Consider the following 72089-nt stretch of genomic DNA (forward strand, 5'->3'; position numbering starts at 1 on the left):
GTCACGCATTGATCTGATATTGCTGTCTCGAACCCTGCTCCCCAGGTTACTGACGGCAGGCTTCGCCCCACGGACTCTGTCTGATCACTGCCCTTATTGGATACTGTTGTCCTTGCCCTGCAATAGACCTCCCCCGGCCTGGCGCCTGAATCCTGCCTGGCTCCCCTTGGTGTCGGATGGGAACGACATTGAGGGGACCTGGACACAATTCTTCTCTGACAATGAGGGCACTGCCTCCCCGGCTGCGGTGTGGGAGGCGTTTAAACTGTTCGCCAGATCCACTATGATTTCCAAAATCAAGGCTGTTAGAGCGCGGGCTGCTGAGGAGATCTCCAGGGCAACGACAAATCTAATTGAAGCTGAACAGGCCTTTCTGGGGGACCCGACTCCGGCACATGAATCTCAGTATAAATTGACCTCTAAAGTCCTTTCCCAACTTGACTACGAGAGGGCGAAATCTAAGATGTTTTTTCAGAAGCAGAATCTGTTTGCACATGGTGAGCGGGCGGGGAAACTTCTCGCATATTTAGTCCATTGTGAGGATAGGCCCCCGGTAGTTATTACTTTGAAGGATGACCTGGGTAATGAGATCGCTGATCCTGCTGCGGTGACACAGTGTTTCCGCTCATTTTTTAGTACTCTTTACACCTCTAGGGCTCCCGCTGACTGCACTGACATGCATGACTTTTTGGACTCTATTGACTTTCCCACTTTGACACCCGACCAGTTGGCGACCCTCGAGGCACCCATCTCTGTGGAAGAGATTGCAGCAGCCGTGTCCAAGTTCCCTAGGTCTAAGGCCCCCGGCCTGGACGGCCTCCCGATTGAATTTTTCTCCCAATATTCGGAACTCCTCTCTCCTAAATTATTGGCTTTGTTTCAATCTCTATTCAAAGATGCAACCCTACCCCCTTCTATGCGGGAGGCGCTAATTGTGCTCATTCCCAAGCCGGGCAAGGATGTACACGCCCCAGAGTCTTACCGTCCCATCTCTTTGCTCCCAGTAGACACTAAAATCCTTGCGAAAATTTTATCCCTTCGCCTTAACAAGGTGATCCTTTCACTCATACACTCGGACCAGGCCGGGTTCATGCCTGGGAGGAACACCTCATTTAATCTTCGCCGGTTATTTATGAATCTCCAGGCACGGCACGACGGAATGGGTGGCAGGGTGGTGGTCTCATTGGACACGGCTAAAGCATTTGACTCGGTAGAGTGGCCGTTTCTGTGGACCTGTCTGGACCGGTACGGCTTTGGACCTAATTTTATTAAGTGGGTCAAACTTTTATATAGCGCCCCGGTAGCTAGGGTCCTGGCAAATGGCTGGCAGTCGACCGCCTTCCCTTTATCCCGTGGCACTCGACAGGGGTGCCCCCTCTCCCCCCTGCTGTATGCCCTGGCCGCGGAACCTCTGGCGATGGCCATTAGAGCACATCCCGGGATTCGAGGCCTACGTAAGGGACCGTTGGAGGAGAAGATCAGCATGTATGCAGATGACACTTTGTTATATTTGGAGGACTCTCGGGAATCCCTACTCACGGCCCTTTCTTTAATTGAACGGTATGGACGATTCTCCGGTTTTCAGATAAACTGGGATAAGTCACAAATTCTCCCGCTTGACGAGAGCCCACAGGCAATCACCCCCGCAAGCCCAGCCCTACAATGTGTATCCCGTATTAAATACTTAGGGATTCAAGTGACAGCTAACTCAGCAGATTATGTCCCGGATAACGTTCAACCCCTGTTCCCTCTGCTTAAGGCTAAAATTCAAGTATGGTCCAAATTACCTCTGGGAGTGATGGGTAGAGTCAATTTAATTAAAATGATTCTCCTTCCCAAAATACTTTATGTTGTATGGCACTCTCCTATTTACCTGCCACTCAAGCTGTTTAAGCAGATGGAATCACTCCTCAAGACCTTTGTTTGGGGTGCTGACCGGCACAAGATCTCCTGGCGCAAACTCAAGAATCCTACAAACCTAGGGGGATTGGCCCTGCCGGATTTTAATCTGTACTATCTGGCAGCTCAGTTGTCCCAGTTCTTTCATATAGATAAAACGGATAGAGAACGTTTTTTGACCCTGCTCTGCCCTGGGTGGGCTCATCCCCTCGGGGACCCCCTCCTAGTTATCCTTAGGGGTGTCAGGGGCTCACCGGAGCCCTTGTGCCCCAGATCTCTTCTATACCACTATTGTCGGATCTGGGAGGTGGTAGCGTCCAGGCTTCGGTGCCCTCCATTTCACACATTCACCCCTCTGTGGCATAACAGCGCACTACACGAGTTCCTTTCCATCCCTGACCTGTCGATATGGAGCGGGAGGGGCATCCTTCTCCTTAGCCATATCTCCACGACCACTGGTCTGCGGTCTTACGAGGCCTTGCAGGATCAGTTTGCGATCCAGGGCCCCATGCACTACAGATACTTACAGCTCTCCCATGCCTATAGATCTCAATTCCCTGATGGCCCTCCTGAGCTAGAATCGGTTACCACCCTTGAGATTGTTAAAAGTACAGCACCCAGTCACCTTATTTCCATGTTCTACTCTGAACTTCACACACCTTCCTCGACCACCTTGGCTTTTGCACTTAAGACCCGCTGGGAGCGCAGTGTGGGGGCCATGGAGGATGAGGAATGGGAGGATGCCCTGGAGACGTGCCGCAGAGTGTCGCCAAAACTGTCGGATCGCCTAACTCAGACCTTCATAATACACCAGGCTTATCTCACCCCACTTAGACTGTCCAAATATCACCCTGACTTGGTCCCTTCTTGTCCTATGTGTGGAGACCCTGACGCCTCCTTCTTTCATCTCTTGTGGAGCTGTCCCCAATTGCAGACTCTATGGCAACAAGTAGTCACATTCCTCCATGACAAGATGGGGTCTCCTCTGCAACTCTCCCCTAAGGAGTGTCTCCTGGGGGTTTACCCAGATGGAGAGATGCCCAAATCCACTGTCATATTTCTTCAGGAAACTTTGTTTATAGTACGTAAACTGATAGCCAGGAGGTGGATGAGACCTACTCCTCCTACTCTAGGTTTGTGGATTAAGGAGGTTAATGGTGTCATCCCATTTCATAAACTTTTGTATAAACATAGGGGGTGCCCTCAGAAGTTCAACAAGATTTGGGACAAATGGGTGCAGTGCCCTGATACGGCTCGGTAATGCAGTGGGTAACTATTCTATGTTGGCCGCCCCTGGTAATTCAATATTTTCTGTTCGAGGGTTGGATCGACGGAGAGCCACTGACTACTGTTTTGTTTTTTTACTATGCCTGTTCTGTCTCTCGGTGCTGATTATTTTGTATATTTGTATTTTTTGTACCCCAATGTGTTATGAACCTGATTGCAGTTTCAATGCACGGTTTATTTTTGTATTGTACCAAAAATTTCAATAAACCTCACTGTTTTGAAAAAAAAAAACAAGGAAGTGAGTCAGCGCTTCACTGACATGCAAATTAATTTGATAATAAATAAGTCCATAAAGTCCAAACTGGGCTGGAAAGGTAATGGAGGAGAGATGGCAGGACAGCTGGGTGGAGAAGACACATACTGTCACTAGCAGCTCCTCAACAGGGTCTGGGAATCCCTCAAGAGCAAACAAAACAGCAGAAAGGGCACCAGGTAAGTATGGTTTAAAAGCAACAACAGTTTATTCCAAAAACGCTTACATTAAAAACACCTGTGTGCTGAATACCGGGCTGGTGTGGTATGCAGGAAACAAGCAGAGATCTCAGTGGAATTGATGACAGCTGCAAGGCACAAGCACGGACCCGCTGCATGGAAGGCTTTCACAGGCATCACAGGCTCTCACACGTGCCGCCCAGACATACTCCTGCCGGATTTGGAAGAAATTGTTGTTTCTTTTAACCCATACTTACCTGGCGCCCTTTCTACTGTTTTGTATTAATAAGTAGAATCCCTAGCTGGGATTGAGCGATAGGCAAACCGCAAGTGTCGCCGGAGGACGAGTTCGCTGCTCGTGGATGATCTATCTCATTTACTGTTTAAAAAGTGAGTGTTTTTAGCCATTTTTTAAGAAAACTTGGGAAGCGTTTTTACACTATGTGGAGCTTATTTCCCTTTACACGTCATTCACATTGAAGAGATATCTGGACCATCCACCGGACCATTACAGATAGAATATTACCCATTTCAGAGGGTCACCAGTTGAGGCCGTTTAGGAGGCCCACCGGAGGCATCTGGAAACATAACATCATTCAACCTAAAGACATATATCCATGATGTAACCTTACAGCTGTAAGGTGAGAGACCAGCACACACAGAGTCACTGCACTGGATAACCGAGACACCAGTAACAATTTTCATCTCTTTGCATTATGTTGGGATATCACACACATTTGAATTTTTTTGCAATCAGATTTTACAGTTCTTTTTCACCTTTTGAACATTGTTTGATGTATTCTGCTATGGACATATATTGATCAATATACCAATATAATATGTTTTTTTATTGGTGACTGCAAATCTAGTTCATGGTTTATCATCTCCACGGCTACTTATCACTACATTATTGCTTTGATTACTTGCATTCACTTAGCGTGATACTTTTGTTTTTATGTATGTTATTTGCATCCCTTCACTCATATTTAGCACTGCATACACTATTATCGTTCTATGCACATTTGTCACTTACAATACTTTTCCCCTGATCACCCATTTACTATGTAGTTGTCATTCGACAGCACAGCAGCACCAACTTTGTCTATTTGTGTTTCAGAAACACCACATGCAATAAATGTTGAAATTTGCAGTCAATTTTGTTTTGCTAATCTTGTTTCCCTCCTCTGGCTATTTGAGTTTAAACTGAACATATGAGCTATAGGAGAAAGGCTCTTTAATTGAAGTTGATAAGATTTAGATAATTCATTATAGTCCAAGAAACATTAAAACATTTCTCCTTTTTCTTGTTTGCTGGTCTGTATATTGAAAATGCAGCTGCAAATATAAACAGGACAGCATGCTTTTACAAAAGCTCATTCTACCTGTTTTTACTAAACAAATTGCACAGTACAATTGACTGAACCTATGTAAAAGGGTACCCTCATTTTGGCATGCCTAAGTTAGCATGATGTCAAAATACAGCTATGGGCTTGTGCATAATTTTACTGGAAGCTGGGGTGGACCAAAATATAGTCACCTCCATTTGTCTGCCCATCAGCTCAGAGTGCCTGGGCATCTTCAGGGCATCTTCAAAACCCCAACTTCCTTTTAGACAATTATCAAACCCATTTTCTGGTCGCTATCTGTCTCACCTCCTCTCATTTCCTGTGTTTTTTTTTTAATGAAGTGAGGTCTCCCAATGAATTTGGTAGCCAAAAATAGGCTGCGGAAGTAGAAAGAGACTGGCCAATTATCAATTGAAAAACTCTATTAGATAGTTGCTGTTGTAGCCAGGTGCTGGTTAACTTTGCCTGTGTCATTGTGGGACATTCTGTAACACCAGCTGCAGTGAGCCTGTTTCTCTCTAATGTTCAGCCTGGACACTGTCATCACCTTCTGAATGCAGAGAAGGCAGAGACCATAGCTGAGAGCAGAGGATCATGGGATATGTGATTCAAGGAGCCAGGATTTGCATTGGAGCCAGACTTCTGCAGACTACAAGTTACAGCCAGCTGGGCGAAAGAGAAGAATTCTGGGTGAGGACATAGGAAATAGCCTGGTCATGGGAAGAGTCTTTCTCTTGGGACCACAATCTTCAGCTGAGAACAGGGACCCGGCTGGGGGATGCAAGCAGACACCATGGCCTAGATGGCATAGGGAATCCCCAGTGAGTGAGCTAGCAGATCCACCATTGCCAGCTTCCTGTCGGCCGAGTGACTGAAGGGGGTCGCTCCATTCATCACCATTACAGTTACAGCAGAATCCCAGCCTCCCTAGATGCACGGCCAGGCCCCCTTCACTGGTTGCACATTCTTCAAGAGCCTGTTCAGGGACACCTTATTCCCATGAGCCTTGTTATTATCGGTGAGTGGGCAGAAGACATCCTGTGTACACCCCACAAAGACCCTGCATTCCGACACCTTTATCCCATCTCTTTACAATAAATCCTCAAAAGGTAAACACTTTGCACAAGCTATTTCCTGTTGCTCGTTGCCATTGCACAGCAATCCTTGTGGGTCCTTGTTGAGCTAGCTGAAGACACTGAACATCTGTATCACAAGGACTCCTCCACTCTTCTCTTCTTCCCCCACCTAAAGAACTCTGTGCACAATATCTGCACACTTCAAGGAGAACTCTACTTAGAGAATAAGTTTTGCATTTCTTGTAACTTGTTGTTTTATAATTGTTCCACAAAGTTTGTTGGGCCGGTGGCATCAGGATTTGAAAGCAGCAGTCTGACATAAAAGGTCATTCTCTTCCCTTTTATTCCTGGGGTCATAGGTTTTTTTCAGGACCTACTAGTTACTATTTTTCGACCTTTTGTGATTTCCTTTGCATTGAATACTCTTTGCATATTTACCAAGACTAAGAGTTTAACACTGAAAGATACCTGCCTAATTCATTCTTGTTATGATCTGCTTCAAGAAACTCAAGTAAAATACTTCTTTACCTTGCTACAGTCTGGTCTCTGTGTAATTGCATTATCACTTTAAAATATGTCTGAACCCAGGGTGTCAGAGATGTCGGGAGGTTTGCAAGGTCAGAGCAACCTTTGGGGTCAGTCATCTTCAAACGGCCCCTTACGGGGGTGGTGCTACACTTAAATGAGTGCCTGGGTCTTTAAGCTCCACAGGCACTCTGAAAGTAAATTGAACTGGCAAGCATGCATCTGGGTGTACTTTCTTTATGATTCTTGGGTCATCAAGGTAAGGTGAGTTGACAATGGCAAGTAAATCTTTGTTTATAATAAAGTAATACATTGCTTGTAGAGATGAAAACACAGCTTCTACATTTTCCTACACAAAACATCAATTATCTGCCTTTGAAACTACAAAAACTATGAAGTTCTGGTGCACATCAAAAACTATGAAGTTCTGGTGCACATATAGTAATTTCAGCTCCAATGTCTGAAATCAGGCCTACCCTACCTGCCTTCCTACATTGCTAATGGTCCATGAGGCTGTACATCACATTCAGGTACCAACAGTAAAGTGGCAATTGCAAAACTCAGCAGACCAGAGCTCCCCTGTATTCTGGGGTCCTGGACCATTCTTTTCAGCATTTAATACAGATAGAAAGTTACTACTCTAACTTTATGTTTTATATATGTAGCACCCTACAGGTAGGTGCTAGGTAAATGTATAGTGGGTCTTGTCTGCTTAACAGCTTCCAGATGTGCCTTCTGAGTGGAGACGTATCCCCACTGGCTCCTGTGAGAGGATTCTCATAGGGCAGTGTGGGAATGCCAATAAGGGGACACGTCCCAGCTTGTAATTACCCCAGAAGGCAGATTATGCTGCAAGGGATTCTGGGAGTGGGTATAAGTTTGGGGGGAAGTGCAAGACGCGGTGTCTATGGCGGGTGAAGAGTCCAAGGAAGGAGAGTGCGGCTGAGGAAGGTGGATGTCTCAGGGAGTCGCCTGAGTGTCCAGAGAGTGCTGAGTTGAGCTGAGGGGATCCGGTGTGCCGAGAGCCTGCTGATAGAGAGGGGTCCAGTCCCAGGAAAGCCTACACAGGTCATGAGTACTGAGGATTGCCCCTAGGGGTCTGCCTGAAGTTAGAGGGGACCACTCCAGAAGAGGTTCTGGGATCCAGTGTCAGCTAGCTGTAAAGGGGGTATCTGGGTTGGGGACCCTGAAGCTACAGAGGGGGGTACCTAGTCAATGGACCCTGAAGAGTTTGAGGTCAAAGGGGGTACCTGCAGTTTGGGCCCTGAATTGTACAGAGCATGCCAGTTACAGAGACAGCTATACAGAGTTCTACTACATACTACCTCAAGCTGTGCCAGGTGGGGGGAAAGTATTCAGTGACTTTTACAGTACAACAGTGTCAGGAGTTCTACAGTTCTCAGTTTTGGATCTTCTGGACTATAAGTTGAGGGTTCAGCACTTCTTCTTTTCTACAGAGTGTTCTCAGTGTCAGTGAGCGTTGGCTGGCGCTGGCTGGCGCTGGCTGGCATCAAGGAAGCGCCAACAGGCATTTCAGAAGTAAAGTCCCAATTGTAATTCGTTCAAGCCTCAAGGAGTATCCCACCTATTCCCTTCTCCCATCCCCTTTATTCCAATAAAAACCACAAACAAAGATGCCGGAGTTGTCGTTGCTTCAGTTGTCACACCCAGGGTCACAGCTCACATGGGCTGGAGAGATTACCAGTACTAATGGCAGACCCACATCAGGCCATAGACCTGGAAATCTTGCTACATATACATGCAGGTTTATAACATGCAGCTGCATTAGAATTAGTCCAACACACTGTTGGAGATACAGTGTTTAAGAGAGTACTCTATTTCATATATTTTAGAAGTGAAGCAAAATGTAATAAACCAGATAAGAGATCTTACAACAGATCTCAAATTTCCCCATATCAGATGAACTCATGTACACATTAAAGATATGATTCTCCAGGATAAATCACATTAAACAATGAAAGACTTAACTTGAGCAGGGCATGTTTGAGGTGTTTAAGAAAACATGGCATTACTGAAGCCAGATTTTATTGGTTCTTCAGAATGCAAGGCTTTGCAAGTCAAGAGTTTCCCATCTTCCTTTTTTTAAGCCTGAGTCGGCTTTTCTAATGTCCAACTGAATTAGTTTGGTTGTCACTATTCTCCACTCCTTTACAGCACTTCCTTACCTTCCCCTCAAACCACATTTTTTTCATTTAATACACAATTTCCCCTTTCACTTATACCCTTTAGTTTGCACAACCTCCAAGATGCTACCCTTTTCTTTGCTTTATTCTATATTTGTTACTGAAAATATCAGGGACGGAGTGATGTCCCAAGAAAACTCATGCTTCAATACCCATTTCAAAGGGACTTGTCTCCCCTCTCAATTACAGACACAGCGTTTTGGGTACTGTTTCTGTGTATTTCCATGGAGAACATGCTATATTTAAGTTTGCATCTCTGCTGACAGGGGCTTGAAGGGGAGCAAAGTCATGTACTGCAATCTTCTGTACACATGAGCTTTTGCTTTTATTGCATTGCACTATGATAGAATATCCTCACTCCATTTACAGTGAAGTTATGGCTGTGTCATTATCCTTGCAACTAAATAAATAAAGAAAAAAAATATTTATAAAAAGCAACTTTAAAAAAAAAAATGATTTCATTATGGCACCATTCACTCCTCAACTACCAATGCCCTCCCTATGTAAAGAAGATAGATTTAGCATGAGTTTACTTTAACTGCTACAAAACTTTTATTTTCTAAGATTTCTCTAATGATGTTTGCAAAAGTACAGGGCTGTAAACTTACAAGAGTAAACCACTTTTTCAATATTTCAATATAAAATGTCATATCATGCTTTTTATGCCAAATGCTTTTGATAGTATGAACGCATTGGCCACCATGGGAATATGACCACATGACATGAATATCATTTAGTGAATGCAATTTTTATCAGTGGGCTGCAAATTAACTTTTGTAGATGCAATGATTTAAGCTTACCTAACAAATAGTTTAATCTGAATACGAGGATTTATGTAATTGCGGGTTCATAAGCCATTTAGGGCAGTTTACAAAGGAACACTGGATTTATTCCGTCTGATATTGTCAGTTTTTAACACCATAGTACTCCTGGTCCTGTAACGCCTAAAAACTTGGTTCTTTTCTCCATACTTCTAAATTCATTACCTCATTAGGTTTTTACTATTTTAATCTGTACATTCGGTCCATGTTGTTTGCAGTTTTACATGTAATTTATTTTGACATTTGTAGATTCTGTCTTCCTTTACATAACCTGCGCTACCTTCTAAGATGCACTATCAACAAAGCTTCAACTTGTATTATAGTCTCTTTGTTTATGCAGACACAGTTTTTCTAATAATAGACCAAAATCAGTTAGCAGATTTACTTTCAAAGCATGGTTGTGGATACTGAACAAAAATTGATCTATAAGCATGCATTCTTCAATGTGTTTAATCTCACAGTATTTAGCTTTCAGCTTTACCACATTTAGAAATGTTTCTGTACTTCAAGGGACTGACATTCGGTATGCCCAGACACACTATTTGAACACATTGTTTTATCTGGGTTTGCAAACATTTATAAATTCTGTTAAGACATTTTATTCTCTTAGCTATATTTAAACTATATTCAACTCCTGGTCTTCATAAACTATGATGTGAAACAAGGTGGTTATTTTTTGATCATCTAGATCAGTGTTTCTCAACCTTTTTTCAGTCAAGGCACCCTTTAAAAACTTTTGGCAATCTTGAGGCACCCTTTAAAAACTTTGGACAATGTAGAGGCACCCTTTAAAAATTATGGACAGTCTAGAGGCGCCCCATTCTAAAATGTAAAAGATTTTCTAATAGTTTTACATAATGCAGCAACATCCACAAGTCCAAGTAGGACACCCAACATTAGAGGTGATTATTTCTTCCAAAGCAAATATACTTTTGCAAACTGGTACTGACTATTATTCCATTGTTAATCTTCTCCCTCAGTTTTTCTTCATCGCTCAGCTTTTGTGATGCCATTGCTGATCGAGAGGGGCAGGGGAAGGTCAAACAAGGATGCTATGCAGGCGACTAACATCCTCATTATCAACTGATGATGCAAACCTGTGACTTAGTGTAATTAAACGGGTAGACTTCATCCACACGCTGGCTCATATAAAATTTTGGGGCAATTTTTAGGCATTTTGCCAAGGCACCCCTAAAGGAACCTCAAAAAGACTGATCTAAATAGCAGTTGTTCAAAGATACAGCTCGATCTGTGTTTCCAGAAAATAATAACGAATATGTATTAGACTGCTCCAAGTCTATACAGTATGTACGCTATCCTTTCTATTAAAAGGAATAGTGTTCTTGGGTTTCTTGTCTCCTCCTCCCATGCTCATATTTAAGACTTGCATAGAAAAGAAAAAAGGAGGCGCAAACACCTAATGCATTACCCTTGGGCACCTTTAAAACTTTTATTAACAGCCAAAAACATACTCACAGACATGAAGAGCATAAATCGCATTGAATGAGTCCACCACATGTGGAGATATTCATCCCTGTAATTGGACAGCTGACGCGTTTCGGGAGACACAATCCCTTCCTCAGAGCTGTCTCCTGAAATGCAGGGATGAATACCTCCACATGTGGTGGACTCATTCAATGCGATTTATGCTCTTCCAAAGGATGAGAGAGCCTCTGAAGAAGTCTTGCATATGAAGATAACTTTAAAACCCAAGCACTCACTCCAATGGGAATATTAGGCGTGCTGCTCTCCTCAGGCGGGGAACTCCAATCAGAAGTGCATAGAAAAGAAAAAAGGAGGCGCAAACACCTAGTGCATTACCCTTGGGCACCTTTAAAACTTTTATTAAAAGCCAAAAACATACTCACAGACAGGAAGAGCATAAATCACATTGAATGAGTCCACAACATGTGGAGGTATTTTAATAAAAGTTTTAAAGGTGCCCAAGGGTAATAAACCACGTGTTTGCGCCTCCTTTTTTCTTTTCTATGCACTTCTGATTGGAGTTCCCTGCCTGAGGAGAGCAGCACGCCTAATATTCCCATTGGAGTGCTTGGGTTTTAAAGTTATCTTCATATGCAAGACTTCTTCAGAGGCTCTCCCATCCTTTGGAAAGCTCTGAGTTAATCCGTCCAGTTTTCTCCTAATATGTTCACCTTTAGGCAATCCCTGAATACTCATTGCACCTCCGACTTCTCTTTCTTCATTCACTCATCCCCTCACGGTTATGACCTTGCCCTTCCCTAATAGAGTTTAAGCTTTCATGGGCAGGGCCATCCTAACCCTCTTGTCTTGAATTGTGTTAAACTGTTCTGTCTTTATAGTAAAGTGTTGCACAAATTGTTGGCGCTATATAAATCCTGAAAATGAATAGCTAATAGTTTGTTGTCATGTGCTTGCAGATTTTTGGTTATACATTTTTTTTCTTTTTTTTTCAAACTTATTTTTATTGAATTTTTCAAAACAATATAAAACAAAACAAGTAGCGTACAAGCTACCACCGTCGTACTCATAACAGGGGCACATACATCAATGTAAATAAAGTAAGAGATGGTACAGAGATTTCAACGGTCATAACAATGGTAACAGTAATTGAGCTTTGTGTGAGTCAGTGGCAGTGAATGGGTATACTCTTAATTTGAGCAAAAGGAGCTAGGTAGAGACAGCAAAAAAATAGCAACCACATTCTGGATCAACTAGACAATGCATACATAGTGTACAGGGTCCCTCGCCTTTCTGCACACCGTAAAAATGTTACACCCTTGTCATACACGTTGTATTAGAGCCTATGGGGACGTACCTCTAGAACATTCACAGGGATCACCATCATACTAGACAGAGCTTAGCTTAGCACCTCGCCCCTGGGCACCCCTAACGGGAACTAAACTGTGCCCAGGCGCGAGGAGCGTGGTTGGGTGGTCGCTCCTATCCTCTCATAGTACTGTAGGAAACATGTCAAGGTAGGCAATTACAATAAACCAGAATTTGGTGTCAAATGCTCCATCCAGTCACACCACGGTTTCCAACGGGCTACAACAGCGGCCTTAGCATGGTTCTTGAGGGAAATTGAGCTTTCAAATGTGTGATGAGTATTGACAAGGTCAATGACTCCCCTAAAATTTGGCGGTTCAGGTTGTTTCCAAGCACGTGTTACAGTAAGTCTGGCTGCCAGAAGAATGTGAGTCGTAACGTTTCTGTAGGGGGTAGGAATCTGCTCAATCTCCAGATTCAGCAGTGCTAGACCAGGTTTGATCGTGAGTGGACAGTGTAAGATTTCTTCCAGTAAATCAAAGACCTGGGCCCAGTAACGGGCAAGTTTTGGACAGCTCCATAGGACATGAAAAAGTGTACCGTCGTGTCCACACATGCGCCAACATTTACCGTCGTTTTGGGGGTCGAATTTGCATATCCTGGAAGGCGTGAGATACCACCTGAGGGAAAACTTTATGTGTAACTCCCACAGTTTGACACAACTAGTAGCCAAATAGATGGAACGGATAGCCCTGCTCCATTGCCTGTCAGTAAATTCTTGACCAATATCCCTTTCCCATTGAACGTGGGGAACGGACTTGGAGAAGAAAATCTTACCCTGGAGAAGATTGTAAAAGACCGTTATTCCTTTCTGGTTAGAGTGTCCTGAATCTGACAGGAACTGCCAAGCCTGGGAAGGAACAGTCACGGGCCCTGAGTGCACGGAATCAAGGAAGTGTGACACCCGAAGATGCGTGAATACAGCGGATCTGGGAAGGTCGAATTTCGCTTGTAGTGTGCTAAACGGAATCAGTTTGGTGCCTTCATATAAGTCCCCAAGATGGGTAACGCCTTTAATTAGCCAGACAGAAACGTCAATGTGGGGTATAAGCGAGTGTAATGTCGACAATGGAATATTGAGTGGGGTACCTTTAGAGTTCGAATTATCTTGTGATACAAGGGTTCTCCACGCCCTAGCTGCAGCAGTCATGAACGGAGGGAGAAAGGAGGGCAATTTGGTGCCTAGGGTAGTCGCCAGCAACCAATCAGATAATTTCTGTCTGGTGCAATATGTGGCCTCCATCGCACTCCACAATGTATTAGGGGTTTCCCTGAACCAGTCTTGCAGTGGAGCCAATACTGATGCCAAGTAATAGTCAGAGATGTCCACATATCCCGCCCCACCCGCCAAACGATGTTTGATCAGTTTAGCATGAGCACATCTAGGTTTTTTGTTTTGCCATATGTATTTGGAGAGTAGGGACTGAAGGGAGCTAAGATAAGACTTTGGGAGGGGGATCGGAAGGGCACGAAAAAGGTACAGTAGTTGGGGAAAATACATCATTTTAAACGCGGCTAACCGACCCAGCCAAGAGAATTCAAAGGAAGCCACATGTTTGAGATTTTCCTGCAATTTAGTGCGAGCCAAGAGGAAATTGTGGTGGAACAACTTTTTCGTGGATGCAGTCAGTTGCACGCCAAGATAAGAGATGCTTTGATCTGTCCACGCATACGGGAATTGGTATTGTAATAAGTTACGCATTGTGGCATTGATGCCAATACCCAGTATGTTGGACTTGGACTCATTGACTTTGTAAAAGGAGACTTTACCAAACCACTGAAGAATCCTTTGAATTTCCGGGAGGGACGTAGCTGGTTCTGATACCATAAGTATCACATCATCCGCGAAAAGACTAATTTTATGATGTTGATCTCCCATATGTATACCAGATATTTTGGGATTAGAGCGGATGTGTGTGGCTAAGGTTTCCATAATCATGTTAAATATCAGGGGGGAGAGTGGACATCCCTGACGAGTGCCATTAGTGATATTAAACGAAGTAGAAATAGCTTCCGTTGTACGGACTACAGCAGAGGGCGTGGAGTATAATGCCATAATGGCATCGTGAATAAATCCGCGAAAACCGAATTTTTGAAGGACGGCCGATAGGAACCCCCAGTAGACCCTATCGAACGCCTTCTCTGCATCCAAAGAAAGGAGCAGAGAAGGCGTCCCACTGAGGCCCACATGGTGAATAGCGTTAATCACACGTCTTGTCGCATCCGACGTTTGTCGTCCTTTAGTGAAACCAGATTGATCTTTATGTATAATTTGGGGAAGAAGGTCCACTAGTCTGGCGGCTATAACTTTGGCATAAATCTTTACATCTATGTTTAATAGGGAAATGGGCCTAAAATTTTGAGGTTGATCAGGTTCCTTCCCAGGCTTAGGTAGGGTTACAATCAATGCACTCAACATTTCCTTCGGGAAGGATGAGGAGGAGGCAGCTGAATTAAATACAGTTCGTAATAGGGGGGTCAAGGTGTCACTGAATTTCTTATAATAATCCGCAGAATATCCGTCCGGTCCAGGTGATTTCATGTTGGGAAGTGAAGCTATAGCAGTCTTGATTTCCAAGTCGGAAAAGGGTCTGTTTAAAGAGTCTATATCTTGGGGTACCAGGGAAGGGAGTTCAATTTGTGCGAGAAAGCCGTCAATATCCGCAGGGGTCGGTTGAAAAGTCAAGGGGTCTATCTTAAGGTTATAAAGGGATTCGTAGTAAGAACTGAAAGCATTGGCTATAAGTGTAGGTTTAAGCAATTTCTCTTTTGTCGTGGGATGAGTCATGCAAGGGATTTTGGATTTGATCCGCTGACCTTTAATTCGAAGGGCCATAGCCTTGGTGGCTTTATCGCTAGTGGCGTAAGTGTTGGCTTTCCATTTCTTGAGGGAGAAACTATATTTCTCCAGCAAGAAAGTCCGAAGTTCCTGTCTAGTCGCAAAAATATGAGCTTGGAGGACTGGGGAAGGGTCTGTCTTATTTTGTGCCTCCAGGGACGCTAGTTTGTTGGTAAGATTATCCATATGCTGCGTTCTCCTTTTCCGTTCCCTAGCGCCCAACTGTAAGAACAAACCACGTAGTACAGCCTTGTGAGCGTTCCACACTGTCACCGGGTCAATATCTGGTAAAGCGTTTTCAGCAATAAAGCATTCTAGGTGTTTCTGGATCTCCGCCACGTAGCCCGGGTTGTTTAAAAGGTAGCTAGGTAGCCTCCACACGAATGTGGGCATCTTAGGAGCACCTAAGGCAATCGAGATGCGTAAGGGGGAGTGATCTGACCAGGTGGCAGTGTGTAGCTCGATAGACGATATATGATCCAAAAGATGTTTGTCAGTAATACACAGGTCAATACGCGAGTAGGTGCCGTGACGAGGGGAAAGGTAAGAGTAATCCCTCTCCCCTGCATGACAACACCTCCACGCGTCGTACAAGTCAGATTCCCACAAAAACTTAGACAGGGAAGAATTGTGCTTCTTAGGGGAAGCAGATGAATCCATAGCACTGTCAGGAGCCAAATTAAAGTCACCGCACATAAGTAAAAATCCCCATTGGAGGGATTTAGCTTTGTCCACAATCGATCGGATAAAGGCCATCTGGTGAGTATTAGGCGCATAGATATTAACCAGTGTGAAGTTGCGATTGTCGATAATGCACCGGAGGATGATATAACGACCTTTCGGGTCAGAAATAGAGTCATGCAATTGGTATGACAAGGACTGGTTGATGGCTATCATAACCCCTTTACGCTTTTTCTTGCCTGACGCCAGATAAATGTGGGGAAATTGGGTGTGAGAGCATTTGGGGGTTGCGGATTGGGAAAAATGCGTTTCCTGTACACATACTATGTCACTCTGAAAGGAGAGAGCCGATTTCCATAACGAGGACCTTTTTGCTGGGTGATTGAGGCCTCTGGCGTTCAGAGAAAGCACATTGAGAGACATGCCTGGAAGAAGAGAGTGGATGAAGGAAGGGATATGACAAAGGAGAGGAAGACAGTACCTGAAATCCTGATGACAGGTGGCTTATAGCTGAACTTGCTCTACTAGCGAAGATTCCAGGTGTAGAAGGGTGTCCAGAAAGGCAGGAGAGTCCAGTTGCTGTCGCTAGTTCCGAGAGTCACTGCCGATGACGTGTGAAGGCACTAAATGTAAAGTACTGCAAGAATAAAAGTAAACAATAGAAAGAACAAAAATTATGAAATATTTCTCTTGGCGGGCAACCAACTGAGGTTGCTCAAACTAGGCTAGGTGGATGGTTGAATCACCAATGTGCTCCGGGAGGCAGTAGGAGTATCCTGTGAAAAGGCCTACTGACCAAGAGATAGGGGACTTCCACCAAGGTGGAGAAACCAGATACTGGTACACAATAAAGAAAGAACTGTAGCCCGGCCGGGCTAGTGGACGAGGAGGTAAGGAAGCACAGCATGTCATGGACGGTGATTTTGGCGTCCTTGTCCCTGATGAGCTCTGGAGCGAGCTGAGGAAGAATGTTGAGAGCCATCATGAAAGTTCCTCGGGGGATCCGGGATGATACCCCAGGAGTGAAGGAGGCGCATCCCTCCCTCTATGGTGGATATGGTGTGTGGGATCCCATTGTGAGTGACAAGCAAAGTCGCCGGATGGCGCCACTTATACATAATTTTATGATTGAAGAGAGCCTTTGTGAGGGTTTTCAGTTGCCTCCGTTGTTGCAGTGTATGCTGAGACAGGTCAGCGTAGAGCTGCACTTCTGCATACGGATCAGGTAGCGTTCCCAGCTGTCTGGAGACTTTAAGGATTTTTTCCTTGGCAGGATAGAAGTGCATGCGCAAAAGCACATCTCTGGGCACAGAATCTTCCAGGTGGCGTGGTTTAGGGATTCTGTGTATCCTGTCAATAGTCAATTCGATGGGAGCCAGCTCTGGGACCAGGGTGGTGAAAAGGGTGGATGCATGTTGGAGAAGATCATTCGGCTGAACTGATTCAGGGATGCCGCGCAACTTGATATTGTTGCGGCGCGAACGATCTTCTAAGTCCGCTATCTTGGATTTAATCCAATCTGTGTCCTCCCTCTGCTCCTGATAAGCATCAACAAGGTCATTCACAGTTTCAGCACACTCCTGCATACCATGCTCAATATGTGACACCCTGCTGCTCATGTGCCTCATTTCACCTGCAAATCTGTCCATTATGCTGGTAAGATTAGCCATAAGAGAAGATTGGAAAGTAATTAGCATATTCTTCATTGTAGTGTCCAGTACAGGCTGGCCAGTAGTGGGGAACGCAGCAATAGAAGATTGAAGTGCAGACATAGTATGCATAGAGGCAAAGGAGGTACTCACAGCGATCCCGGAAGGGTTAATAGGGTCCATGCGCATTCTTGACTTCGCTGGACTACCTGTCACCGGCGTAGCAGGAGACGAATCCGGCATGGGGGGTATGCTATGTGGAGTCCTCAGGCGATGTCGCTGGTACCGCATCAGGGAGATCCGTGTAGGCCGCAGGGCTCCCGCCGTCATGGCACGCCGCGGCGCCATCTTGGATCCTCTCAGGGAGAAGCGGCTGGGGAAAGAAGAAGGCCGTGAGCTTTTTCGGGCCCCGCTCATTCTTCCTCTTGCGGTTATTCATCACCCTGATGTGTTCGGCCAGATAGTCCGGTATGTGTCGAGTAGCAGGAGCCGCTGTGCTTCGGTAATGCTGGGGAAAGAGTCGGCCGGGTACAGAGAGCTCTCAGCTCAAGCGTCCATTCAGCACGCGCGCAAGCCACGCCCCTCTTTGGTTATAAATTTAACATAATTATTTTTTCTTCAATAATTTTGTATTAAAGTTTTCATCAAAGAAATACCATATAACAAAGAAAAAAATAAAAATAAGCTTCCATTTTCATTACACCAAGGGATATGCTAAATCCACAGCATAACTATGTTACATGCAAATCTTAGTATGGAAATCATGCTAATGTCAATAAAGTAACAGCAAAATAACAGTAAAAAACAACAAAATAACAGTTTAAAGCAGGGACTTAACTGTGTGAAAGCAACACAGTAAAAGCAAATGTAACAAAATAAGTAAATGGCACCCTAAATGTGACATTGAAAGGTGAATAGCTGCCCATTTTTAAATAAACTATAAAAACCACTTCATAAAATGAAGAAAATTATGTAAAGATAATGGCCCTTCACCGTGTGTACTCATAAGAAAACATACAGTATCTAACAAAAGTGAATACACTCTTCACATTTTTGTAAAATATTTTATTATATCTTTTCATGTGACAACACCGAAGAAATGACACTTTGCTACAATGTAATGTAGTGAGTGTACAGCTTGTATAACAGTGTAAATTTGCTGTCCCATCAGAATAACTCAACACATAGCCAATAATGTCACCAGAGCTTCACAGGTTGCCACTGGAGTCCTCTTCTACTCATCCATGATGACATCACGGAGCTGGTGGTTGTTAGAGACCTTGCGCTCTTCCACCTTCCGATTGAGGATGCCCCACGGATACTCAATAGGGTTTAGGGCCGGAAACATGCTTGGCCAGTTCATCAACTTTACCCTCAGCTTCTTCAGCAAGTCAGTGGTCGTCTTGGAGGTGTGTTTGGGGTCGTTATCATGTTGGAATACTGCCCTGTGACCCAGAGGGGATCATGCTCTGCTTCAGTATGTCACAGTACACGTTGGCATTAATGGTTCCCTCAATGAACTGTAGCTCCGCCGTGCCGGCAGCACTCATGCAGCCCCAGATCATGACACTCCCACCACCATGCTTGACTGTAGAAAGAACACTCCTCGCTTGGTTGCCGCCACACGTGTTTGACACCATCTGAACCAAATAAGTTTATCTTGGTCTCATCAGACCACAAGACATAGTTCCAGTAATCCATGTCCTTAGTCTGCTTGTCTTCAGCAAACTGTTTGCAGGCTTTCTTGTGCATCATCTTTAGAAGAGGCTTCCTTCTGGGACAACAGCCATGCAGACCAATTTGATGCAGTGTGCGGTGTATGGTCTGAGCTAAGACAGGCTGACCTCCCACCCCTTCAACCTCTGCAGTAATGCTGGCAGCACTCATACGTCTATTTTCCAAATACATCCTCTTGATAGGACACTGAGCACGTGCACTCAACTTCTTTGGTCGACCATGGCAAGGCCTGTTCTGAGTGGAACTGTCCTCTTAAACCACTGTATGGTCATGCCCACCATGCTGCAGCTCAGTTTCAGGGTCTTGGCAATCTTCTTATAGCCTAGGTCATCTCTATGTAGAGCAACAATTCTTTTTTTCAGATCCTCAGTGAGTTTTTTGCCATGAGGTGCCATGTTGAACATCCAATGACCAGTATTCAAGAGTGAGAGCGATAACACCAAATTTAACACACCTACTCCCTATTCACACTCGAAACCGTGTAACACTAATAAGTCACATGATACCAGGGAGGGAAAATGGCTAATTGGGCCCAATTTGGACATTGTCACTTAGGGGTGTACTCACTTTTGTTGCCAGCAGTTTAGACATTATTGGCTGTGTGTTGAGTTATTTTGAGAGAACAGCAAATGTGCACTGTTATACAAGCTGTACACTCACTACTTTACATTGTAGCAAAGTGTCATTTGTGCTGCCACATGAAAAGATATAATAAAATATTTGCAAAAATGTGAGATGTGAGGGGTGTACTCACTTTTGTGAAATAATGTGTGTGTGTGTATATATATATATATATTTTTTTTTTTTTTTGTTAACTTTATTTTTATTGTTTTTCAAAATTAAGCAGGAAAAACTATATTTACATAGTAGTAGTAAGAATACAAAGGAAACCAAAAGCAAAGAAAAAATACATAAAAGTATCAAATAGCAAAGCCAATTGTCATGAAAAAAACAAAGCATTGACCATGTGGTTCGGACATTGCAGGCAAAGCCAAACACATTATTGTAGAGCAAATATAACAGAAGACTTATTACCAAAATGAACAGTCGGGTTCATTGAGTCAGAGACTCAATCATTGAGTCAGAGACTGAAGAAAGTCAGATTTTTGCAAAGAGATCCAAGGACCCCATGCTTTAAGGAATTGGTGAGAGCTGCCAAACTTAAGTTCTAGATACCATTCATAGTGAATTGTAAAGTTTAATTGTAGCTGCACATATGATAAGTTGGGGATCAAGGATCCTCTCCATTTCCTGAAGATCATTAATCTTGCAGCGAATAACATGTGCATTATAAGAGATCGAAGAGCAAACGGCAATTTATCTATGCCTATACTGAGGAGGGCCAAAGCAGCATTAGGCTTTGTTAAGCAACCCATGATATCAGAAAGTGTGGACAACCTCCCCCAATAGCTTTTTTTATGTGGGGCACTCCCAAAGAGTGTGGAAAAAAGTTCCCACTTGTAGACAGTTACGCCAACATAAGTTATTGTTAAGGTTGAAATATTTAGCCAGTCAAACAGGTGTTAAATGCCAACAATGGTGAATATTTTGGGCTATTTTCCAGTAATTAATCATTTGGCTGTTTTAATTTTGTAGTGGATTGCTTTTAACCATTGTGAATCTGAAAATGTGACCCACAGATCCCTCTCCCAGTGCACTAGAGCGGGAGCTTTAATAAATGCGGATTTGATTTGCTGAAGCTAGTAGAAGGTGAAAATACCTTTCTTTCTGGGTAGGGTAGAGGACCGGAGGGACCAGGCCACACTAGGTGTAGTAATGCAAGGAATGGGGTTTTTCTGTAGATAGGATGCAATTTGCACGTGTAGATAGGTGCCGAGGGGGAGAAGATGGTATTTGCTTTGAAGTACATTAACAGGAGTGATTCTATTGTCTGTTATAAAGTCTTGTATATGTATCATACCCAAAGATTACCAATTCTCAAGGAAGATATTGGGAATCAAACATTGAAAGAGGTCCAGTCATACCCAAAGATTACCAATTCTCAAGGAAGATATTGGGAATCAAAAATTGAAAGAGATCCAGTTGGATGTGGAGCCAAGAATATATCTCCAGGCTTATGTGGATGCCGAAGTTATGGGATGGATAATTGTTTTCCTGTGTTTAAGAAATGTTTGGGTGTGAAGGAATGAGTTTAGTTGACCCTTGGGCATAAAATGTTGTTCTATAGCCCTCCAATGCTTATCCGGAGAGGGGGTGAATCAATATTGAAGTTGGTCCAGCAATACATAGTAGTTGTGTAAATTTGGGAGACCCATTGCTCTGACTGTTTTGAGTTTAGTAAATGTGACCAAGGGGCACCTTGTTTTTTTTCCCTTGTCATAAGAAATTGTTTAGAATGAGCTTCAGTTCAGCAAAGAATGAAGAGGGGATTGTGAAGGGTAGTGCTCGGTATATATTTAAGATTTTGGAAAGTAGCAACATTTTAAATGTCGCCAATCTTCCAGACTACGTTAAGTAGAATTTGCTAATTCTATCTAATTCGGTTTTGCAAAAGGAGAGTAGGGGAGTGTAATTGGCAGTAAAATGGTTAGTTTTAGGAGATGTTAAGGATATATCTAAGTAGGGCATAGAAGATTCTGTCCTTTGGAAGGAGAAGGAAACTTGCAATCGGGATTTATAAATCTTATTGATGTTTACACTAAGCGCTTTTCATTTGGGTTAGTTGATTTTATAGTAAGAAATTCAGTTAAAGACCTTCAATATATTATACACTTCAGGCAGGAAATAGGCTAGGTACTTTAGTGTAGGTATAATGTCATTAGCAAAGAGCATAATTTTATATTCTTTGCCCTCTATGGATATACCCGAAATGGAGGTGTGATTTGTTACTTTGTGAGCCAAGGGCTCCTTTAGGAGCATATAGATTATGGGAGAAAAATGGGCCACCCTGGTGTGTGCCATTTGTAATAATACATTTTTGAGATAAGAAACCATCTGAAAGCACATGCGCCAATGGGGTAGGGTTTATGGCCATGATGGTTGCCAGGATATTGTGGTTAAAACCAAATTTGGATAGGGTATGGCGTAAAAAAAACCCAAAGAATCCTATCAAACGCTTTTTCAGCATTACAGAACAGACCCACAGTGCCTAGGTACCATTGAACAGATACACTTGCCCAATGATCAGCAGATTCGGGAACCCAACATGTCCAAAACATAAGAGCACAACTAGTTTTTAGGCTTTTAAAGATAGTGTAATGCACCTCTCTAGCATGGTCCAAGCAAGAGGATTTGTGTCATCTCTGTGTGCATATGTAAAGGTTTACAACCACTTTAAACCTCAGACATCAAGGTCTGGTTTTCTCTTTGCTATTTGAATGTGTGCTTATGACAAGTTTAAAAGAGTTTCCAAAGGCCCTCTTTTTGTAGATGCCTAGAAGTTTGGCAAGTGATTTAATAGGGTTGCCTAAATACTTCATTTCAATCATTCTACTGTAGGGAATAAAATATACAAGTGGATTAGGTTTAGAACGACTAACAATTTTTCAAGACTGACTAATCCAGCAAATCCAGCCCCTGAGTTGATGGAAAAATAAGTCTTCAAGAATCTCATTTCATTGTGGGATCTACAGGTAACTTTTGCAATAGTTAGGACTTGACACCTGCTGTCAGAGGGCAGTAAAAACAGATGGAAAAGCTGCATTTTTACCACCCCTTTAAGCTGCAAACGCAGCCGGATGGGAGTTGTACATATGGCACGGATGGAGCAAAAGTTTTTCCTCCGTTACATTCTTTTTTTTTTTTTGCCCCATAAAAGCCAGTTTATTGAAGAAAAATATAAAGTACAACATCATAAGGATGTACAATTCATCGAACTTGGAAAGAGCATATTTTGAAAAATAGGGTAGAAATTGAACAGTATAACACTTTTTACTATAGCATTCTTTCTCTAGGTTAACAAAATATACATTTTTTCCAAAAGCTATGTTGGTAGTCAGGTAGATGGTTGCTTATGAATAGTTTTCTGAGTGATCTCAGGTAGTTATAATGGTGGAGGGATGTAGATCGTTGGGGTCGAGTCCATCTTGGATCTATCTATGAAATATGTCTGTAGGTGAAAATTGGATTGTTTTAACATGGTGTGGAATAAATCATGGATTACGTATAATAGCATAGACATTTTTGTTGATTAGAGACAGTATCTTGAATTGCAAAGAAAAGTGTACGTAGGTGGAAGGAATAAAGAGGGAGGGGGAAACATTGGTAGATGATTCATTTTAGCAGAGGGACAAAAAAGAGGGTCAAATTAAAGTCTAGAGGAATAAAATCTGCATGAGAGGACTCATTCTGTTAAAAGCCTATAGGCTATGTAGAAAATGTATATTTACAGTGATCTGATCGGTAAAGAGTTATGGGGGATTTTGTCACATTCAAATGAAAGGGACTGTACTTCAACTTCCCAGCAACCTGGTGTAATGCCCATGGTTGCAGCATGGTGGTGCGGCATTTACAGGGTTAAAACATGCAATAATGAAGCTATCGCAACCTATCAAACTCTCTAAAAAGTGATCCACCCCAGATCATTTTTTTTTTTGTTAGCTTTTTTTATTGAGTTCATAAAGTATTAGGTAGAAAACAATGAAAGTAATAACATATTTCCAAAGAAGGGATTAGTACACAGGGGTGCACAATCACAATAAAAATATTGATCATGTGACAAAGAGCATACAAACAATATGATATATCGTATCAATCAAGAAAATGTAATACTATACTAAATCAACGTAATATCAAAATACATCAGTATAGTATTTGACCTTCAGTTTGTGGTAAATTAGCGCAAGTGGAAGTCTCAGTGTGGGCTGGTCCTGGGGACCATGAGGGGGGAGGCAGGGGAGGGGAAAAAAGCCATGGGGGTCAGGGATAGCTGCCCACTGTAGCGGCTGCCGGCATAAGAGACAGAAGTGATCTCTGGGGGGAGACAAGAGGGAAATAACGCAGCGCCTTCTAAGTGCAGCAACACATTTTAATATGGTGTGAAGAAGTAATACACTCACATAGACAGGTGGGTTAAAGGCACATCATGAAGAAATTGAGATTTCTCATCTGGGGCATCACTGGAGCAGAGGGTCCTGGTAGTGGAGGCAGGGGGTCCCGGTAATAGAGGCAGGGGTGTTCCTCTGTGTGTGATGGGGCGGCCTCGTGGAGCCCGTGGGCTCCCCATTGGCTGGTGGAACGCAGAGCCTCGTGTGTCCTGGGATACTGATGTCACTTCCTGGCGGCGATGTGGGGCACTTACGGTGACCCGATTGCGGAGCATGCGCTCCTTCTTCAGGCGGCCTGCTTTTTTCAAAAAGAGCATTGAAATGGGATTACAGTTTGCCATTAAAAATACAGTCAAAACCTAGGCCTTCTGGAACAATGTGCTATGGGATGATGAGCTTATGAATTAAAGATAGAGTTGTTTGGCTATAGTAACAGCAGATAGGTTTGCTGCAAACCAAAGAAAACATTTAAAGAGAAGAAACCTAAACCAAACTTGAAGCATGGTATTGAATATGTTATCATTTGGAGTTGCATTGCTGCTTCAGGGTATGGGCAGCTTGTAGTCATTTAGTCAACTGGGAATTCTGCATTATATCAAAGTGTGTCTGAATGTGAGGTCATCTGCCAAAATGTAAAATTAAACCAGAAAGGTATCTTTCAAAATGATAATGATGAGGAAATGGAGGGTTATGGAATGGCCTAGTCAAAGCCCTGACCTAAATGCCATTGAAATGTTATGGAGGAATTTGAAATGGGGAGATCCCAAAAAGCATATTTTAATTGGTTTGTGCAAAAGTTATAGCGTTTACAAACTACGGAATAGATTTTTGGAATTTATTTATTTATTTTTTTTGTTTTTATTAGTAATGGCGGTGATCAGCATTTTTTAGTACATGCGACATTGCGGCGGACAGATCGGGCCCCTAACTGACATTTTTGACACTTTTTGGGGACCAGTTACATTAATACAGTAACAATGTAGAAAGAGGGTAATAACCGCGCTAAAGGTGAAAAAATAAAATAAATATAAAGCAGCGACTTCAAGTGTGACCACACCCTTAAACAATAATAATACAATAAGTCGCGCTGAGTGATAAGGAACAAATAAATGTCCAACAAACGTAAATGTCCCAATAGTGAACGTGAATAAATGAATATGTAGAAAAAAAACGTTGAAAATCTTGAACAGTCTCCAAGGTCCCTTAGGAAATGTGCTTACCAGAAAGACAATTTAAATCTGCGAGATTCATATGCTGAGGTAGGATTCACAAGCCAAGGAGATTGCGTGAAGTTCATGCGTTGGATACTCGATGTATAGTGTAATAAACCATATAAAAAAGAAAACATTCCATAGCGTGATACCGTACAGGAAAATAAATTATTCAAATCTTATTCCACCACATAGTGTGTGAGTATCCTTCACCGATTGTGAGGCAGCTTAACAAAAATTTAAACACAACGTGAATAACTGTCCCAGTGATAGAAAAGAAAGGGAAACCACCACCAACGTACAGCCTCTTACCAGATTGAGATAGAAATCAGCAGAGTTCAGGTATTCAAACCACCTATTGCCAGCGAGACACCCAAAGACACTTAAGCCTCTTAACAGACCACAGATGATTTATACAGTGTAGTCACTTGATGCACTCCCCCAGCATGTAGGCAGGTAGCCTCAGGGAACCGATGACACCAATAGATAAGCCACAATGGGTACTCAGTGACCAGGATGTACCAGCAGACCTTGTTAGTGCATTTAGCAACCTAAGATGTGGGACTGCGCCTGGAATAGGCTGAACCCAGACGGATACCAACACAGTCAGCAGGGACTTCACCGCAGTCTTGCGGGTGTATATCTTCAGGACAATAAGGAGAATTGGGAATTGGGAGGTGTATTGGGAACTTTAATGGCATCCAAGTTTTAGTCTGTAGGGTTCAATATTGAGTTGGCCCACCCTTTGCAGCTGTAACAGCTTCAACTCTTCTGGGAAGGCTGTCCACAAGGTTTAGGAGTGTGTCTATGAGAATGTTTGATCATTCTTCTTGTGCGTCTTTTAATGCGATCGCATGTAATGAAGGAGCAGTGCGCTCCGATATTACATGCGATCGCCGCACTCGCAAGAGTGTGAACCGGCCCTCTAATGTTCACCTTTTATCATTACTATAAATTGAGTGCAATTTAAACAGACAGGGCTATGAGCTCAACTGTTTTTGACCCAGGAAGGTATACACAGATGGTGGTTCCAGAGAGTTCAACTCTGATAACATCAACTGATTAGCCAGTGTACAATTTTTCAGTCCTAATGTTTAAATTATCAGATGATTTTTTTCCTTGTATAAACTCATTTTTACTGATTCTGTTATATTTGTACTTCACTGTAAACCTGATGAAGTTCAGGGATGCTAGGAATGGTCTTTAGTTGTACTCTCAGATGTAGTTTTTGCATTTGAGAGGAGCACAGTCATATTTTTGTGTTTTAAAAACATACACACAAACACAGTGTATTGCATATGTACGGACCGCAGTCAACTAGGAAAGTAGCTATGGACACTATTGATTATACTGTGACAATTGCACTTTAACACAATTCCTCACACATTCTTTAACTAGTATTCATACTTTAAAATAATTGTCCAATTCAACTCTTTCAGTTCACACTGCTTAATATCAGGTATTTTTTTATGTCCAGTAGAGGGCAACAACTTATAAGTTATACAACTTCAAATATGGAAGCTCACATGCCCCAATATATAAACTGTATATATACAGTGCCTTGCGAAAGTATTCGGCCCCCTTGAACTTTTCGACCTTTTGCCACATTTCAGGCTTCAAACATAAAGATATAAAACTAATTTTTTGTGAAGAATCAACAACAAGTGGGACACAATCATGATTTATTGGATATTTCAAACTTTGTTAACCAATAAAAAACTGAAAAATTAGGCGTGCAAAATTATTCAGCCCTTTTACTTTCAGTGCAGCAAACTCTCTCCAGAAGTTCAGTGAGGATCTCTGAATGATCCAATGTTGACCTAAATGACTAATGATGATAAATAGAATCCACCTGTGTGTAATCAAGTCTCCGTATAAATGCACCTGCACTGTGATAGTCTCAGAGGTCCGTTTAAAGCGCAGAGAGCATCATGAAGAACAAGGAACACACCAGGCAGGTCCGAGATACTGTTGTGGAGAAGTTTAAAGCCGGATTTGGATACAAAAATATTTCCCAAGCTTTAAACATCCCAAGGAGCACTGTGCAAGCGATAATATTGAAATGGAAAGAGTATCAGACCACTGCAAATATACGAAGACCTGGCCATCCCTCTAAACTTTCAGCTCATACAAGGAGAAGACTGATCAGAGATGCAGCCAAGACGCCCATGATCACTCTGGATAAACTGCAGAGATCTACAGCTGAGGTGGGAGACTCTGTCCATAGGACAACAATCAGTCGTATACTGCACAAATCTGGCCTTTATGGAAGAGTGGCAAGAAGAAAGCCATTTCTTAAAGATAGCCATAAAAAATGTAGTTTAAAGTTTGCCACAAGCTCTGGTCAGATGAAACCAAAATCTAACGTTTTGGCAACAATGCAAAACGTTATGTTTGGCGTAAAAGCAACACAGCTCATCACCCTGAACACACCATCCCCACTGTCAAACATGGTGGTGGCAGCATCATGGTTTGGGCCTGCTTTTCTTCAGCAGGGACAGGGAAGATGGTTAAAATTGATGGGAAGATGGATGGAGCCAAATACAGGATCATTCTGGAAGAAAACCTGATGGAGTCTGCAAAAGACCCGAGACTGGGACTGAGATTTGTCTTCCAACAAGACAATGATCCAAAACATAAAGCAAAATCTACAATGGAATGGTTCACAAATAAACATATCCAGTTGTTAGAATGGCCAAGTCAAAGTCCAACCCTGAATCCAATCGAGAATCTGTGGAAAGAACTGAAAACTGCTGTTCACAAACGCTCTCTATCCAAACTCATTGAGCTCGAGCTGTTTTGCAAGGAGGAATGGGCAAAAATATCAGTCTCTCGATGTGCAAAACTGATAGAGACATACCCCAAGCGACTTACAGCTGCAATCGCAGCAAAAGCTGGCGCTACAAAGTATTAAGGGGGCTGAATAATTTTGCACGCCCATTTTTTAAGTTTTTTATTTGTTAAAAAAGTTTGAAATATCCAATAAATTTAGTTCCACTTCATGATTGTGTCCCATTTGTTGTTGATTCTTCACAAAAATCACAGTTTTATATCTTTATGTTTGAAGCCTGAAATGTGGCAAAAGGCCGAAAAGTTCAAGGGGGCCGAATACTTTCGCAAGGTACTGTATATATATATATATATATATATATATATATATACTGTATATATATCACAGGTTTGAATTAGTATGTTTGAGTAAATTTAGCTGGCCAAAACATTTGACTAATAATGTTAAACTCATTATGATAATACCACAAAATACAGAATACTAAATATGACAGTTGTATGGGATCTAACAAAACAACGTATAATTTATTAGATTTCTAACGGTAAATACAGTAAGCCATAAAGCACTAAATTTTGTTTTTTATTTCTGTTCGGGGATGTGTTAGCTAATTCTACATGGCAATCCAGGCATATTAGAACATTGTAATTTCAATTGCAATCTTCAAAGACACACTGACACACTGACACAATGACACAATGAAAATACGGATCTTATGGTTTTACTGGAAGAAGGTAAAACAATATAACTTATTGATAACAAATTGGATTCAGTAATAACAAAGTGTAGCAGTATCAATCAATTAAACCCCACCAAACACAATGGGGCTCAAGGAACCGACACTGTAAATGTAAATACTCAGCAAACAGGGTGTTTTATCAATGAATAGTGTAAACTGACTATATTATCAGCTCTAACTGTCAAAGGTATTGCAGCATGTATTAACTCGTGACTCTGGCTTACTCCCTCTAGAATCAGGGCTAGCAACATCTAATTTCCACTTAATAATGATTCAACAGTATTCTAACATGTCCCCTTTAAATCAGCATATGCTGAAGTTCCTGTCCTAGCAAGGTCTTGCTAAATCTTTGCCGGCAGTTGGAGCTCTTATCACTCTTCAGCGTGATATTTGGAATCCCAGAGTAATAGTGTATGTGTGATCCTATCTGCAGTCAGTGGATCATGGATGTAGATTTATACTTGCGATATAGGATTTCACCAGGCACTCTCCCACACATCCACGTGTAATTATCCTGCCACCCAGGCGATGTGTTTCCCCATGCTCCTGCGTAACTGGGGATGTTCAGGATTTGGCTATCCCGGTCAGTCGGTTCAGCCACACCTGTTTTCTACTCAGCTCCATTGGATCTATCACCGCCGTGTGATTGCCACTCTCCTTAGGCCGCACTCTCTGGCCTCCGTCACTAACAGTGTCCTCTCACACCTCTCCAACTGATCTGTCCTCCCTGAGTCCTAGAAGCAAGAGAGCGCGCGCTTGGCAAAGCAGAGAGGTATATCAGCTCTCCTATGATCCTTCACCCTCCCGTGTCCCTCCTGCAATCCACACAACAGTCTGCCTTCAGATCTAGACTACATCTCCCACAATCCAGTTCATCCATTTCCGGAGAAAGCCGACCATCACTTGTAAAAGCCTGAAAGGGGCACTCTGGCTGCGTTATTAAATAACGGTAGCCTGAATGCATATATTTGTGACATATTTATGTATATAGGAGTCCTGGCTTGGCTACTACAGTATAAACAATATATGAATGTTAACAATGACCACAAGGATAATCTGACTAGCTTTACTGTTAAAAGTCAAAACAGTTCCAGGAGTGGCCAGCACACAGCATGGACGCTTCCTTCTGAGCTCAGTGAAATGCTCGCTGGGACCCTGTTTTTGGTCGCAATCACAGCCAGCATCTCCCCTTACCCTGCAGGTTGCTGGCGACATGTCTGCTAAACAAAAGGGAGAGAGACATCCTAAAAAGATCACCACCTTCCTTCTCCAGCCAGCCGTGGGAGGCAGCCAAGATGGCCATGCGGCAGCAGAGTCTGTCTCTCTTCCTACACATCTCCCAGCCTCCCTTATTGGAGTGGGCACTGATCCTGGGGAAATAGAGCACTCCGGTGACCTCCAGCACCTACTATCATCTCCCCCGTGCACACCACAGGCCAGAAGCCTGGCCAAAGCTAGAATACGACTGGACACAGCCTCGGCAGTCACTCCTGAGGTAAGCCAGCAAAGTATTACCTGTGTCTGCATTAGCAATACACCTAATCCCTTTGCCATATTTCCTACCAGTGGCCAACCAGTCTTGGACACTACTCTTAAAGAGATGCACCCAAGAAATTCCATGCAGCGATTTAATTCCGACATGTCCTCAGTCTCCAACAGAGTGTCACATTTTAAAAAAAAACAGAAGGGGGACTTTGCTGCAACAGTAAATTACCTGGTTGATGCTTATGAGGATAATCTAGAGTAGAGGAACAAGCATGGAAGGGAAACTGGTGGACCTAGAAGACAGGTCATGCTGTAATAACATCAAAGTCAGGTGTATTGCAGAAACAGTGCAAAACCATGAACTAGCTGGCTATGCTAAGGGCCTACTCAAATCACTGCTACCTGATCTCAAAAGTGTGGAACTTGATCGCATACATTGCCTGCTGAAGCCACCATTTCTACCCGATACTGTTCTACAAGACGTAATATTGTGCATAACACTTCTATCACTTCAAAGGACAGCTGATGCAGAATTCCAGGCACTTGCAATCCCTGCCAGATCCATATGCGCATCTCCAAATATTTGCTGATCTATCACAATACACTCTCCATCAACGCAGGGAGCTCAACACAACCACTAAAGTCTTAAGAAACCATAACATTGTTTACCAATGGATCCATTCTTCACAGCTGCTGGTCACCTAAAACCAAGTGAAATATGCTACAGCCACACTAGATGAGGGGCTGCAACGTCTGCAGTCTTGGGGCATAATCCCAGAAGCTCCAGATCCATCCTCTGAGAATCGCAGACAAAACAAATTGCCACAGGATGTTCAAATCCCTCAGTGCTCCAGATTTTCCAGCAAACGTTGAATGAGGTCCCGGACTCATATAAGCTTGGGGGTTTGTGGGGTTTATTAAAATACATTGTCTTACTGCACCTGGAGGCGCTTCTCTGCTTTTATTTTTGTCTGAAATTATCCAGAGTCTGCTAAACTCCACCAAGAAGCTTGCCCTAGTGCCTTGGACATTTTTGGACTTACTATGGACATATACCTTATAACTACACTTCCTGCATATTAGGTATTATGACCAAGCTTCTGCGCTTATAACCTTCTTTTCTTTTTGTATCCAAAAGACATGTTGAAAGCCTTAATAATAACCTAACCAAAACCTGGAAAAGAACCTAACTCTCATTATCTAATTAAAAACCTAAACCTAAAACTTTATGCTAAGGTGATAGCAAATAGGATAATTGACTTTCTACACACATTAATCCACCCAGGCCAGTTCGGGTTCACAAAATGGAGGCAAACTGCGGACGCTACCAGACATCTAATTGATATCATTCACCTTGCAAACCATAAAAAATGCCTTCTCTGCTCCTGTCTTTGGATGCAGAGAAGGTATTTTTTAGAGTCCATTGGTCCTTTATAGAGCATACTCTGCGGAAATTTGGATTTTAGTGCCCCATATTATCATCAATAATGGCACTATATACCAATCCAACAGCTCAAGTCTACTGCTCAGTTCTGCTCTCCACACCCTTCCCCATATCGAATGGTACAAGTCAGGGTTGCCCCTTATCGCCTCTTATCTTTAATCTTCTCATGGAAACATTGGCTCAAAAAATATGCTCTCATGTCCAAATTTCTGGGGTTACAATTAGCCATAGGGAACACAAATTTAATCTATTTGCCGGCAATGTATTCCTTATGCTATCAAAGCCGACATCCTCCTTAGAAGCAGTGCAATCGATATTAAAAGATTTTAGCTCAATCTCTTTCTTCAAGGTTAATGATTCCAAATCTTCCATTTTGGGTCTCAGTGTACCTCCAGATGTCCAATCCCTCATCACTAACCATTTCCCCTACTCCTGGGTGAAACAATCTATAACATACCTAGGAGTGCAACTCACAGCCGATACCAATTTTCTTTTTCGAGAAAATTATATTCCCTTCTTACAATCTTTACAAACGGACCTCTCTTCTTACAATCTTTACAAACAGACCTATCAAATGTCTCCAAATGTACACTTTCCTTTATGGGTAGATTAGCTGCTTTAAAGATGTTTAAACTCCCCCCAATTACTATACCTCTTTAGATCCCTACTGATCCCAATCCCCACTTCTTACTTTAGGAAACCCCAAACAATACTAGGCCATTTCATCTGGCATGGGTTATTCTGACCTCAAGAAATATTATTTTGCCACATTACTTGCTCAACTCAAACCATGGTTCATGCCCCATTCCCAAAATATATGGAAGGAGATTAAGGCTATCCAAGTCCCTGGACATAACCTCTACAACTGGCTCATTAGCACACTTAGAACACACCATAGAAATAAGCTATCCCCTACTTTACTGGCCTCATTATCAGCCTTTCATCATCTAGTGTATAAAACACCAAAGGGCAGATCACCAACCCAGTTACTGATTCCACAATCCACCATTCCTTTGCTCACTCCTGATATCAATATTCAATCTTGGATGACAAATGGTATATCACTAGTATCAGATCTGTATGCCTCCATAGTGCTTTAACCATTTCCAACACTTCAGAAAGAATATAGTTTTTCCACCAGTGAGCACTTTAATTACCTCCATATTACTCACTGCCTTATTCACTCCCCCAACATATCTCTAAACTAGCTTGAAAGCTTTAGTCAGAAGATAATCTTTATATCAAGGGTATACTGTATCCCTCTTCTATCAACTCCTCCAAGACAAACAGAACTTTACCAAATCCAACACCCTGCTTAAATGGGAAAGAGAGCTTGGAATTCCCTTCACAGAAACCCCATTTAAGGCCACCAAGTCAGCTAGCTTATGGGAATTATGTCACAAAATCACCCATTGCTGGTACACATAATACACACAATTAACCCCTCCCTATTGCCTCTCTGTTAGATAGAATGTGGCTCTCATGGCACCATCCTACATACAGTATATTTTGGTTGTGCAGATCCCTAAATGGCTACTGGTCCGACATATTTTGGTTCATTCAAAATGTCACCCGCATTCCTATCAGCTCCTCACCAGAATTAGCTATTTTAAACTTGGGTATTGACAAAATCCCTCCCTCTCTTAGATGTATAGTCACTAATATACTATTATCAGCTAGGTTGGCTATAATCCACAATCAAACTCCTGTCCTTCCTACTCTGAAGTCGTTTTCTCCACTCAGTCGCATAAAGTGTATGAATGCATGTTTGCCTCAAGCAAGGACTGCCTCCACACAGCCCAGTACAATTGGACTCCTTGGTATGATAAGGTCTTCCATAATAAGAAATAATAAGCCACCTACTTGTAATTGCACTTCTTTTTTGTGGTACACAAATGGATAACTGTGCGTTCCATGAGCATACCGTTACATTGTTTTCCTGCTGTAATTGTTATATGGTTCTGCTGCTCACTTTGCTAGTAATGAGCAAGAGCTCTGTTGACAAGATAACATGCTTTCTTTTCATCCCATATTTGCTTTTTTGTATAACCCAATACCCTGCACTGTATTCATATACATACAAATTCAATAAAAATAATTGAGCTAAAAAGTCAAAACAGTGCTGAATGTTCCCTGGTTCAGTTCAATGCAGGTTTGGCAAGCATTACTGAAGTTCAGATCCTCAAATCAGTAGTGGCTATTTGCTGGACTGATAGTAAGGGAATGTGAAATAAATAGTAGTGGAGCTGGGCAGCAGCCTGGGGGACAGGTGTCAATGAAAAAAAAAAGATTGTTCAGCGGGGAGAAGGTTTTTTAGAGGCCTAGTACACACTAATATTTTTTTCCATTCAACCCAGCGGGTTGAACAAAAAAAACGGTCAGCTCCGGTCAGAGCTGCTATACTAACTATGCAAAGTATAGAAATTTCCCCTGCTGAGCTATTGTGTTCTGACAGGGGGATACCCGACCCCCGCCAGAACACTCCGATCACGCTCTCTGCCATTGGCTGGTAGTGCTGATCGAGAGATTGTCGGCTGCTAGTTTTCCATCATGCACGTCTGACAGAAGAACAGACTGACAGACACACAATGTCGGCCCTTTTTTTTTAACCTGCAAATGTCTCTCGACTTTCCGCCTATGTGTACCTGGCTTAAAGAACAACACTAAAAATACAAAAATCCCTTAAAAGGGTTGTAAACCCCCTTAATGACTTTTGTTTTTACGTAAGCCTATAATAAGGCTTACCTATAGGTACTGTAAATATCTCCTAAACCTTCACTGTTTAGGAGATATTTGTATTGCATGCAGCCGATGACATCATCAGCTCATGCGCCCTGAAGGAACGGCCACCCGTGCCGTTCCTATAGAGCCCTGTGCCGTGAACGGCGGGTCCCGGGAGTGATGTCATCGCGCCTCTGGCCAATCAGATGGCCGGAGGACGCGAACCAGAAAGAACGACGGCCGTCTCAGTGGGGAGCGGGCGGCACTGCAGGGCTTCGTTTTAAAGTAAGTATTTCATAATGAGCTAGTATGCGAAGCTAGTAATGAGCTAGTATGTGAAATTGCTTCCAGGCCGCATGATGACAATTAGAGAAATGAAGATAGGAGTTGCCACTTGTAGGTTTGGTGTGGTTCCTGCTGGTGATAAGGGGACCATCATGGGATAAGACCAAATCCAAGAACACCAACTCCGTGGGGTCAATCACATGTGTGAAAGAAAGGCCCATGGAGTTGGTATTACAATGAACAACAAAGGAGTTGAATGCCTCAACACCCCCGCTCCAGATTAGAATGACGTCCTCAATGTAACGCCCGTAAAAGACGATATGATGAGCAAACGGGTTATTGTTCCAAATGGACTGTTCCTTCCAGAGACCCATAGTTAAATTTTCATACACCGGGGCAAAATTCGCACCCATGGCGGTGCCTTTGACCTGTAAATAAAACTGGTCTAGAAAGGAAAAATAACTATGCCGCAAACAGAAATCAGTACCCTGAACTATGAAGATGGATTTTTCAGAATTGAAGGAACCTCAATGGATCAGAAAATGTTATATGGCCATCAGTCCTACCTCATGTGGGATGGAGGTATATAGCGACGTGACATCCAATGATGCCCACATATAGTCGTCATCCCATGTATAGGACCCTAGGGTGTCAATTACTTGGGATAAATCCTTAATGTAGGAAGGTAGTTGGCACTCAAGCGGTTGGAGAAAGAAATCAATATATTTTGAGACACCGCTGTTAAAACTATGCTGGAACCCAGGGAGTGGGTCTCCAATGAGTTTAATGTAAGTATTGGTGTCAGCTAAGAGACGACTGGCTTCTTGGAGGTAGTCTGCTCTGTTCTGGACAACCAGACTACCTCCTTTGTCGGCTTGCTTAATAATGATCTGTTTGTTCTCGGTCAGATCCTTGGGGGCCTGTTTCTCTACCTTGTTGAGATTGCCTCGAAAATCATCTTTAGGGAACTTACAGAGTTTTTTTAAGGTCCTTGTATACTGCTTGATAATATGTTTCTATATAAGGACCGTTAAACTGTGTGGGGTAACACTTCTTGCCAGTGTTTTGATTCATTGGGGCATGGCAATTTTCCACACCGCAGTGCGCCATCCCTCTTTCCAACCATCCCCGTAGTCCACACATCATCCTGTGTCAGGGATTTGGCAGTCTAGGTGTTACATGATCTATTGATTTAATTTCTTCATGCTACAGCCATTTGTTATCATGACCCCACAGGAACACGTCTAAGGGACTAGCGCCAGGACAATTTTTTGTTCAATACAAAAGTAATCCCACAAAGTTATAAAAAAGTCCTTAGGTGAAAAAAAGAGAGACATGGTGAATCACAGTTAAGAGGAACCACAATTCCCAGCATATAGCAGAATGTCCAACAGTGCATCCACTGAATAGCACCCGTGATCAAGGGAGATGTATAATAGGCTGCTTACCAGACTCTTATGGTCATCTAATTTAATAGATAGACCACAACACACTTAACAGTAGGGGCCAGTCTCAGGGATCACACAAGACATTCCTCAGAGTAGGAGATCCAGGGAGAGCTGGAGCAGATGTTATAGAACCAATCTTCACATAGAGATGGATAAGACCCATAGGGAATAGTCCAGAAAGAAGAAAGGGCCCATAGCATGATACCGTAATAAAACCCTTTTTATTTTAAAAAAATTGCACTTACTACAATATCTAGACAAGCAAGCAGAAAACAATGTATCCCATACACATTCAAAGCTGCGGCATCCCACATGTAACAGGAAACGTTTCCGGCCGGCATTGGGGGCGTGGCTATGTCGTGTCTGCAACCACCACTGGGTCAAGTAAGCCGTGCATCTGTATCAGTCTTTGAAAGGAGGCAGATAGGGTCTGTGTAAGAGGGGGGATCCAGTGGGGAACAAGGATTTCCTGTCCCATGAGGTAGAGAAAACCACATTGAAATCACCTCCGACAATAGTGAATAGGTGAGGGGATCTCTCCAAGAGCCCGAAGGCGTCCGAGAGAAACTCCATCTGCCCAGTGTTAGGAACATAAACATTTATAAGAACAGAATGAACAGACAGGTATTCACATATCAAAATAATATAGCGCCCTCGTGGATCAAGGCGAGATGACTTAATCCGGAGAGGGCAGGTGTGCCAAATGAGGACTGCCACCCCCACCTTTCAGGATGAGTCTGAAGCCACAAAAGAATGCGGACATAGCTGTTTTGTTTTGGAGAGTTTCATAGATACAGGAATGCATTTTCTATGCGCATGATTATTGTTGATGCTATCTAGGAGAGTTGTGAGAGCAGGAGCTGCAGTAGCTATGTGGCATCTGATGGCACTTTGTGCCAATATTGTAGTGTATTACATAATTGCCATGAGATATTGCAAAGGACCTTTGGACATTTACTTGTGTTGAATAAGACAACATTGTCTTTTTTATTTAAGGTTTAGTGAAAGGCATTGTGTTTTTTGCTTTGTGATTCAATTTTATATATTATAGTTTTTATATATATTTTTATAATAAGAAATGTATCTTATATAAACTAGATAGTGGCATCTAAAACTATTTAGATGCCACATGAGTCAATTGGTGTCTTTGTTTGGACAATTGTGTCTCTATCCCCTAGCTCACTTTATTATAGGCATCATAAAAACTACATGTTTATTAATTTTGCTTACTTCTACATTATGCATTGGTTTATTTACATTATCAACCTAGTGTGGTTATTTTCCAAAAGAAAATAGCTTTTATTCAGTGATTTTTTTGTCAAAGACAAGTTGTTTAGTGTAGCAGTGATAGATCATAATTGAGTGCTGAAAGTAGCAAGTAGCAGAGATAATATAGCTAATCTCTATTGCAAAGTATATATTTTGAAAAAAATAAATATAGTGCTATCAATTCCATACAAATTGTGGCAAAACACATCACACAGTAACCTCACAGTAACCACAAACCCACATTCCTGAGGCGAGGAAGTTGTTAAGGTGAACATAAAAAAACACACTGCTCAATTCACCAAGAAATATCACATGTGATAATTGAATCATGTGACTAATTAGATCAAAATATCGCAAGAGATATTGATAATCTCAGTTTAGTATCAGTTTTTGCAAAATTTACCGCAAAAATAAAGGCGCGGCAAATGCTACATAAACTTATTTAAAGGTCAGTTCACAAAAAAATAGATTCAATAACCTCTTCCGGACCACCCCACACATATATACTGTGGCAGGGCGGCCCTCCTGCACAAAATCATGTACCTGGGATTTCTATTTCCGGGAAGATGGAGACTCTGTGCTTCTACTTAGCAGGAACACAGATCTCTGTCTTTCCCCAGTCAAAGCATCCCCCACACAGTTAGAAAGCACTCCCAGGAAACACATTTAACCCTTTGATCGGCCCTGGTGTTAACCCCTTCCCTGCCAGTGTCATTAGTACAGTGGCAGTGCATTTTTTTTAGCACTGAATACTGTATTGGTGTCACTAATCCCCAAAAAGTGTCACTTAGTGTTAGATTTGTCCGCCGCAATGTTGCAGTCCTGTTAAAAATTGCTGATCGCCATTACTAGTAAAAAAAAATTAAAAAATAAAAATTCCATAAATCTATTCCATAGTTTGTAGATGCTATAACTTTTGTGCAAACCAATCAATATACGCTTATTGGGATTTATTTTACATAAAAACATGTAGCAATATGCATATTGGCCTAAACTGATGAAGACATTAGATTTTTTAAATTTTTTTATTGGATATGTTTTTTTTAGCAGAAAGTAAAAAAACATATTTTTTTTCAATATTATTGGTCTTTTTTTTTTGTTTATAGCGCAAACAAAATAAAAACCACAGAGATGATCAAATACCACCAAAAGAAATCTCTATTTGTGGGGAAAAAAAGGACATCAATTTTATTTGTGTACAGCGCAATTGTAAGTTAAAGTATTGTAGTGGCGGATTGCAAGAAATGGCCTGGTCATGAAAGGGGGTAAACCTTCCGGGGCTGAAGTGGTTAAATAAGTTGGGGTCTAGCCACATGCTATTTAATGAATGTATAAAAGTAATAGCTGGTTTTTAAAGCGTAACTCTCCACTTTTGTTGAGGAAAAACATTCCCCTCTGGGTGATCTATGTACATTACAATGATTATAACAACCTTTGTTGCAGATTCCTAACTTAGTGATTTCTTTAGAATAACCGTTTGTTTCCCTATGCTGAGTGGGTCTAATGGGAGTGGTTTCATAATTATCAACCAGCTGTGCAGCTGCAGAGCACTAATGAGGAAATCTGTTGGGCCTGCATCCCTTTAGACGTGTTCCTATTGGGAGTAAGTCACAAAAAATTACATTTTTGTTCCAGGGATGCCAGAAATCTGACTTGTATCTTAAGCAGACTTCTGGGAAAATTGGTGAGCCAATCACACAAACAGGAAATTATGTTTCTGGGGTGTGGTCAGTACACATTCTGTGTAGAGAAAAACTCCAGGTAGCCATATTGCATTGTATTTTCAGAAAATTACAGCGGCTGAAGATTAAAAGGGAAAGGTAATTTTTAATAACATTCAATTACAATGTGACGCAATTGTATATGTTATGTTATTTTTTTTCTTTATTTGCTATTTTTTTTCCCCATGAAAGTGGAGTTTACCTTTAAGAAGCATTGACTCATCCCTGCTGTCAACTTGGGACTCCAGGTATTGAGCTGGTATTTCGCATTTAGGAAGTAAAAAATAGTGCATGGTGCACAGATTTGCAGCATACCTTTTAGGCCTTTCTGAGATAAGACACTATGTCTGAGGGAGAGAGCAAGTACATTTAAAAAAAATTGACACAGGACAAAATTGTACAGTATAGCACCGCAGATATTAAACATATATGGGCAGGTTATATTTCTGAGTGACTGAGTGGGCACATTGGATCTGGAAATAAAATGTATTGTCTTGATTCAGAAATGTAAAATAAAAATTTGAACTGGATTGAAAAGCTCTTAGCCTTGCATAGAAATAATTTAACAACAAAGATCCCGCGAACAACCTATTAGTGATGAATAAAATAAATTTAAAAAACAAATTGATAATTGCTGCAGACACTCCACTACTCATACCAGTGTAGACAATATTAATTAGATAAATAGTGTTGAGAAATTATTTAAATAGATAATTAAATAAATATAGTGCTGAACAGTGAATAAGGCTCCGTTCACATGTTAGCGTATGGATCGCGGGCAGAACCGCCGCGATTCCGCCCGCGATCCGGAGATTATTGCAAATCGCGGTACACCTGTGCGTTGCCCGTTGATTTGCAATAGCCCCCCAAACGCTGAGCGATGTTGCCGCGATTTCCGCCTGCCGAATCGCGGTAACATTGCGCAAAAAAAAATCGCGGGACGCATTACGCCCAAAAAAGTACAAGAGCTTCTTTGGAGCGTATTGCGTCCCGCAATTTTTTTTTCGCGATGTTACCGCGATTCGGCAGGCGGAAATCGCGGCAACATCGCTCAGCGTTTGGGGGGCTATTGCAAATCAACGGGCAACGCACAGGCGTCCCGCGATTTGCAATAATCTCCGGATCGTGGGCGGAATCGTGGCAGTTCTGCCCGCGATCCATACGCTAACATGTGAACGGAGCCTTAGATCACAAAGATGTAAATAAATATAACATATATACAGTGCGAAATGCATAAATGCAAAAGTGCAAATTCATAAAGTGCAAATGCTGAAAAAACTCTAAAATTGGATCAATAAATGTATATAAAAAATTGATAAATAAAAGTACAAGATGATAGTATGTGTAAAATTGCAAGGAGAAAGTCCATTGATAAATGATTCCCGTGAAGTAATAGTGCTGAGATCACAGTCCTATAACAGTGAGTTGGCCAACTGAAGTGGCTGGTGCTTCCCAAAGGTGAGTGACCAGAGTGTCACAGTAGGCAAACAACCGTGCACCCCCTTGTGATTGGATGCTCACCTTAAAGCATATACAATAGAGAGTATATACAGGAGAATTTAGTGCGAATCCATCCGGATCACTATGATTCCTCTCATCCGAGACACCTTGGACTGATGATTTCCATCCCTCAATACAGCGTCATATATGAATAGAAAGCTCACAATAGTGCATGAAATCCTTAAAAACTTTATTGAATAAAAGGTAAACAATTACACTCACATGTGCAGGTGCATACATGCACCTTCAACTGGCCATAAAAACAAACAATCCAAACGGATCAAGGGAATCATTCATCTCTGGACTTTCTCCTTGCAATTTTGCACATGCTATCATCTTGTACTTTTATTTATCATTTTTTTATATACATGTATTGATCCAATTTTAGAGTTATTTCAGCATTTGCACTTTATAAATTAGCATTTTTGCATTTATGCATTTCGCACTGTATATCTGTTATATTTATCTACATCTTTGTGATCTTATTCACTGTTCAGCACTATATTTATTTATTTAATTATCTATTTAAATAATTGCGCAACACTATTTATCTAATTAATAGAAATAATTTGCTTCGATTTTTCAAACTTTGTCATTTCTCAACATGATCCCCTTTCAAAGTATTTACACTTAGTTCATCAATGTTTCAATGCCATAATTCTAGTTAGGTAGAAGGTTTACTACTAGTCTGCAAAAAATATTGAAGAACTCTACTGAAGAAAATCTGGTTCTACTGAGATCCAGGAGGAGGTGAAAGTCTGAAGGTGCTAGATCTGGTGAATATGGTGGATAGGATATTAATTTGAAGCCACATTGATGAATTGTTGCCATTGCAACTGTGAAATAGTGATGAGCTTCATGTTCGAGTCGAACTTAGGTTCGACTGGAACACTGCCTGTTCGCCCGTTAGCCAAATGGCGAACAAATGGGCTTCTTTGCAGGAAATTTGAGTCCCTGCATCCATAATTAATTTAATAGGTTTTATTTAATATCCATAAATAATATTATTCATCCGCTGGCCAGGGCATTCAAAACCACAGCCTCTCAATTGCAAGCCCGTTATTCTATCACCTACTCCACTGAGCCAGCTGTTTAACCTAAGACTCTCTGCCTAACTATCTTCTATCTGAGTTTGACAGCTCTTTTATAGGGCTCTGATGTCACCAGCGCTCCATAATCCACTGCTTAGGTGCAGTGAATAAATTACTGATGTCACGTCAGAAGGACAGGGACAATTAATAGGTTTTAATTAAAATCCATAATTAATATTGATCACCCGCTGGTCAGGGTATTCAAACCCCCAACATCTCATTTGCTAGCCCATTATTCTACTAGCTATGCCACCAAGCCAGCTGATTAACCTAAGACTCTCTCTGCCAAACTAACTTCTATCTGAGTTTGACAGCTCTTTTATAGGGCTCTGACATCACCAGCGCCCCATAATCAATTGCACAGGTGCAGTGAATAAATTACTGACCAGCGGGTGATTAATAGTTACTTACATTTAAGCCTTTAAAATGAGGACTTGTGATTGTTCATGTTCATATTGTTCATCACTACTGTGAAAGTATGCAGCCAAACATTGTCCTGGTGTAACAGCACATCTTTTATCAGCATTGTGGCGGTACTAACCGTCACTATGATTTTAAAAATCAGTTACTTGGTGGTTTGGGTTGCTTCAAATGGGGTCTGTATTTACAAGTGATGCTAACTAGGGATGATCGAACTTTTGAAAAGTTCAGTTCGACCAGAACACCCGAACTTCCCGAATGTTCGGCCCGGATTTCAGAACCCCATTGAAATAAATGGGACCCACTTCAATAATCAAAAAACACAATTTTACATAGTTACATAGTTACATAGTAGGTGAGGTTGAATAAAGACAATAGTCCATCCAGTTCAACCTGTGTAGGTGTGTGTGGCTGTACTCATCTCACATACCCCTGGATGTTCTGATCCTTGAGATGTAAGTCTAAGAGTCTTTTGAAAGCCACCATACTACCCGCAGAAACCACCTCTTGTGGTAGAGAATTCAACAATCTTGTAGCCTTAACAGTAAAGAACCCCCCACGTTGCCTGTGGTTAAAACGCTTCTCCTCTAATCGCATTGTATGCCCTCGAGTCCTCATGCAATCCCTTCGAATGAACAGCTTTTTTTTCTAAGCTGGGATCCCCATTAAGATATTTATAAATTGCTATCATGTCCCCCCTCAGACGTCTCTTCTCCAGGGAGAATAAATCGAGCGATTGTAGACGCTCTTCATAGTCAAGGTCCTCCAATCCCCTAATTAGTTTAGTTGCCCTTCTCTGGACTCTCTCCAGCTCCAACACATCCCTCCTGAGGACTGGCGACCAGAACTGGACAGAATACTCCAGATGCGGTCGGACCAGAGTTTTATAAAGTGGAAGGATTATAGTCTTATCTCTGGAATACATCCCTTTCTTTATGCATGCTAATATTCTGCTGGCTTTGGCAGCTGCCGCTTGACATTGCATGCTGTTGCCTAATCTATCATCAACCAAGACTCCCAGATCCTTCTCCATTTTTGATTCCCCCAAGGGTTCCCCTCCTAACGTGTATTGTGTTTTTATGTTTTTAGTCCCCAAGTGCAAAACCTTACACTTCTCCATGTTAAACCTCATTTGCCATGTCGTTGCCCACTCTAATTTTGTCCAGGTCATTCTGTAGGATATCTGCTTCATGCTGTGCAGTTATTGCCCTGGCCAATTTTGTGTCATCTGCAAAAACTGATAACGCACTACTGATCCCGTCCTCAATGCTGTTTATGAATAAATTGAACAAGGTTGGTCCCAGGACTGAGCCCTGGGGCACCCCTCTTACAACCTCAGACCAGTCTGAGTATGCGCTGTTTATTACCACCCTTTGAACACGCCCTTTAAGCCAATTCCGTATCCAAGAGCAAACTCTGCTGTCGATACCTGCAGACCTTATTTTATAAATTAAGCGCTTGTGGGGAACTGTATCAAACGCCTTAGCGAAATCCAAGTACACCACATCCACTGGTCTCCCCCTATCTAGCTCACAGCTTACCTCCTCGTAGAATGCTAAGAGATTGGTTTGACAAGAACGCCCATTTGTAAACCCGTGCTGATTACTGCTGATGATGTTGTTGTCTTTAGCGAACTCTACGATATAGTCCCTTATCATCCCCTCCAGAAGTTTACATACTATTGATGTCAAACTTACAGGCCTATAATTTCCCGGGATATGCCTCTGGCCCTTTTTGAATATCAGAATCACGTTAGCTTTCTTCCAATCCCCTGGTACATCTCCTGTCCTAATACTGTCAGCAAAGATAAGGAACAGTGGTCTGGATATAACCTTACTGAGTTCCTTGAGTACTCTCGGATGTACGACATCCGGGCCTGGTGATTTGTTTGTGTTAAGTTTATCCAGCCTTTCCCTGATTTCACCCTCTGTTAGCCATAGTGGCAAGTCCTGTGTATTACTACTAACCATACAGTCATGGTCAGTGTACCCCTCCTTTTCCTGTGTAAAGACTGACGAGAAAAAAGCATTCAGCACGGTTGCTTTTTCAGTGTCCTCTGTAACCATCCCCCCATCATCGCTAATTATGTGTGCAATATGCTCTGCCCTAGTTTTTTTGCTGTTGATATATTTAAAGAATTTCTTTGGGTTTTTTTTACTATCCTCCGCTATTTGACTCTCAAAGTTGATTTTAGCCATTTTGATTTCGTGTTTACATTTCTTATTTGCCTCCTTGTATTGCTCGAAAGCCAATACAGTGCCCTCTGATTTATATTTCTTGAAGGCCAATTTTTTTCCCCTAATAAGTTTTTTAACACTACGGTTTAGCCAGCCAGGTTTGGCTTTGTCTCTTCTAAATTTATTTCCCATAGGAATGCACTGCAAGATGCCTTTGCCTAATATGTTCCTAAAGCATTCCCATTTTTCCTCTGTGGTCAGGGATCCCAGGGTTTGGTCCCAGTTTACCCTTTCCATCAATGAGTACAATTTCGGAAAGTTTGCCCTTCTGAAGTTTAGGGTTCTTATGTTCCCCACTTGCCTTGTTATATTGTTATTTATACTAAATGTGATCATCCTGTGATCGCTAGAGCCCAGGTTGTCCTGAACTACTACCTCCGAGATTATGTCTGGGTCATTAGTGATCAATAGATCCAGGACTGCATTTTCTCTAGTCGGAGAATCCACCAACTGTGACATGTAATTATCCAGTAAGGTTTCTGTGAATAGGCGGGCCTTCTGTGAGTGTGCAGTCCCCTCATCCCAGTCAATGTCGGGATAATTGAAGTCCCCCAATATGATGACTGATCCCAATTTTGCCACTTTACTCATTAGTGCTAAGGATTCCAGCTCTACCTCCTCCCCTTGGTTAGGTGGCCTATAGCAAACCCCCACAATTACTTTCCCCTTTTCTCCTTCCCTATGGAGTTCAACCCACACAGATTCTAACTCCATACTCATCCCTTCCGTAATGTCACTCCTTTCTATCACCTTTATATTGTTCTTGACATAGAGACATACCCCTCCCCCTCTTTTTCCTACCCTGTCCTTCCGGTACACCGAATACCCTTGGATATTGGCCAGCCAGTCATGTGAGGGATCGAACCAAGTCTATGTTATTCCCACAAAGTCTATGTCCTCCTCATGTACTAATATTTCCAACTCATCCATTTTATTAGCTAGGCTCCTGGCATTAGCATATACCCCTCTTAGTTTTACGGAAGTTGAGCGCAATTGGTGGTTATGTTTATTCCTGTTTGGTCTGAGGTTTTCCCGCACAGACCTAAAGCCCTAAAACCCAATAAATGCCCCAAAAAAGTGCCTAGGGTTCTGGGTCATGCCCCAGGGACTATTAATCACACAAAAAAAAGTTCTTAAAAATTCTCATTTTTGATAGAGAGCCAATTATTGAAAAAATTATTGAAAAAAAATTCTTTGGATTTAGTGTCTGGGGGGTCTAAAAGGTGTACATGTGAAGTTTCAGCTCTGTAGCATGTCCAGAACCAGAAAAAAAAGATTGTTTGTATTAGAATTGCAGTAGAGCAGGCATAGGGCTCCGCTATTTTCACACCTGGCCGTTTTTGTTGCAGGCGTTTATTGGGCTTTTTTGTGGACGTCTTTGGAGGCAGGCATGACATCTGAACTTCTGTGTAGGGGTATATATATATACACACACACATGTATGTATATATACACATACACACATATAGGTGTGAAAGTAGCAGAACCCTATGCCTGCGCTAATGAAATTATTTGCAGGCATAGGGCTCCGCTCCTATCACACCTATATGTGTGTATGTGTATAAATACATATATGTGTGTGTGTATATGTACCCCTATACAGAAGTTCAGATTTTATGCCTGCCTCCAAAGACGCCCAAAAAATGCCCCAAAAAAAAAAAAAACGCCTGCAACAACACACCTGGGCGTTTTTGTTGCAAGCGTTTTTTTGGGCATTTTTTGGGCGTCTTTGGAGGCAGGCATAACATCTGAACTTTTGTATAGGGGTATAAATACACACACACACACACATGTATGTATATATACACATACACACATATAGGTGTGAAAGGAGCGAAATCCTATCCATGCGCTAATTAAATAATTTGCATGGATAGTGTTCCGCTCCTTTCACACCTATATGTGTGTGTATGTGTATATATATATGTGTGTGTGTGTGTGTGTATATATACCCCTATACAGGAGTTCAGATGTTATGCCTGCCTCCAAAGACGCTTAAAAATGGGCCAAAAAAAATGCCTGCAACAACACACCTGGGCATTTTTGTTGCAGGCGTTTTTTTTGGGCATTTTTTAGGTGTCTTTGGAGGCAGGCATAACATCTGAACTTCTGTATAGGGGTATATATACCCACACACATATATGTATTTATACACATACACACATATAGGTGTGATAGGAGTGGAGCCCTAAGCCTGCAAATAATTTAATTAGCGCAGGCATAGGGTTCTGCTACTTTCACACCTATATGTGTGTATGTGTATACATACATACATACATACATACATACATACATGTGTGTGTCTATATATACCTCTATACAGAAGTTCAGATGTTATGTTTGCCTACAAAGACACCCAAAAAATGCCCAAAAAGACGCCTGCAACAAAAACGCCCAGGTGTGTTGTTGCAGGCGTTTTTTTTGGGCATTTTTTTAGGCGTCTTTGGAGGCAGGCATAACATTTGAACTTCTGTATAGGGGTATATATACACACACACACATATATGTATTTATACACATACACATACACACATACAGGTGTGATAGGAGCGGAGCCCCATGCCTGCTAATAATTTCATTAGTGCAGGCATAGGGTTCTGCTACTTTCACACCTCTATGTGTGTATGTGTATATATACATACATGTGTGTGTATATATATATACCCCTACACAGAAGTGTAGAAGTGTACACAGTACACAGTATACACAGAAGTGTATATATACATACATGTGTGTGTGTGTATATACCCTTACACAGAAGTTCAGATGTCATGCCTGCCTCCAAAGACGTCCACAAAAAAAGCCCAATAAACGCCTGAAACAAAAACGGCCAGGTGTGAAAATAGCGGAGCCACTATCCTGCTCTATTGCAATTCTAATAGAAACAATCTTTTTTCTATGGCGGTCACCCTGACATGGAAGGGTTTGTTCACCCAGCCATAGCAGTCAGAGTCAGTTCACCCTACACTACACTACGGTCCCCCTGACACTTAACACTTTCCCTACAGAAACTAGATTATTAAATCTAACTATAGTGGAAAATAGTACCCTAACTACACTAGATATCCCTTTCCTCACATTAATAATTGCTAAATGACACTTGAAGCAGGAGTAACAGAACTGCTTCCACTCTCTTCCACAGCCCTGTATTAAAGTGCTAGAGATTTGGCGGGGCTATCTTATAAACTGGGGGGCGTATTCACTACTGATTGGCCTCTGGACCCCCAAGTCACTCCAATCACATTCCTAGCATCCTCTTGCCCCCTCAATTGGCTTTTACTTATGGTTCTGGTCCAATCATGGGCTTTTAAAGCCCAGTTCCTGTCCCATTTCATTTTGGTCGGTTCTGGTTACTGAATCCCGAACTTTTTCAGCAAAAAGTTCGTAATTCGGCCGAATTTCGAACAGTCAATGTTCGGGTCAAACCGATGGTCGACCCGAACCGTTCGATCATCCCTAATGCTAACGTGTATTGTACTGCAATGTCTTCATATAGAGATGTGAAGATTTAATCCTACACTGGGAGAATTAGACTGTTCTAGACTGCTAATACTGTCTGTGTTCTGAGATGGAATGTGTATTGTGGTAAGTATTCCTGTTCCATTGTTAGATGTTAATGACCTTGCATTATTCTGGCCAGGTGGCTAGATAATTAGTTTATTTTTATTCTGTATACAGGTCTATCTGCATATGCTAATGTAATCAGACTCATCTGACCTGATAGTGTATATAATGTGTGTGTGTGGGTTTAATAAACAGTTCTTCTTGATACCCTCAGCATAGAGTTTCATCTTTGTGGGAGAAGACTATACCAGCTCTATCTTTCTTCTGCTTGGATTGCTCAATCACTAGCTCTGGTAAGAGCGATTCATGCTCAACTCTACAGCATCCCTCCCACTAGGGGGAAGAGAACATCTCTGGCGGCGAAACCCCTCTTTCCATGGGGGCAGCCGCTACAACTGGTGGCAAGCGGTGGGATGGTTCTTTTCCCCTAGAGGAGATGCTACAACTGGTTCCGAGAATGGAATGAGCAGATGGAGAATCGCTACGGAAACTTGAAGTGGTCAACCTTGAAAGATTTGTTGGAGAACCGTGGCCGACGAGCAAATAACCGTACCAAAAAGGAACTACTGGCCGAGCTGAAGGAAATGGACCGAAACGACGGTGTGACTGGAGCAGTAACCCCGAACCTGGAGGATGAGTTGATGCGGACTGTGCGCATGCGGTTGGTGTTGTATGGACCCAATCCTCCTGCAGGCATCATTTCCCAGTTGATGAACGCCGCTATCGCTGAGAACCGGGAGAAACGACAATACCAGTTGGGCATGGCGGAGATCCAGAGACCAGTGAGCCCAACTGTGGAGAATGCTCCAGCCCCAACAGAACGGAAAAAGGTACCCTTCGCAGCCTTTAAGAGCTACCAGGAATCGGAGGGGGAAATAGATGGCTACTTAGCTGACTTTGAAAGACAATGTGCCTTACACAAAGTACCCACGAATGGGTCGCCACCCTGGCCGGGAAATTAACAGGTAGAGCTGCCGAAGCCTTTAGAGCTATACCTGATGAGGAGATTCACCTCTACCCAGCAGTCAAGTAGGCTTTGCTTGCCCGGTACTCAGTCACCCCCGAGGCGTATAGGAGACGGTTCCAGGAGTCCAAAAAGCACAGCAGGGATTCCTACACCGAGTGGGCCTGCCGTCTTTACAGAACAGCCTCCCTCTGGATTACCGGTTGTCAAGCCATATCACGAGAGGATGTGTTACAGCTGTTTCTATTGGAACATTTTTTCAACACCCTGCAGCCGGAGATACAGGTATGGATTCGGGATCAGCGACCGCTCACCTTACCCGAAGCAGCTCGTCTGGCTGATGAGTATACTGACTCCAGAAAAACGGAGCTACCCTCTGTAAGACCTGCTCCAGGACCAGTGGCACCAGCCCGAAGCCCAGGTACCTGCAATCGCCCACCACCACGCTTCTAACAGCAAAGCCAGGTATAGTGCCATCGGTACAAACAGTTCGGACACTACCAAAGAAACTGTGACCAGAGAAGGAACCACAATTCATGGCTTCGAGCAGGACCACCTTCCCCAACACAGACAGCAGTCCACTACTACCATGGCCACAGGCAGCAACAACCTAGCCTCAGACCAATGGTCAAGCCCCGGATTACCAATCTTGAACCACCACTACCACAGAGAGGGGGGACTCCTCCAACTCGCAGGCACCCAGATACCAATCCCACAGTGGGGTACAGTGCTACAGGTGCAAGCAGGTTGGGCACTATCAATGAGACTGTACCCAGAGCAGGGACCAAGCTGCATGGATCCGACCAGGGTCACCCCCTCCAGTAATGACAACGGTCCCCTACTATCATGCAGAGGCTCCCCCAGTCATACCAATATTCAAACCCACGAGGAGCAATTGGGTACCCTTCACGAAGCTGACCCAGTGAAAGCCGCTACAGAGAACCGACAGCACCATTGCCAATCTGTCCAGTTAAACGGAAAGCCTGTGCAAGGTCTCAGAGACACGGGAGCCACTCTCACTTTGGTCAAGCGACATTTGGTCCCAGATGCCGCCTGAACTGGAGGTTCAGTAGTGGTACGGGTAGCAGGGGGAGGGGTGCACCGGATACCCACTGCGAGGGTCCACTTGAATTGGGGTGCTGGGTCAGGTCTGATTGATGTGGGGTTGATACAGGAGCTCCCCACTGACGTCTTACTGGGGAATGACCTAGGCCACTTGACCTCAACATTCCTGCCGGTCCAGATCCCAGGCCCATCACGGAGACCTACTTACATTCTGAGGTCCAGACGCTTGACTGTTTGGATGGAGTGCGGTCATATGGGATAGGTTTTAGTTTGGGAAGGGGGGGGGCATGGCAGATTTACTTGGAACTCCCTGGATTGACTCTTTGGGACTTGTTACCCGACTAACTCAGGCACAGACCAGTTGGAGGTCTGCTACCTGCATTAATCTTCCTTTGGGGGGAAGAGATGTGACGGTACTAACCGTCACTATGATTTTAAAAATCAGATACTTGGTGGTTTGGGTTGCTTTAAATGGGGTTTGTATTTACAAGTGATGCTAACGTGTATTGTACTGCAATGTCAGCAATGTCTTCATATAGAGATGTGAAGATTTAATCCTACACTGGGAGAATTAGACTGTTCTAAATTGCTAATACTGTCTGTGTTCTGAGATGGAATGTGTATCTCAGTGCCATCACTTTTCCAGCTGACCATATAGACATGGCATTCTTTGGAGGTGATTAAATGTGATGCTTTCACGGTTTTGATTGTTGTTTGGATTAAGGCTGACAATAGTGGACCTATGTTTCATAAATGTTTACAAATCTGCACATGAAGTTTTCAGGGTCAGCTTGAAAATGGACTAGCAAGTCAGATGATGTTTGGAAATGCACACATTGTTTGATCACTGCTTGACTTCTCCATTTTAAAGAAATGTGGCGTGTGGGCTGTGTTATGTTCCCTCAGTGGTGCAATTGATACACGTATCACAATAAAACCAAGCACATATACAATGGACACTTTCTTTTCCTATTGAAAATGATATGGATTTGCCCTCTGGTGATTAGGCTAAAAACTTTTCAATCCAGCCTCATAGTTAGATTCAGAGACTTACAACGCCAAACTTGTACTGTTTAGCACCACCAATATTAACCATGTATGGACAGGCTGAACTTTCTGAGCAACTGGAAATAAAATTTAAAATTGTCTTTTCATTTCAAATTTAAAAGGAAAAATTATAGATTTGCAGCATATCTTTTAAGCCTTTCTTGGATAGACCCCAACTTCTGTGTGAGAGAGTATTTTGCATCTGGAAATTTAGAAAGACAGAGAACTTTTTCGGAGAATGAAGATGGAAAATTGTTACATATTGTCATCACAAATTTCAGAGAAATTGAGTGGGCCTATTACATCTGGAAATAAAAAAATAAAAAAAAAGTGTATTGATATAGGGATTGAAGAAGGAAAAATTTTGAGTTTTGCACCACGGCTTTTTTTGAAAGGGTGCCATTTTTTAGAGAATACAGCATCTGAAGGGAAAAAGCAATGTCTGTTTCAAATTTAAAATAAATTAAAATAATAGATTTTCAGCACACCATCAAGACCACCATATCGGAGGGAGAGAGCAAGCACACTGCAAGTAGAATTAAAAAATGAATGTCTTGTTTTGAAACTAAAGATAGGCAACTGCATATTAAATCTGGAAATAATTAAAAAAATGATATAAATAATATATATATATATATATACACACATACAGTATACTGTATGCACTATAATACCAAACGTATTGGGACATCTGCCTTTACACGCACATGAACTTTGATGGCATCCCAGTCTTATTCTGTAGGGTTCAATATTGATTTGGTCCACCCTTTGCAGCTATAACAGCTTCAACTCTTCTGGGGAAGGCTGTCCACAAGGTTTAGGAGTGTGTCAATGGGAATGTTTGACCATTCTTTCAGAAGCGCATTTGTGAGGCCAGGCACCGATGTGAACGAGGAGGCCTGGCTCGCAGTCTCTGCTCTAATTCATCCCAAAGGTGTTCTATCATGTTGAGGTCAGGGCTCTGTTCAGGCCACTCAAGTTCCTCCACCCCATACACGCTCATCCATGTCTTTATGGGCCTTGCTATGTGCACTGGTCCAAATAATTTGATTAAGGGGGGGATTATGAATGTCTCCCCAAATCCAGTGCCAGCACCTGCTCAGGAAGATTCAATGGACTGAACCTCTTCCACGGCATTTAGGATTTTTTTGGGGACCGCCTTGTTCCCTGCTCTACTTAGCCCTCCAGGCTAATTTTACGAGTGCCAACCCCTGATCTGAGACTGAACCCTGTTCTCAATCTCTCCGCTTCAGACTTTTGTTTTCCAGTACCTTTCAAAGCTTTAAAGCAATTCACTTTCTATACCTTATTACCCACCCTTTACCCCTCTCCATTTCCCCCCACACCACCTTCCATCCTGGTTTTATTGTATGGTTCTCTAATATACCAAGCTTTTGTCTGGGTGAATGTACACCCTCGGTGCCCTTACAAATGCCGTCCCACTCCTGGGGCTGCCCTCATAAGCCCCCACAAATAAGATGTAAAAATAAGAACATATTTAGGGGCCTTGAGTGTGCACTGCCCATTTACTCCTCAAAGTCTCCTTAAACTTAGCTCCCCTCGCAAGCTTAGTGCTGATGCAGTGATTCAGATCTGTCTCAATTGATTGATCATTTTCTTTAAATCCTACCTGTTCCTGTTTGAGCTCATAAGTTCATACTACCCATGTTTAGTATTGTTACGTTATGTTGTCACTGTGAATACAGTTATTTACTATTTATGTTTTCTTTATTGGCTTCCGCCTTTAAGAACTGTTGCTTTATAGTAAACCTTCCTTTAGCCAACCAACTAAACCAAAATATCCACATTGCTTAAGCTGGTTTATTGTTATATGGCTCACATGGATCCCCTGAAAATTTGTCCTGGATCCTGTGATCTAAACATTGCCAAGATCAGTTTATTGTTTCTGTTATTGTTGCTTATTTTTTTTTTTTTTAGGTTGTTACAGTCCTGGAGACTGTTCACTGTGCTCCTACTTAGTCTTCAAATACCCCGTTCTATTTTTGGGGGTACCCCTTGGACCACCCCTTTTTTTGTTGTCCTTTGATAGTGTAGGATTGTCTACACCCAGTGGATACCTCCTACACTGATTCTCTTCCTTCTACTATGCTTGATACCCCTTTCAGACAAATTCTACATCTTAACCCCAACCTACATTTCTTTCTTATTCATCCCTTCCCCCTAGAGAAGAACTTTTACCCATTAGCATCCCAGTAGAGTCTCTTCCTGGCTCCCTCCGCAGACAACAATGGCTGCCTTAAACGCCCTTTCCCTTAATATTCAAGGCCTCAAATCCCTTGCTAAACACACCAAAAGCATTCCGCTCTTTCACTTCACTTTCAGCCCAGGTTGTTTGTTTATAGGAGACCCAGTTTTCGACGAATTCAAACCCTAAATTCTTCAGTTGCCAGTACCTATAAGTATATACTGTCTCAGCCTCTACTAAACAAAGAGTTGTTCTCATCATCTTCCACCATACCACTCCATTTACTCTCTTAGCGGAGATCAGAGATCCAGAAGATTATTACCTTATTCTTACTGGCTACCTCCTACACTATGAGGTAACTATCATCTCCTATTATTCCCCTAACAAGAAACCACTCTCCTTTCTCTCCCATTTGTTCTCTGTAGTTGGTGCCCACAAGCGAGGTACACTCTTGCTTTGCGGTGACGCCAATCAGGTAATCTATCCATTTCTTGACAAATCACCAATGCTGCGCAATGCACATCGCCTTTCCTTTCAGCAAATTTTGCAACAGCATTTTTTGCTCAACTCCTAGAGAGAATAGAACCCTGCAAGATGACAATATACCCCAAATTCCAACCCGCATAAATTGTTTTCCTGTCAAGATTACATTTTTGTCAGTGTAAGTTCCTCCTCACTCACCATACCTGCAACTATCATACCTTGCCCTTGGTCCAACCATAACACAGTTGTCACCTCTCTCTCCTCCCTGGTCCCTAGACCTAACCACCAGTCCGGGACCATCAACGATTGTATACAGCATTAGCTAACCTGACCCATTGCATAGAAATTGAATATCAAATTGAAATTACTATCAAGGACTACCTTACTAATAATCTCTCAGACACTTCCCCTCTAAACCTGTTTGACAAACTACCCCCCAATGCTATCACACCTCTCCAATCTCTTGTCCAAATGGGCTTCCCTACCTTTAGCATGGATGGGAAGGATAACAGTGCTCAAAATGTCCATCCTCCCTAAAATCCTCCATCTCTTCAGAGTACTCCCTATACCTGTTCTATCCCACTGCCTGGGAATACTGCAGCGTAGGGCCTCCCAGTTCATCTGGGGCAAAGTCAAACCCTGCCTACCCAAACTGACTACACTCCCCAGAATTAGGGATGGCCTTAGCGTACCTAACTTTGCAGAATATTATTATGCAGCTCAGTTAGCACAGCCATCCAATTATCATGCTGCAAAAGAAATGCCTGTATGGGTAGCGATTGAATCTGTAGATGGTGATCCCCTTTTCACAGCTAATCTCCTTTGGCTAGCTTCCTCACAAAAACAATCCATCAACAAGCCCATAACTAGACATGGTTTGGTCAATTGGAATAGACTCAGACTTTGCTTTGGCCTCCAATCCCCTCATAACCCCCTCCTCGCCTCTCTTTGCAACCCCTCCTTTTACCCGGCTTGTACTTCACCATCTTCCTTCTTTGATTGATCTCATGGCAGGCCTGTTATGAGCCCATCGTTTCTTCAAAACCAACACTATTACGCCCTTCCCATCGTTCCGCAAAACTCATGAATTTCCCTCTTCAGAACTCTTTTGATACAAATTAAACACTTCTTCTCCCCATGTTCACCTCTCGACTCTCCACTTCCTCACTCTTCACAACTTTGGAATAAGCTTGCAAACCGACCCTATAGAAGGAGACTTATCACAGACCTATATGCCCAACTCCTTATGCACCCTTCCACATCACCGCTCGCATATGTGAACAAGTGGGAAAGAGACCTTAATCTTACTCTTGAACCAGTTTACTGGTCGCATATCTGGCAGGCTACCAAATCTGATTCTTTCAACATTGTAGCGCTGGAAATCAACTATAAGGTGCTCACCAGATGGTACCTGGTCCCTGCCAGGATCTCCAAATTTGTCCATCAGAGCCCCCTCCCTGTTTGAGGCTGTCACACCCCAGAAACTCACAATCATATCTGGGGGGGGACTTTCCCATAGTACAAGCCTTCTGGATCAAAGTATTCCAAATCCTAATAACTTTCTTTGATATGCCCCTACCTTCAGATCCGACTGTGGCTCTCCTGAATAAGGATGATCGAACTTTTGAAAAGTTCGGTTCGGCCAGAACATCCGAACTTCCCGAAAGTTCGGCCCGGATTTCAGAACCCCATGGAAATCAATGGGACCCGAACTTTGGTAATCAAAAAACACCATTTTTAAGCCCTAAAACCCAATAAACGCCCCTAAAAAGTGCCCAGGGTTCTGGGTCATGCCCCATTAACTATTAATCACACAAAAAAAGTTATTTAAAATTGTAATTTTGGAGAAAAAAAAAAGAGATTTTTTGATTTTGACTTTGGATTTAGTATCTGGGGGGTCTAAAAGGTGTGCATGTGAAGTTTCAGCTCTGTAGCATGTCCAGAACCATGAAAAAAAAAAAATGGATTTTTGTAAAATCTTACCGTAAAATCCTTTTCTCTTAGCTCATCGACAGACGTAGTCCTCGGTGATACACCACCTTCGGGTTATGTTACCTCCGCAGGAGCAGGACTAGACAGGAAATTAAAAAGCTCTGGCCACACCCTAGGGGCAGTCCCAGAGGGTATATCCTCTCTCTCTCTGCCTCAGCAAATCAGTTATGTGAAAAAGCAGTGCTTAGAGAATTTAACCCAACCCAACTCCAAAACAGAGGGGCGGGGACTACGTCTGTCGATGAGCTAAGAGAAAAGGATTTTACGGTAAGATTTTACAAAAATCCATTTTTCTCTAGCGCTCATCGACAGACGTAGTCCTCGGTGATACACCACCTTCGGGACGTCCCAGAGCAGTATCACAACTGAGGGGTGGGAAAATGGAAATCAAATCCCAATCTAGAAGGCCCAACCGGTGCCAACTAGAAGTTTACAATGCTCATCCTTAATGATGAGACTCAACCAAAAAAAAGAGAAAACAATTTTTTTTTTTTTTTTTTCAAACAGAAAAAAACCCTCGAGGTAGACCACCGGTCTCCTCAAATTGCGGCCTGCAAAACCTTGCGGCCAAATGAGGCATCCGCCGATGCCGTCACATCAATTTTATAGAATTTTGTAAAGGTATGTACCGACGACCAGGTGGCCGCCTTACATACCTGGACCACTGACGCCTGATGGCGAAAGGCCCAGGAAGTACTGAGCGCTCGAGTGGAGTGCGCCCTAACAGGGAACGGAGGACTCTGACCCTTAATAGAATAAGCCTGTACCACCGTTTGTCTAATCCATTTGGCAATGGTCGCGGCAGATGCAGGCAAACCCTTTCTGGGGCCATCCGTGATCACAAAAAGTGAATCCGTCTTACGGAATGATTCCGTAGCTTTCAGGTATACCCTGATTGCCCGAACCACATCTAAGGAATGCAACGCATGTTCCCGATGATGCTTGGGCTGAGGACACAAGGAAGGTAGTACAATATCTTCATTCAGATGAAAATCTGAAACCACCTTGGGAAGAAAAGATGGCTTAGGATGAAGTACTACCTTATCCCTATGAATCACTAGGTATGGTGACTGGCATGATAATGCAGCCAGTTCTGACACCCTGCGAGCAGAAGTAATAGCCACCAAGAAGGCCACCTTCTAGGATAGAGTAAGCAAGGGAATCTCCCTGATGTTTTCAAAAGGAGGTTTCTGTAGAACCGACAAAACCAAATTAAGATCCCAGGGCGGTAAGGGCGCGCGGACTGGAGGAGCCAGGTGCCGCACCCCCTGGATGAAATTCCGCACCAAGGATTTGGTAGCTAAAGGCTTCTGAAAGAAGATTGCTAATGCTGAAACTTGACCCTTGATGGTGCTCAAGGCTAGCTTCTGCTCAACCCCTTGTTGCAAAAAGCCAATATTCGAGTCACCGAATAGGTACGTGGAGGAAATCCTAAAGATTCGCACCACGCAATATAAGTCTTCCATGTGTGATAATAGACTTTGCTGGAAGTCGCTTTCCTTGCTTTAATAAGGGTAGGAATGACTGAAGTAGACAAACCTCTGTCCTTCAGTACTTGGGTCTCAATGGTCAGGCCATTAAAACCAGCGACTGTAAAGCACGAAGGTAAATTGGTCCTTGAGACCACAGACACTCCCTGAGACGAAGTTCCCACGGAACGTCTGCGACTAACATGTCCAAGTCGGCCAGGCCGGCTTGAGGAGGCCAGCCTAGAATTTCTAGGACCACTGGCGCTGATTGGATCTGAACCAGGCGTCCCTAGAGCTATCTGGCCCCGACCATCCGAGAAAGTCTGGTCGTTTTCTGTTCCCACACATTTATCAGATACCTGATAGTTATCAGGAAAAGTGATCTTTTCTGGTTGAACCTCAGGGACCGAAGTCACCCGACTAGAGGCTACTTGGCCTATCTGGTCAACCAGATCCGATTCCTGTGAGGTATCGGGACTAATCTTAGGAAAAGGTAAAGGAAAAGATCTTTTCAGGGAACGGTAACTACCGCTTCCTGTGGTACTTAAATGTTGGAAGGGAAGAATCGCACCGGTAGTAGTGGTTGATGCTCGATCTAATGTCCTGAATACCGGTGAAAACGTCCCCCCACCCTGAAACCGGGTGGGGGCGCACCTTCAGGCTGTGTACTCCCTTGCTTCGGGTCTGGCTGGGTTGGTCCCCTTCTTGAACCCTCCTGGAGGAGTCTTGCCTTTCCCGCTAGTACCAGCCGGGCGCCCTTTATGGGCGGTAAAGAAAGGTCCTCGCTTGTTGCGAGGTCCCTTAGCTTTTGCAGCCTGTGGCAAAAAAGTGCTCTTGCCCCCAGTGGCATCCTTAATGATTTCATCTAGGTTGGCTCCAAATAGACGATTCCCCTGAAAGGGGAGATTGGTCAAGGTCTTTTTGGAACCTAGGTCAGCTGACCAGCATCTTAACCACAGCACACGTCTGAGGATCACTGCTAACTTAGATGCATGCCCTAATAGGGGAGTAGTGTCCAAGGCTGCGTCACAGATAAACCGTAGCCCTTGTATGATCTGTTCCATCAAATCAGATGTCTCCTGGGGAATATCTTTTCCCCTAAGATCTTGGCGTACCATCTTCGCCCATTCCGTAAGTGTCTGGGAAACTAGACCAATAACGATTACTGGTCTAAATGCTGACCCTATCAGAGAAAAGATAGTGCGGGACTCTGCTTCTATCTTTCGATCCACCGGATCCTTAAAGGACGAAGTGTCCTCCACTGGAATAACTGTGGCTTTATTCAGCCTGGAAATAGGCGGATCCACGACTGGTGGTACCGTCCATTTCTTAATGATGGATTCCTCAAACGGATAGCGTCTAGCAATACGCTTGGAAATAGTAAAGGTACGTTTAGAATGCTCCCATTCTCCTTTAATCTGATTACCAAAACATTTAGGTACAGGAAAAGCCTTCGCCGTCTTGATGGGCTTATTAGTCCCAAAAGGCCTCTCTGTTTCAGTTGCCTCTGCCGGTAAAGCCTCAAGTTTTAAGGTTTCTTGCACTGCCACAACTAGTGCGTCCACCAATGCTTCTTCCTGAATTATAGCAAGAGAAGAAGCGTCCTCCTCACTGTCTGAGGGGGCTTTACCTGGGATAACAGCCCTTGCAGAGGAACCTGCAACTGCCGTGACCATCTCTGAATCTGAGTCAGAGGTGTCAGATGGTATAGGGGTAGGCGGGGGTCGCTTCCTTGACCCCCGTCCCTGACAGGCCGCCTCCACCCGAGCCACCATAGACTCCAAAATTGCTGTAAATGACTCTATACTCTGTGCACCGGCGGGTCCCGAGGCCCCCTCGAGGGAAACAGGTGGGGGAATATGTGTGGCAGGGTCCATAATAACTCCAGTTACTTCTTGGATAATATAATTCAAAAGTAAAGAAAAAAACTTTTTTTTTTTTTTTTTTCTGACCCCCAGCGCCACAAAAAAGCCCCTTAGTGTTACCTGCTTAGGGATCCCTATCGATCGAGAGAGAGAGAGATAGACCCCCAGGCTCACCACTTGATGCTCAGAGTTAAACTGCAACAGCTTACAGCGCTGTCTTGACAAACAGGAAGTCTTTTGGCTGGCTGCCCAGGAAGAAAGGAGGCGGCTCCGCCCCTCTGCACGCCTTCCGGCGCCTCCCCCAAGCTCCACGAGGTGTAGGATCACCTCAAACATGGCCGCCCCCATGCTGGAGACACGAGGCTACGCCAAAATGGCGGCTCGTGCGATCCTGCAAGAAAAAATGGCGGCGGCCTGCTGAATGTCGGTGTGCTGCACACAACACTGTCTCTGCCTGGGGATATGGCGTGGTTGGCGGTATCGGCCCCTGGCGGACCGCATGGCCGTTCGGGAGGCCTGCTAATAGCTGGAGATCTGATTTGGAAGGCAGTCTACATGTCCGTGGCTTCTGACTGGTAGGTAGCTTATACTTAACCCATAAGATTCCCAGAATGCCACAGATTACATCTTTTAAACATGTATACAATAGATTGTTAGCTCCCAAACCAAGCCTCCTGGCTTTTTGTACACAAAAAATCACACTCAAAGTAGGAGGATCTGTGACATGTTATAGGATAGAAAGGACTCTTTCTTACCATACCGAGAGGGGCCCGCGTTCACCACAAAACCCGTCAGAGGGAAAGGGGGAACATACTACTCACCATACCGGAACCAGGCGGGCACCAACTCCTGACAGTACCCCTCTCCACCGGGGCGGGAGGGCTGTCGACCGATACGAACGCCGTGACTCATGGTCTTTGGCGTTTCAGCGAGACGTTTAACTCGCGGGTTCAGTCCTTTTAATGGGACTTTGTCGCGGCCGACCCAGCGCGGAGCTATGGCCTGCACGCGCTCGTAGGCTGAACTGGGGTGACCACCGGATCTCAACATCCAGCCCGTCGCCCAGTTCAGCTTTCTTGCTTGAAGATCTCACAGGAACACTGGAGAAAAAGCTGTCCTTTAAGAAAAAATTCTTGCCAGGACCTAAGATCCCAGCAAGGTGTCTAGGTCCTTACTCCTAACTAGACAGAAAATAACTGATTTGCTGAGGCAGAGAGAGAGAGGATATACCCTCTGGGACTGCCCCTAGGGTGTGGCCAGAGCTTTTTAATTTCCTGTCTAGTCCTGCTCCTGCGGAGGTAACATAACCCGAAGGTGGTGTATCACCGAGGACTACGTCTGTCGATGAGCGCTAGAGAAAAGATAATTTTTCAGTAGAACAGGGATGTGGGACCCTCCTTTAACACCTATATGATCTTTTTTTTCTGGTTCTGGACATGCTACAGAGCTGAAACTTCACAGGTACACCTTTTAGACCCCCCAGACACAAAATCACACAAAAAAAAGTTCTTAAAAATTGTCATTTTTGATAAAAAAGCCAATTATTGAAAAAAAAAAAAAAAAAGATGTTTTGATTTTTACTTTGGATTACGTATTTGGGGGGTCTAAAAGGTGTGCATGTGAAGTTTCAGCTCTGTAGCATGTCCAGAACCAGAAAAAAAAGATCGTTTTTATTAGAACACTTTCTTTCAGGACAGGTAGTTAGCTTCTCTCCCGGTTTAATAGCAGGCATTTTTTGGGGTTCTTTGCAGTCAGGAAAAACATCTGAACTTGTGTATAGTGGTACTGTGCACAAGTTCTGATGTTTTGCCTGCCTCCAAAAACCCCCAAAAAATGGCAGCAAAAACACAACTGGGCATTTTTTTTTTTGGACGCTAGCGTTTTTTTGGCATTTTTTTGGGTTCTTTGCAGTCAGGAAAAACATCTGAACTTGTGTATAGTGGTACTGTGCACAAGTTCAGATGTTTTGCCTGCCTCCAAAAACCCCCAAAAAATGGCAGCAAAAACACACCTGGACATTTTTTTTTTTGGACGCTAGCGTTTTTTTGGCATTTTTTTTGGGTTCTTCTGAGGCAGGCAAAACATCTGAACTTGTCTATAGTGGTATATATACACACATACTTATATGTTTATACACACCTAGACATATATAGGTGTGATAGTAGCAGAAATATATCTGTGTAAATGATTTCATTAGCGCAAGCATATATTTCTGCTACTATCACACCTATATATGTCTAGGTGTGTATATAAATATATGTATGTGTGTATATACACCACTATACACAAGTTCTGATGTTTTGCCTGCCTCCAAAACCCCCCAAAAAATGCCAGCAAAAACACACCTGGGCATTTTTTTTTTTTTTGACGCTAGCTTTTTTTTGGCATTTTTTTGGGTTCTTTTGAGGCAGGCAAAACATCTGAACTTGTGTATAGTGGTATATATACACACATACATATATTTATATACACACCTAGACATATATAGGTGTGATAGTAGCAGAAATATATTACTGTAAATTATTTCATTAGCGCAAGCATTTATTTCTGCTACTATCACACCTATATATGTCTAGGGATAGATATACACATATATGTGTATATATATCCCCTATACACATGTTCAGATGTCATGTCTGACATCAAACATGTCCTCAAAAAAGCACTGACAGTGGCAGCCCCTGCAGCATAAAAAATGCTTGGCTGGTGAGAAGCCATAAGGGTGTCCTGAAGCTATTCGGAGAAATGATCATTTCTCTATAGCGGTCACCCTGCTATGGAAGGGTTTTGTCACCCTGCCATAGCAGTCACTGTCAGTTAACCCTACACTACGGTCCCCTGACACTTCATACTTTCCCTACAGAAACTAAATTTTTGAAGCTAACTTAAGTGTAAAGGAGCACTCTAACTACACTAGATATCCCTTTCCTCACACTAATAAATAGCTAAATGACACTTTTAAAGTAAAATTAACAGAACTGCTTCCACTCTCTTCCATGTCCAGTATAACAATGCTAGGAATATGGCGGGGGCGATCTTATATACTGGGGGGCGTATTCACTAATGATTGGTCTAGGGACCCCCTAGTCACTCCAATCACATTCCTAGCATTCTCCTGCCCCCTCAATTGGCTTTTGCTAATGGTTCTTGTCCAATCACGGGCTTTTAAAGCCCATTTTCTGAAGCATTGCATTTTGGGCGGTTCTGGTTGCCGAATTCCGAACTTTTTGGGCAAAAAGTTCTAAATTCGGCCGAACCTCGAACACCCAATGTTCGGGCCCAACCGATGGTCGACCCAAACCGTTCAATCATCCCTACTCCTGAACAACAAACCCTTGGCTGTGACCCATTGCCAATTCAAAGTCTTACTCTTTATCACTACAGAAGCTAAACAAACCATTGAGAAAGCATGGAAATCTCTCTCCTTAAGTATTCTAGCAATGAAGCACAGCATCGCTCAAGAAGTGATCCACGCTAAAACTGAAGCGGTTATCCTGGACAAAATGACTTCCTATGAAAAAGTTTGGATGCCCTGGAATATCCATTATTTACTTCCAGATCCTTACAATTCACTCCTATTGCCATCATCTGCTAACTGTTCTGACTGAGGTCCTCTCTAGGGGCCCCCTTTCCCATCTATCCTCCCTCTTCGACTCCATGCGCTTTCACCCAGCTTTTTGCTCCACCTGTTCTTTCTCTCCCCATCTTCTCCCTCCCTTATAATTGTCCCTGAGGCTGCTCTTTAATTCATATCCTTGATAACATGGGAGACCAGACCACCCTCCTCCTAGTTTTTGGAAATATGTCTGTAGACTGATATGGACGGTTACCCTCAGGTTTCCCCCGTAGGTGTCCATGGAGGATGCTTGATAAGGCGTTTAATACCCTTCTCCCACCATTCTCTTCTGATATTCCTAGATTTATGTTAATCCTGATATTCCTAGATACATGTTAATCCTTCTAACCAAATTTATTTGTTGTTATTCTCTATACCGATCCGACCTTGTAACCCACCCTCCTCTCACTAGGGGGCATGCCCTCTTATATCATACACTGCTTAGTTCTGCATATCTGGTCACGGACCCTTTCTTGTTGTTCTTTAAACAAACCAGTTGCTGATTACATACACTTTGAGCCTCTTTGTTGTGCTTCATCTTTTTATTTATTTTTTTACATTTGTGTATTGATGTGCACTCTGGTATACTTAAATAAACTATTTAAACAAGGAATCTATTGGATTTCATTTTGGAAGTGGTGGTGATTTCCCCCCTGTCTGAAAATGACACACGGTCAATGAACATACACTCTAAAGTAGGTCAAGGGTGCTGATGCTGAACAAATCATCAGGCCATTGGCTGATTTAAAGATACAAAGGAGATTTCTTTCAGATCCAATGTTAATTTTTCCCCAAAATGTACTAATGGTTTTGCCAACATAGAAAAGGCTGCATGGGTAATGAAGAAGGTAGATAAAGTTGGAGCCAAAACCGAATAAAGTGTCAAATTTTAATGTGTTTACCAGGTTTTGAATGGAGAAAAAAGTCCCAGAAAGTATGTTAGTGACAGGTACTGTAGCACATCTGGGGTAAGACAACACCCTAGTTTAGGTGGAGGGAGCCAAAATTATGCCTTAAAAACTGTAAATCAATGTGTAAAAGTAAATCACACAGGCTACAACAACCACAATAGCTGGTCACACGAAGAGAGGTATTTGCAGCAAAAAGTTGTGGTCTTGGAGAGGATCCACCAGTAGGACATTTCAGATTGTCAGGAGTAGGCTCAGTCATAAGCCCTTTTCTCTGTTTCATTAATAATTCTTTGAAATATCCTCTCTCAGCAAAATGTAGCACCATATCAAATATATGTATATCCTACAAAGATACTGTACTGTATGCATCTAAAATTCAAACGTGACCTGATAAATCTTGAAAGCATAGTATAGCATTGTTAAACTATGTGTGATTTATAAAGAAATGTGGTCATTGAGAGGTTAAGCTGTTGAAGGAGATAATTATCAGGAAAGTGCAAATATGCAGCAACTTATCACCTTTGATCGATCTAGTACAAGTCTGACAATCAAAACAGAAGCATGATTGATTGTTATGGGTTACAGCACATTTGCACTTTTGAACATACCTAATAAATGACCCTTTGAGTGTGCATGGTTGGGAGTTAGGATAGCAAGGATACACATTTATGTGTTTTTTTTTTTTTTGCCTCTTATCAGATTTGAAGCAGAACCTTTATTATGGCTGCTTTTACTGCATTCTATTGTATCATTGTTCACACTGCATTTGTATGGATCATGGCGTAGTCATTTGGTTATAATCCAGATAGCTGCTTCATCTAACAAATCCAGTGATGGGTTCAGACTGCTCTCTGTCCACATGAACATGCCTGTAAGCTGAGTCAGCAAAGACCAAGAAAGCCATCTTATTACAGCAGAGATATCCAACCAATTACAAAGTATAAATCAGAAAATTGCTTGCAAAGGCACCACTTTAGCTACAGAAGATCATTTTAAGCTTAGTCCATTTAATGTAACCTGTCAGGAGAGACACATGGGAGCTGCTTTTCATGATTTCTTTACCATGTGCAGGTTCCAGGGATCTTCTATCCTTCCATTCCTAAAAATGAGTCGCTGACCTGAAACAAGCTTTTATCTTGAGACATCCACAATAGCAGTTCCCATATTTTTAACCTGACAGATTTGCCAAGAAGAGAGCCCTTGGGTATCACCCCTTCCCCAAGTAAGGGGCACTATTTGTTGCATTCATCCAAAATAAAGTAGAAGTAAACTTCTATAGAGCAGGTTTCAAAGTTCCAGTACACCCCTCACATTTTTTTATATCTTTTTATCAGATTTCATCAACACTGAAGAAATGACACTTTGCTACAATATGAAGTAGTGAGTGTACAGCTTGTATAACAGTGTACATTTGCTTTCCCCTCAAAATAACTCAACACACAGCCATTATTGTCTAAACCGGTGGCAACAAAAGTAAGTACACTCCTAAGTGAAAATGTCAGAATTTGGCCCAAAGTGTCAATATTTTGTGTGGCCACCATTATGTCCCAGCGCTGCCTTAACCCTCTTGGGTATGGAGTTCAACAGACAGGTTGCCACTGAAGTCCTCTTCCACTCCTCCATGATGACATCACAGAGCTGGTGGATGTTAGAGACTTTGCGCTCCTCCACCTTCCGTTTGAGAATGCCCCACAGATGCTCAATAGGGTTTAGGTCTGGAGACATGCTTGGCCAGTCCATCACCTTTACCCTCATATTTTTTTAGCAAGGCAGTGATTGTCTTGAAGGTGTGTTTGGGTTCATTATCATGTTGGAATACTGCCCTCAGGCCCAGTTTCTGACGGGAGGGGATCATGCTCTGCTTCAGCATGTCACACAGTAAGTGTTGGCATTCATGGTTCCCTCAATGAACTGTAGCTTCCCAGGGCTGGCAGCACTCATGCAGCCCCAGACTATGACACCCCACCACCATGCTTGACTGTAGGCAAGACACACTTGTCTTTGTACTCCTCACCTGGTTGCTGCCACACACACTTGACACTATCTTAACCAAATATGTTTATCTTGGCCTCATCAGACCACAGGACATGGTTCCAGTAATTCATGTCCTTAGTCTGCTTGTCTTCAGCAAACTGTTTGCGGGCCTTCTTGTGCATCATCTTTATAAAAGGCTTCCTTCTTGGATGACAGTCATGTAGACCAATTGGATGTAGTGTGCGGCGTATGGTCTAAGCACTGACAGGCTGACTCCCCCATCCTTTAACCTCTTCAGCAATGCTGGCAGCACTCATACGTCTATTTCCCAAAGACAACCTCTGGATATGATGCTGAGCACGTGCACTCAAGTTCCTTGGTTGACCTGTCCTGTAAAACTGCTGTATGGTCTTGGCCACTGTGCTGCAGCTCAGTTTCAGGGTCTTGGTAATCATCTTATAGCCTAGGCATCTTTATGTAGAGCAACAATTCTTTTTTCAGAGCCTCAGAGAGTTCTTTGCCATGAGGTGCCGTGTTGAACTTCCAGTGAACAGTATGAGAGAGTGAGAGCGATAACACCAAATTTGACACATCTGTTCCCCATTCACACCTGAGACCTTGTAGCACTAACGAGTCACATGACACCAGGGAGGGAAAATGGCTACTTGGGCCCAATTTTAACATTTTCACTTGTGTGCTGAGTTATTTTGAGGGGACAGCAAATTTACACTGTTATACAAGCTGTGCACTCACTACTTTACATTATAGCAAAGTGTAAATTCTTCAGTGTTATCACATGAAAAGATATAATAAAATATTTACAAAAATAGGAGGGGTGTACTCACTTTTGTGAGATACTGTATATGATACTATTCTGTATGTTCAGATGAGTTCCAGGGCGCTTTTGTTTCTCTTGGATTGCATATTACATTTATTTTATGGACTAATTATGTCAGCATACAGGGCTTAGTTATTTAAAATGTAGGTGCTATATCTGAAACTTATGTCAGCCATAGAATCATTTGCTTGATTCGTCTATCAACACAGTCAGTGCTATTGTATTCTGCCGGCAGGGAGCATTCCCTGCAAGCAGAACACAGTAATTAGTAGGGATGATCGAACGGTTCGGGTCCACCATCGGTTCGGCCCGAACATTGGGTGTTCGAGGTTCGGCCGAATTTAGAACTTTTTGCCCAAAAAGTTCGGAATTCGGCAACCAGAACCGCCCAAAATGCAATGCTTCAGAAAATGGGCTTTAAAAGCCCGTGATTGGACCAGAACCATTAGCAAAAGCCAATTGAGGGGGCAGGAGAATGCTAGGAATGTGATTGGAGTGACTAGGGGGTCCCTAGACCAATCATTAGTGAATACGCCCCCCAGTATATAAGATCGCCCCCGCCATATTCCCAGCATTGTTATACTGGACATGGAAGAGAGTGGAAGCAGTTCTGTTATCTTTACTTTAAAAGTGTCATTTAGCTATTTATTAGTGTGAGGAAAGGGATATCTAGTGTAGTTAGAGTGCTCCTTTACACTTTAGTTAGCTTCAAAAATTTAGTTTCTGTAGGGAAAGTGTGAAGTGTCAGGGGACCGTAGTGTAGTGTAGGGTTAACTGGCAGTGACTGCTATGGCAGGGTGACAAAACCCTTCCATAGCAGGGTGAGCGCTATAGAGAAATGATCATTTCTCTGAGTGGCTTCGGGACAGGATTATGGCTTCTAACCAGCAAGCATTTTTTATGCTGCAGGGGCTGCCACTGCCAGTGCTTTTTTGAGGACATGTTTGATGTCAGACATGACATCTGAACATGTGTATAGGGGGTATATATACACATATATGTCTGAATATATACCCCTAGACATATATAGGTGTGATAGTAGCAGAAATAAATGCTTGCGCTAATGAAATCATTTACAGTAATATATTTCTGCTACTATCACACCTATATATGTCTAGGGGTATATATTCAGACATATATGCCTATATATACCCCCTATACACATGTTCAGATGTTTTGCCTGCCTCAAAAGAACCCCAAAAAATGCCAAAAAAACGCTAGAGTCAAAAAAAAAAAAATGCCCAGGTGTGTTTTTGCTGGCATTTTTTGGGGGGTTTTGGAGGCAGGCAAAACATCTGAACTTGTGCACAGTACCACTATACACAAGTTCAGATGTTTTTTCTGACTGCAAAGAACCCAAAAAAATGCCTGCTATTAAACCGGCAAGGTGTTACAGCAGCGAAGCCATATTCCTGTGCTCAAAGTTTTCAAATACAAACAATCATTTTTTTTCTGGTTCTGGACATGCTACAGAGCTGAAACTTCACAGGTACACCTTTTAGACCCCCCAGACACAAAATCACACAAAAAAAGTTCTTAAAAATTGTCATTTTTGATAAAAAAGCCAATTATTGAAAAATTAAAAAAAAAAATAAAAAAAAAAAATAAAAAATAAAAAAAGATTTTTTGATTTTTACTTTGGATTTAGTATCTGGGGGGTCTAAAAGTGTACATGTGAAGTTTCAGCTCTGTAGCATGTCCAGAACCCCCCAAAAATTAGCATTTTCTTATAATTTTTATTAGAACAGGAATACGGCTTCTCTACGGCACTTTTTCTTGCATTTATCGGGCATTTTTGGAGGCAGGCATGACTTTTTTTGGATTTAGTGTCTGGGGGGTCTAAAAAGTGTACCTGTGAAGTTTCAGCTCTGTAGCATGTCCAGAACCAGAAAAAAGATCATTTTTCAGTAGAGCAGGGATGGTGGGACCCCTCTTTTACACTTATATGATCTTTTTTTGGGGTTCTGGACATGCTACAGAGCTGAAACTTCACAGGTACACCTTTTAGACCCCCCAGACACAAAATCACACAAAAAAGTTCTTAAAATTTGTCATTTTTGATAAAAAAAGCCAATTATTGAAAAATTAAAAAAAAAATAAAAAAAAGAGATTTTTTGATTTTTACTTTGGATTTCAGATCTGGGGGGTCTAAAAAAGTGTACATGTGAAGTTTCAGCTCTGTAGCATGTCCAGAACCATAAAAAAAAAGATCGTTTGTATTAGAAAACTTTAAGCACAGGAATATGGCTTCTCTGCTGTAACACCTTGCCGGTTTAATAGAAGGCATTTTTTTGGGTTCTTTGCAGTCAGGAAAAACATCTGAACTTGTGTATAGTGGTACTGTGCACAAGTTCTGATGTTTTGCCTGCCTCCAAAACATGCCAGCAAAAACACACCTGGGCATTTTTTTTTTTTGACTCTAGCGTTTTTTTTGGCATTTTTTGGGGTTCTTTTGAGGCAGGCAAAACATCTGAACTTGTGTATAGTGGTATATATACACACATACATATATTTATATACACACCTAGACATATATAGGTGTGATAGTAGCAGAAATATATGCTTGCGCTAATGAAATCATTTACAGTAATATATTTCTGCTACTATCACACTTATATATGTCTAGGTGTGTATATAAATATATGTATGTTCAATACTTTCGCAAGGCACGATAGATAGATAGATAGATAGATAGATAGATAGATAGATAGATAGATAGATAGATAGATAGATAGATAGATAGATAGATAGATAGATAGATAGATAGATAGATAGATAGATAGATAGATAGATAGATAGATAGATAGATAGATAACTTGAAATAATATATAGTGAATTTATAGGTTGGGGTGACATCAACAGACAAACGCAATGTACTGATAGCACACAAACAATCCTAATTTCTTGTGTCTTTATTGAACACCTCCATTTAACTTTCACAGTGCTGTAGGAAAAAGTAAATGCACCCTTAGTTAGTCAAACCTCGTTTGGTAGCAATGGCTTCAAGCAAGCACTTTTGACAGATCTGGATCAAACCTGCATGATGTTCAGGAGTAATTATTGACCTTTCCTCTTTTACAAAACTGCTTCAGCTCAGACACATTTCTAGGATGTCTGGTCTGAACGGCTCTCTTAAGGACATTCCATAGCAACTTCATTGGGTTAAGGTCTGGACCCTGACTGGGTCACTTTCTGAAGCTAGTCTGTGGTGGATTTTCTTTGATGCTGATCACATTTTATGTTAAATTACTGCAGAAAACCAACTAATTTCAAGGGATTCACATGTTTGTCTTGCCACTGTATTTTTTATGAACTGTATGTTACACTTTAAATAGGTGTTATGGGCTCAGGGTTGTGAGGAAAGGAGCATGAAGTACAAAGTGTAATAATCTACTGTAATCAATGAGACTTTTTTTTTTTTTTTTAGCAGTGGTATTGTATTTGAATAATTGGATAATGCAGTCAAAAGGCACTTTTGTGTAGAATATTCCAATGGCGTACATGTATACCTCTTAATATACATGCTTCTAGCATATGTTAATTGACATTCAGGTGCATTTGATTATGCAAACCTATTCTGAAAGTAATTTATCACAGCTCTGGAGAAGTCATCTGTTCATGAAACTTAAACAGGAATCATTGAATCCTTTGACAGGAGAAGCAACGGCATTTGAATGTTGGGGTCATCACATAAATGACAAGATTACCAAAATAAGGTAGATGTTATCATGGACTTCAATCTATTTCTGCAGTCTTTTGATGTTCTGTACCTTTAATCTGTTTGCATAGACAAAAAAATAAAAAAAATGCTAATACCACATCTAATGTATTGCAGTATCAAAACAGAAAGTGTGGAAATGAAGAAGATAAATTAGCAACTTTGCTATTTCCCTGCTGTGGTACAAGCACATTAAAAATCAGGAGAGAATTAGATGGAATTACTGTAGATATAGAAATAGTTTCTGGATGGACAATGCAAGAAAAATAAGTAATCAGAAAGGAGAGAGAATAATCCATGGCTTTCACAGCTTGAGTTTCAAGTGACATATTATCCATTTGTAGACAAGAGCAAAGATTTTAGTCACTTTCTGACAAAATTCAGACTTTATTGGAAATGACTGTAAATTTCCATGACCTAAACGGTTCATTGGACTTACTGAATGATAAGTCCATTTTCAGCACATACAAGTATTAGAAAGCAGTGCTTCCAAAACTTTTCTTAGTCCTGTAAACCAATGCCAATACTGCCTGAATTAGAGTAACGCCATCGACTCTTCCATTTACTATTTAGAGAAGAATAGCTGTCCATTGCATGCATAATTTTTGATGCCGAACGTCTCTTTTGATTAACCAGACTGAGGAAATACATGTTGGGAAACACTGAACTATAGTACTATCAATCGTAATTTATAGGAGTAGTTTTATTGAGGGTTCATGTTAGTGATCACTACTCCTATCTGCATGATAAAGGTCTTCTCTATCTGCATTGTAAAGGAATAGAGAGGCAGTAAAAAAAATAAAAAAAATATTTGGATAATGTTTCATACCTTTATATGATCCAATGGGGTGGTATACCACCCTGATTGAATTGTTTATTATTTCTATCTCTTAAAAGTTACATTCTGTTTTGCTGTAGCATTCAATTACATAACTGATGTACACATCCTTCTTTAAAATTTTCCTGTTTTGCCACTTTGAAAGAATCAATGATCCTTAAATCTCACAGGACCTCCACCTTCTATTAAATCAGTGTAAGACTAATAAACTGCTGACCTTTTGGTAAATCTGACAGCATAGAATGTATTCTCCATAGGGATACTAGTCTAATTTGTAAGCTGTAGAAATGAACAGTGTTCAGAAAGGTATATTGTAGTCTTAAAGAAGGCTGGCAATGTATGTGATCCTTTGGACCTTTTACTGTATATCAAAGCACAGTACCTAAACATTTTGCTCTAATAATTGTGTCTATTGCATGCAAATACTTACATATTTTAAAGTTTTAAGATATGCAATATCTGTTACTTGATTCAAATATAAATGTAAATAAATATAAGTAAAAACACTTTTGGGGTTGATTTACTAAAACTGGAGCATGCAAAATCTGGTGCAGTTCTGCATAGTAACCTATCAGGTTTTATTGTCAAAGCTCAATTGAACAGGATGAAGTTAAAAGGGGATTGGCTACCATGCACAGCTGCACCAGATTTTGCAAGCTCCAGTTTTAGTAAATCAACCCCATTCTGTCATCTATGTAGTGGCTGGATAAACCTTTTCTGTATGGGAGGTATATCTCCCTCATTTTGTTTTTGACTCCATCTTTGTATTTTCTTTCTCAATTCTCAAAAAACATTTAATAAGAAAACAAATTCCATCACCAGCACCAACCAGGTTCTTCACTGTAAAGGCATCCATTATTGTTTATT

Source organism: Pelophylax lessonae (genome assembly GCF_965119305.1).
Source record: "Pelophylax lessonae genome assembly, chromosome: 9".
Lineage (NCBI taxonomy): Eukaryota > Metazoa > Chordata > Amphibia > Anura > Ranidae > Pelophylax > Pelophylax lessonae.